The sequence below is a fragment of the Lathyrus oleraceus genome, chromosome 7 (genome assembly GCF_024323335.1).
Source record: "Lathyrus oleraceus cultivar Zhongwan6 chromosome 7, CAAS_Psat_ZW6_1.0, whole genome shotgun sequence".
Classification (NCBI taxonomy): Eukaryota; Viridiplantae; Streptophyta; class Magnoliopsida; order Fabales; family Fabaceae; genus Lathyrus; species Lathyrus oleraceus.
In genome coordinates, this window is record NC_066585.1 from 519,091,350 (window position 1) to 519,163,438 (window position 72,089).

At 40.6% G+C, this 72,089-nt stretch overlaps 2 protein-coding genes across 2 annotated transcripts; one reads left to right on the forward strand and one right to left on the reverse strand.

Annotated features, from left to right (window-relative positions):
• Nucleotides 1-20,623: 20,623 nt before the first annotated feature.
• Nucleotides 20,624-22,424, forward strand: LOC127100988 (cytochrome P450 71A9). The gene is made up of 2 exons (XM_051038298.1): nucleotides 20,624-21,604; nucleotides 21,683-22,424. The coding sequence occupies exons 1-2, from the start codon at nucleotides 20,717-20,719 to the stop codon at nucleotides 22,289-22,291; spliced, it is 1,497 nt and encodes a 498-aa protein (XP_050894255.1). The 5' UTR covers nucleotides 20,624-20,716; the 3' UTR covers nucleotides 22,292-22,424.
• Nucleotides 22,425-23,054: 630 nt separating this feature from the next.
• Nucleotides 23,055-25,714, reverse strand: LOC127104702 (uncharacterized). Its single transcript, XM_051041872.1, has 6 exons — nucleotides 25,364-25,714; nucleotides 25,008-25,271; nucleotides 24,553-24,557; nucleotides 24,142-24,436; nucleotides 23,636-23,816; nucleotides 23,055-23,551 (listed from the first exon to the last, which is right to left on the reverse strand). Exons 1-6 carry the CDS (start codon nucleotides 25,712-25,714, stop codon nucleotides 23,055-23,057), a joined length of 1,593 nt encoding a protein of 530 aa, XP_050897829.1.
• Nucleotides 25,715-72,089: the final 46,375 nt, after the last annotated feature.

The following is a 72,089-nucleotide window of genomic DNA, read 5'->3' on the forward strand; positions in this document are numbered from 1 at the left end:
TAGTTGGTTCTCCAGGGTAAGGTACTTCTTCGCTACCTGAAGGGACTTCGAGTAGAATACACAACGGGATAACCACAAAGCAAGGAAATTGATGTGTTATGTATCATAGACTTCGTCAATGTCCTGGTCATGATAATAGGATATATGTGTGGTAAAAGCATCTCTAGAGGTTTCGAAACCAATGGTGTCTTTAGACATAAAGTCTAGATCGTAAGTTTCACCAGTGGGTTTAAGCCCAGTGATGGCAACTATATTAAAAAGTTTGGGTGTCATCATTCTACAAGGGAGGTGAAAGGTATGGTGAGTTTTATCCCAAAAGTATAGGGAGAAAACTAACATGGTTTGGCAGTAGCCAGGTGTCGCATCCGCGAAAAACAACCGGCGGGCTGAAACAAAACAACACAGAGCCGCCACCGTGCGTTATTTATCCCAAAAGAGGGAAAGGAAACGCTCAGAGTAAACCTGGGAAAAGCATGGTCTCGCGACCAAAGAGATGGGATCGGGAGTCGGTTACACAAGGGGAAGGTATTAGCACCCCTCACGTCCGTCGTACTCGACGGGATCCACGCTCTAAAAGAAAGAAAAGGTTGCTAAACAAACATCATACACACACACCGAAGACAACACAGGTGGGGGAAAAGAGGAGAGGGCTCGCTAGGACATCGCGTCCTATGCCTACGTATCTCGTTTGGAACGAGAATTAGAGCTGCCGTAGTTCGGCTCACGCACGCCAAACAAGACACACACAAACTCAGGCAAACATGGAACCCGAACGCCAATAGCTGGACTTACATCGGCTTCCGAACCATACAAACACAATCAGGATACGGACAGCCAATCGCTGGGCTTACATCCATATCCTGACACACAAAAGGGTTAACAAGCAAACACACACAAAAAAGGAAAAAAAAGTGCCCGGAGAGACCTCGCACGGTCTCCTGCCTACGTACCTCATCTGGTATGAGGATCAGGGCGACGTAGTTCCCCCCAACAGGGGAGAAAGACTAGCCAGACACAAAGGGAGACGCACTACTAGGGAGCTGGACTCGAGCCTAGGTGTTATCATGCATCATGAAAGTACATGTGAAATGTGGTTTGCTCAAAGAAAGATCACTCAAATTGGCCATTCCATGTGAAAGTTATGCCACTTTGAATTTAGGCATTTTTGGAAAATGATTTGATCACAACTTACCAACCACTCATGAGAAATGAGTGTTCTTGGACTTTTTGGAAAGGTGAGAGCAATATCTAAAACTTTCATGTTGAACAAAATTTCATTTGAAGCATTTTTGGACATGTAATTTTGAGGTGAAAAACTTTCCATTTTTGGAAACTTTCATTACAAGTCACTTTCCATTTTTGGAAAGTTTTCTCCTGACTTTATTTTCTTCATTCTTGATGTTTGAAATGTCAAATGAAACTTATTTCAACATGAATGAATTATATCCAACCCTCTCCCACCTCCTAATCCATCAAATCAAGCACAGTTGACCATAGTTGACTTTTCTGATTGATAGATGAATTTGACTATGCACTGATCAAGCTGAGCCTCAATCTCCTGATGAAATGGCTCAATGATGAAACCCTAGCTTCCATAAGCTCAATATAATCATATTATGATCCCCATATCCATTGAAAACCTCATCTCCTTCACAAGCCCTGATTGGCCCAATGCAACTGATTAGGGTTGACCAGTGGTCAAAACCCTAATCTCAAGGCATCTGATCAATCTCTTGAACCTCTTGGATGATAACAAGACCATGATGATGATGACGTATCACTTCAACCAAGATGAAAACCAATCCCCTTGAGAATCAAGAAACCCTAATTTGGACCCCACATCCTCAGATGGTTAGTGATCAATCCAATGAAACCCTAGCTTGAACCTCAACCTCTTATCTTCTGACCAAGACTCATGAGGATGACTTGCACAATGTAACCACATGATATGCAATTATGCAATGCCTAATGACCTAAAAAAATGATATGCAATATGTTAAGCTAGTCCCAAGAGAGGAGGGCAAATTTTGAGGTGTTACAGCTGCCCCTGTTCAATCCACTGTGAACCTGTCAATATGAATAGCCTCGGCTTTCAAATGATCAGGATGAAGAGTGATTGAATACCAAGAACAGACGAACAATTTGCACTCTGATGGGAAAATAATTAACAATGCCTATCAGAATCGGCAAAGAACAATCTCGAAACCAAAATCCGTCTGGTACGGAGAAAGTCGGCCTGAATACCGGAACAAAATGTCGACCTGGATACCAAAATAAATGGTAACGCAGGGATAACCATGGCCTGAACACCACATCCGCTGGGGATTATTATCTCCTTCTTTTTATGCTTTTCTTGAACCCCGAAATTTTTCTTTCGCGCAAATGATCCCAGATCATTGCATTTTGAACCCCGCCATCCTGTTTGCCAAAATAATGAACCCCATTCTCCGTTTGAACCCCAGTCGCCTGACGATAACTTGCGATCGCCATTGTGAACCCCATTCTCCAGAAAACACCTCGTGTCTCCTTTTCTCCATTTGAACCCCGTTCTCCAGAAACTGCCTCAACATTTCCTTTTCTCCGTTTGAACCCCGTTCTCCCATTTCTCGTGATAATTCCGCTGGCAACATCGGAAATAACACCAAACCACTTTGAGGGCAACATATCAGAGGGTACACCTTCACAAAAGGAAGGTAACATGTGCATCTCTTCCTCAGAAGACACCCATAACGACCTCCACTGGCCTCCGCCAAAGTCTTAGGTGACACATGAACAGAAGATAATCCTGAGGACCTCATCCCGGATATAGTCTTCAACTCCAATCTCCGTATGATCCCCGATCTCCAGAAAATGCCTCAACATTTCCTTTTCTCCATTCGAACCCCAATCTCCAGAAAATGGTTCAACATTTCCCTTTCTCCGATTGAACCCCGATAGTCGCGTTGATCGCGTAACATCCTTTGATTTCATTTCCGTCTCCGCTCGACGGAAAAAATTTCTCCAGTATCGTACTACTGGGGAATATTGCTGATCTGACATCACGATGCTGAACTCCTCAGAGTAACATCTTCACCATCTGGCAAAACCAAACTTCAAGCAGTAACCACGGCTTGAGTCGCGCTGATCGCGTAATATTTCCATCTCCGTCCGACGGAAAAGTTTCTTCCAGTATCGCACTACTGGGGAATACCTTTGAGTAAATCATGAGGCTAAACTCCTCGGAGTAACCTCTTCACCTGGGGGCCAAAATCACCTCTCAAACAGTAACCACGGCTTGAGACTAGCTTATGCTTGTAATGATGAATGACTTTTTCTGCGTAATGCTCCATAATTACGGAAATGCTACGCCATTGATTTTTTCTATGCAACATGCTATGCTATCTACATGATGAATGCATAAAAAGTGTCCCCCTCCAGGGACTCTTCTGGGGAGCTCGAGACACTCTGCTGAGGAACTCGCCAATACTCCGATCTCCACCCTATTGGGGAATAGCACTGCTGCTGGGAAAAGGCAACCCTTGCTGGGGAAGAACCTTCCTTTGCACCCAATCCGCTCGGGAAACTGCTGGGGATAACCACCAACGCTCTGTGGGGATACACCAGTCTTTGACTTGCTAGGGATATAAATCCCGACTCCGCTTCGGGGAACCCTCACAGATACCTCCACTGGGAAACAGCCACCTTCTGGCCTGGCGACTGGGGAAACATCGATCTGACACCCGCTGGGGATAACCATCCGGACCCTACTGGGGAAGCCACAGACCTTGGATCTGCTGGGGGGTTGGTCCTCACGACTCTGCTTGGGGATATACATCCCGACTCGTCTGGACCTTTTCTGCTCCATCATCTTGTATTCCAAGTCGCGCTGCGCTCGACGGAGAGCGAACTCCTGGGACTTAAACAGACTTTTCAATTTTCAGACTTTGAAGAGTCTTCTTGATTAAAATCAAGGATCGTCGTACGTCCATCGCCGTCTTTTCACCGTTCTTCTGTTCATTCGTCCCTGACCGGATTCCATAGGGATTTGCTTTGTCAACAGCTTCCACCTCACAACCTGCAAGTGAGTGAAAATACCTAACAGTTCCTGCAAAACAGATCGTTAGATAAAACCGTGCCCCAGGCATGTCAAGATTTCAACACTTGGGTCACCCAACCTTCCGAATAAGATTTCAAGCTTTCAATCTTATAAACATGCACTGGAAGGGACCTGTATGTCTTAAAATGCAAGATTCTTTATCAAAATAATCGGATGTTTTTGCAATCAAAGTGGTAATGAAAAACAAAAACAAAATTATTTGACTGAATATGCATTTTATTGATTGAAAAATGTGTGGCTCAAATTGAGCAATACAAAGGAAGCAATTCCTGAAAAGAGGTAATTGCACAAAAGGAAAAACCTATCCTAATGGCAATGTGAAACCCGTGAACTCATCGAGTTCCAACTCGGTTACACCCCATATGTCCTCAGACTCTCCGTGCTTTCTGTCTTCTGAACAAGACGATTCCGACTGACCCCTACCGGGTATTATCCATGATGCTTTAACTAAAGCGCAAACGATCATGCGAACGCAGTTGTTCGTTTCAATCCCTCTTTTGCCTGGACTGCCCTTTCGGGTTTTCAGTCCACCGGGATACCCTTTTTTGCCCAAGCCGCCTTTTCAGGTTTTCGACTTGCCGGGTGTACATTTTTTCATTTTATCTCTAATTTTTGCCCGAACCTTTCTTTCTGTTTTTTGGTTCGCCGGGATGCCCATTTTTGCCTGGACCATTTTATTCTTTTCGTCCAGCGGGTCTCTTTATACGAAGTATTTTTTAACTGCGTCCGCATTCACAGGGGATGGAAAATCCTCGCCATCCATGGTCGTTAACAACAAGGCTCCACCAGAGAAAACCTTCTTGACCACGAATGGACCTTCATAATTAGGTGTCCACTTGCCCCTACGATCGTTTTGAGGAGGAAGGATCCTTTTCAGTACCATATCACCTACGTGATATACCCGAGGTCGTACCTTTCTGTCGAAAGCACGCTTCATCCTTTGCTGGTACAACTGCCCATGACGGATGGCTGCTAGCCTCTTCTCTTCAATTAGGCTCAACTCTTCGTACCGGGTCCTTACCCATTCAGCCTCTTGCAACTTTACGTCCATCAGGACTCTCAAAGAGGGAATCTGAACCTCAACCGGTAGCACAGCTTCCATTCCATATACCAATGAGAAAGGAGTTTCCCCAGTAGATGTACGCACCGAAGTTCGATACCCATGCAATGCAAATGGAAACATCTCATGCCAGTCTTTATAGGTTACCACCATTTTCTGCACAATCTTCTTTATATTCTTATTGGCTGCCTCAACCGCCCCATTCATCTTCGGACGATAGGGAGAAGAATTGTGATGCTCAATCTTGAATTCCCGGCACAGTTTTGCCATCATCTTATTGTTCAAATTAGAACCATTATCAGTAATGATTCTTTCGGGAACCCCATATCGGCAAATGATGTCTCTCTTGAGAAACCTGGCGACGACCTGCTTCGTCACATTCGTATAAGAGGCTGCTTCCACCCACTTGGTGAAGTAATCAATAGCCACTAATATGAATCTGTGCCCATTCGAAGTTGTAGGCTCAATCTTTCCGATCATATCAATGCCCCACATAGCAAACGGCCATGGAGACGACATTAAACTCAACGGATTTGGAGGCACGTGCACCTTGTCAGCATAAATCAGGCACTTATGACACTTCCGCACAAAATTGAAACATTGGGCCTCCATTGTCATCCAATAATAACTTGCCCTCAGCAGCTTCTTCACCATTGCATTCCCACTGGCATGGGTACCGAACGATCCCTCATGAACCTCTTTCATCAATTGGCTTGCTTCTTTATCATCAACACATCTGAGCAAGACCCAATCAAAATTCCTCTTGTACAAAACCCCATCCTTATTCAGGTAGAACACCATGGCCAACCTCCGCAGAGTCTTTCGGTCCTTCTTCGATGCTCCCTCAGGATACTCTTGAGTCTCTAGATAGCGCTTGATATCGTAATACCACGGCTTCTCATCATCAGACGCTGTATCAACAGCAAACACATAAGCCGGTCTATCTAGACGACCTACTTCAACACTGGGGAACTGATTCCACCATTGCACCTTGATCAAGGCAGCCAAAGTAGCCAAAGCATCTGCCAACGGGTTCTCTTCTCTGGGCACATGATGCAACTTCACCTTGGTGAAAAACGTCAACAATCTCCTCGTATAATCCCCGTACGGCACTAAATGAGATTGATGCGTATACCATTTTCCGTTAACCTGATTTATCACCAGAGCTGAATCTCCATATATGACAAGGTTCTTGATCCTCAAATCAATCGCCTCTTCAATACCCAATATGCAAGCTTCATATTCAGCCACGTTGTTGGTGCACTCAAATGTTAGCCGGGCAGCAAAAGGAATGTGGGATCCTTTCGGTGTAACCAAAACAGCACCAACACCGCTTCCATTCACGTTAATGGCCCCATCAAACATCAGAATCCATTCGGATTCAGGGTCAGGCCCCTCCTCCGGGATCGGTTCCTCGCAGTCTTTCGATTTGAGAAACATGATGTCCTCATCAGGGAATTCAAACTTCATCGGTTGGTAATCATCAATGGGTTGCTGGGCGAGGTAATCAGACAATACACTCCCCTTGATCGCTTTCTGAGAGGTATACTGTATATCATATTCTGTCAAAATCATTTGCCACCTCGCAACCCGTCCGGTCAATGCTGGCTTTTCAAAAATGTACTTGATTGGATCCATCTTGGAAATCAACAAAGTGGTATGAACCAGCATATACTGCCTTAGTCGGCGAGCAGCCCAGACCAAAGCACAGCAAGTTTTCTCGAGCAGTGAATATCTTGTTTCACAGTCGGTAAACTTTTTGCTAAGGTAGTATATGGCATGCTCTTTTCGACCAGACTCGTCATGCTGCCCCAATACACACCCCATAGACCCCTCGAGGACTATCAAGTATAGAATTAACGGTCTTCCCTCCACAAGAGGCATCAGAATCGGAGGCTCCTGCAAATACTCTTTTATTTTTTCAAACGCCGCTTGGCAATCATTATTCCACCTAATCGTTTGATCTTTTCTCAATAACTTGAATATTGGTTCACACGTGGCTGTTAGATGAGATATGAACCGTGAAATGTAATTCAATCTACCTAAGAAACCACGAACCTCTTTCTCCGTTCTCGGTTCACGCATTTCTCTTATTGCTTTTACTTTAGCAGGATCAACCTCGACTCCTTTCTCACTTACAATGAACCCCAACAATTTACCGGACCGCACTCCGAAAGTGCACTTATTCGGATTCAACCTCAGTCTGAACTATCTCAGCCGGTCGAACAACTTGGCCAGATCTACCAAATGCCCCTCTTCTTTTTGGGACTTTGCTATCATGTCATCAACATAGCATTCAATTTCATGATGAATCATATCATGAAACAAAGTCACCATGGCTCTCTGATAAGTAGCACCGGCGTTCTTGAGACCGAATGGCATCACCTTGTAACAAAAAGTGCCCCACGGTGTAATGAACGTTGTTTTCTCCATATCATCTGGCGACATTTTGATTTGATTATAGCCAGAAAAGCCATCCATGAAGGAAAACACCGAGAATTGAGCTGTATTGTCTACCAACACATCAATGTGAGGTAGTGGGAAATCATCTTTCGGACTAGCTCTGTTCAGATCTCGGTAGTCCACACACATTCTCACCTTCCCATCTTTCTTCGGGACTGGCACAATGTTCGCGACCCACGGCGGATAATTAGTGACAGCAAGGAAACCAGCATCCCACTGCTTCTGCACCTCTTCTTTAATTTTCATCGCCATGTCAGGTCGAGTTCTGCGCAACTTCTGCTTCACTGGAGGACAATCTGTTCTCAACGGTAGCTTGTGCACCACGATATCGGTATCCAACCCTGGCATATCTTGATAAGACCAGGCAAAGATGTCGACATACTCTTTCAACAATACTACCAATCTGCTCTTGACACTCGCCTCCAAAGCGGCCCCGATTTTCACCTCTTTCTTGACCTCGTCGGTACCCAGATTCACAACCTCAATCTGCTCTTCGTGCGGCTGAATCACCTTCTCCTCTTGTTTCAACAACCTGGCTAACTCCCCTGGCAGTTCACAATCTTCTTCGTCTTCTTCCTCAGCATGATATATTGGATTATCGAAGTCATACAAGGGTGTAACAGGATTGTTATCAATGAGATCCGGAGAGATATCGCATATGCATGAATGTTGATTCATGCATTGCTTAGAACCGGTGTGAGACAAATCAAAAAGAAAAATGAAAACATTGCCGTTTTTATTTTGTTTTTTTTTAAACTGCAAAAATAAATGAAAAACAGGGAGCACCTCTTTTAACTGAAAAACATCCTTTTATTGATGATGCAAAATTTGCAAAGTTAAACATGAGGTGGCCCTTACAATGAACCATTACGTGTCGGGCAACACGTATGGCTTTCATGCATATAAAATCAAAACAGGAAAATATTACTCTTCCAGCAGAGTGACCCGGATGATCTTTTCAGCCTTCCAGTTCTGGACTCCCATCCCTGGTGCGCACGGCTTTATCCACCGGTCAATGTCGCAGTCACTATCATCTTCCTTACTCATCATGCAGATATGATCCGGATCCAGCATTCTGGCACTAGTGAAGGTCACTAACGTACGACGTCCTCTGCCCTGTCCTGAGCCTCTGCCAGGCTGATACCCCACTCCGAAGCGGTCCTTCTTCGCGGAGACATCCATCATCCTGCCCCAACCAGGAGCCTCTCCACTCTTTACCACCTCAGCGGCCTGTTTGTATGACGATATGGACGATTTCTCTTCCTCCTTGGCAAAAAGAGCATTCTCCACCTTAACGGTTTCGAACGCTTGACTTGGCGTTTCCCAGATTTCGCCGTCCATCTCAACGTATTTGAATGAGGACAGATGGCTGACAAAGATGTCTTCCTCCCCACACACAGTGACAACCTGTCCTTCCCAGATGTATTTCAGCTTTTGGTGCAAAGTCGAAGTTACTGCCCCAGCAGCATGAATCCACGGCCTACCCAACAAGCAGCTGTATGCCGGCTGAATATCCATGACGTAGAAAGTCGACTTGAACACCTCTGGGCCTATCTTCACCGGAATCTCAACTTCTCCAAACACGGCCCGCTTTGACCTATCAAACGCCCGCACTATCAGATCAGTGGGAGTCAGGATCAGCCCGTCACAATTCAGTTTAGCCAGAGCCTTCTTCGGCAACACGTTCAATGAGGAGCCGGTATCAACCAGCACATGCGAAAACACGGCCCCTTTGCACTCCATTGCGATGTGTAATGCCGGGTTATGATTCCTTCCATCCACAGTCAGGTCCATGTCTGTAAAACCCAACCCATGGCTGGCATGCACGTTAGACACGACCGTCTCCAACTGGTTTATGGTAATCTCTTGAGGAACATAGGCTTTCTTCAAGATTTTCAACAAAGCCTCCCTATGCCCCTCAGAGCTTAACAGCAAAGATAGAATGGATATTTTGGAGGGAGTTTGCTGCAGATGGTCAACCAGTTTGTACTCCGACTTCTTGATGATCCTCAAGAATTCCTCTGCATCATCATCAAGTTTTTCTTCCGACCCCACCGGCGCCGGTGTCACCACTGGAGTACTATCACTAACCACTGCTTTCCCTTTTGCCCTGGCTAAAGCCTCGGCCTTTTCTTTTTTCTCTTTTTCTCCTTCTCCTCCCCTCAAGGCATCCAGTGCAAATAGTCTTCCACTACGAGTGAAACCGCTGGTACCGGCATTATCCACCTTTAGCATGGTGGTTTCACTTGCAGTCTGATCTTCTACCTTCTCACCATTACAGTACACTTCTCCCCCATAATGCCAAGGCACAGCATCATCTTTGTCATACGGAATTGGTCCAGGTACCGTGATAGTAACTGGAGCCGCCTCCGCCAGAGTAGACAAATCCACCGGATCAAAGTAAATCGTTATGGTGGAGACTTCATCCTTCCCCATATCAACCTTCTCAATCAAAATACTCCCCTCGTCCATCAGACCCTGGACAGTCTTCCTCAGTAATCCACACCCGTTCTGAACAACAGTACACTCAGCACAATTAATACCACAGCCCGGGTGAACCCCATTCAACAACAACTGCCTCTTAACCTCAGCCAGAGGAGTCTTCAACTGATCAACAGTAGATAGCCCAACCCTACTCTCTTCAGAAATAGCATTCACCCCCCTTTGACCATGCGCGGGCATGGGATTAGCATTGACGTTGGGAGATGGTGCGAAGTTGATAGCTTTCGAATCCACTAAGTCTTGAACTACGTGCTTAAAAGCTTTGCAGTTCTCTACATTATGTCCGGGAGCACCCGAATGGAATTCGCATTTTGCATTTTCATCATAATTGGCTGGCCTCTGATCAGGTCTCAAAGGTGCCAAAGTTCTAAGTTGTACCAGCCCCAAATCTTGCAATTTCTTCAGCAAATAAGAGTAAGTCACCGGTGGCCTGTCAAACTGCCTGTCATTCATCCTTCCCCTGACTTGATAACCAGCCCTCTGAGGCCTCTGCTGAAATGGTTGTCTTTGCTGTTGAGGTTGTTGCTGTTGCTGTTGCGGTGTAGGCTGATGCTCAGCAGGAATAGTTACCGCAACAATGTGCTGGAAGTAACGATCCCTACTGGGTCCTCTCTGAGCATAGACCGCACTGGTATCCCCCTCCTTCTTCCTCTGACCATTCCCAAAAGGCTTTTTCGACCCTGAAAAAGAAGCGTTACCCTGAATCTTCCCGAGCTTCAACCAGCTCTCGATTCTCTCACCAGCCACCACTATATCCGAAAAGTTGGTCACAGGACAACCAACCATCCTCTCAGCATAAGCCCCTTGCAAGGTCCCCATGAAGAGATCAGACATCTCTCGGTCAACTAGAGGAGGTTGCACTCTGGCAGCCAACTCCCTCCACCTTTGGGCGTATTCTTTAAACCCCTCATTATTCTTTTGAGACATACCCTGCAGCTGGGTACGACTCGGGGCCATATCAGCATTGAACTGATACTGCTTAAAGAAGGCGTCCCCAAGATCTTGCCAGTTCTTGATATCTGAGGACTTGAGCTTGGTGTACCACTCCAGTGAGCCTCCGGACAGGCTGTCCTGGAAGAAATACATCCACAGCTTTTGGTCCATGGTGTATGCAGAGATCTTACGGACAAAGGCTTGCAGGTGAGTTTCGGGGCAGGAACTCCCATTATAACGATCAAACGCAGGCGCTTTGAACTTTTGCGGGATCACAATCCCCTCCACTAGCCCCATGTTTGACATGTTAACCACTCCCGGAGTGGCATAACTCTCCAAGGCCCTGATCTTTTCAGCCAGCAGCTGGATCTCTTTGTTTTGTGGTGGAGCACCGTACTGACCAAACGGTTCATTGTGCATCGAGAACTGATCGGCCTCTCTGTCTTCCTCTCTGTCGTCATCAACACCGAAGAAAGGTGGGAACAGACTGTCTTTCATGTTCTGACCAGGTTGACCCCCAGCAGCACCAAAACCGGCATCATTATTTACCATACCCACCGTTGCTCTCTTTCCACCATCTCGAGAACCACCCAGCCCCTGGTTGGAGACACCATCCAGGTTAACACCACTGTTTGCTGCTGAAGCCCGCTCGAGCTTCTCAACTTTGTCAGCTAGAGCCTTTTGACCAACTGCAAAACCTTGCATGATGTTGATCAGCTCATTCATCTTGTCTTTCAGCTCGAGGATATCAGTGTTCGGGAGATCCATCAGTCTGGGAGTATTGCGTCTCGTGAAGTATCTGTGAGGACGGGTTGAGTGCAAAGGTACAGCTCTGCGAGCACGAGCAATGATTCCTGTAACAATCAAGCACATTAGCAACATATACCTGCAAAATAAAACACAAGTTATTATGATCATGCATGAATGCAGTGTTTATCCACATGAAGAACACTTTGTCTCTTGATCCTGGCTTCATCGAGACAAATAATAATCCGGCAACAATATTCTGACATTCAGCATCTGGTTTCATCATACAGATCAGAGATACATGATTTAGCAAAATACCCCCAACCATGTGTGTGTGTGAGTGCATACGGTAAAGCAAATAAAGCTTGAAGATCGATCACTGAATGAAAATAACCATCACATAGCAAAATTGCATAATAAGTGCCATAGTCATACATCAAATCAGATACAAATCTCCAAAATCAGGAAAGAAATACAAGCAAAGTGAATTCCGTCAACAAGCCTGACGGTAATCCACACAAATGACAAAGCTAGCCTGATGAGGGTCCCACAGATGGCCCTATCTCATCAACCATCTTCGCGAACTCTGCGGCGAACCTGAGCTCAGTATTCTCCTGCTGTAATCTCCCCACCTCCTTCTGGTGAATCTTCATCTGCCTGAAGTAATGATCTCTCTCAGCAACGTAATGATCTCTCCCGGCGATGCAATGATCTCTCTCAGCGATGATCTTCACATTCTCTGATTCCTTGGTCTTCAGCTTGGCTTCCCACTCAGCACTGAGAACTCGGACTCTGTCGTCCCTCTGATCTCTCACGAGGATTTGCCTCCTCTTCTGATCTTCAATAACCCTTGTAGCTCTGGCTAGCCTCTCCTTCGTGATGTCGTGCTCCTTCGCTGAAGATGCCAAAGCCTGACTGACCTTCCCATAGTAGGCAGTATCCATCTCAAAGCGCTTTGCTTCCAGGGCATGTCGCTTGTCTTGATCTTCCATCTTCACTTTGATCTCCTGGTTGGCCATCTGAACCCGAGCAACAGTCATCTCCAATTCCGCTTTCTCTGCAAGCAACTGATCTCTCTCCCGCTTCATCTCTAGGAACTCATCCATACTAACAGTAGAAGGAGATTCCTCAACCAACGGATACCAAGGATCGACCATAGGAAATGGTAGACGAGTAAGCTCCACTCTCTTTCTGAGCCAGTCATCGAACGGAGGAAAAGATCTGTTATTAGCTCTACCCCAAGAAACCCTGCCTTTCCTTTGAATGCTACGCCATGCCTCGGATACCTGCTTCAACCTGGCCTGATTGCCCTCAACCGGGAAGTACAAAGTCTCCTGAACCTCACTCTTGAACGGAGGTAGTTCCATAGCGAACCCCATCTGTCTCTTAAGAAGCGTCGGGTTATAATTAATGCAACCCTGAACTCCTATAAGTGGCACATTGGGAAAACCCCCACAACTGCAGATGAAATCTTGTCCAACCCCACTACTGTGAGTCCAAGCTATGTCTTTGGCTCTCAAACCCATCAGCTTGGTTGCCCAATTAACATTTTGGCCAAGTAGAACAAAAGCACCCTTGGAAGGCAAATAACCCATAAACCACTTGTATCGCAGCTGAGTGCAACATCGAATCAACCCCCCACGCCTCTTCTCATTCCGATTGTGGACTGAGTAATAGACATCTCCGATCAAAGTAGGGATAGGATTCTTCTGAACAAACAAGCGGATGGCGTTAATATCCACGAAGCTCTTCTAGTTAGGAAACAGAATAACCCCATAAATGCCCGCAGCAATCAAAGCACAGACAGCTTTCCAGTTACCCAACTCAGCATTCTCCTTGGCCTTAGTTTCTAGGAAACTCAAATGAAAACCAGGCAACTTCCCCTTCTCTTTCAGACTTCCCTTCACCATCTCCGGACTCAAATAAAGAGCACGGGAAATTCCTCCAATATCGGGCTCTTCCTTAGTAGCATAGAAAGGAACCTGATTTTTGACCTGAATGCCCAAGATATCAGCATAGTCTTCCATCAAAGGCCCGAGTAAGTAATTTGGGAAGACAAAACACCTCAAACCAGGATCATAGAACTGGAGGAGAGTATGAATGGCGCTCCTGTCTCTGTCAGTGAGTCTGGAAACCATCTTCAGAATACCCCCATACATCTCACGAAACAACCCCACATGGTCGGGTGCAATCAATGCTATCATATCCTTCAGCACACTGATCTCTGGGTCAAAGAAGCTATAGGCAACATCGTCCTTCAAACCGGGCCTTCTCATATCTGAGCAGAAAGTCTCTCAACCAGGATCTCGATCAACAGGGTCCCTGCATATGGATAAACATGAGTTAGATGCAGGTAAATGCAAGATGTAATGATGCTGATGAATGAATGCAATGCATTGCCATCCTCCAAGTCATCTGATCATCTGTTGCTCTGAGTCACAACCCTGATCTCTGACCTGATCACAACCATCTGAAGGAATACGTAACCACAAATCCACTCAAGGGTTCCGAAATAAACGGAAGATACATCACCATCATCATCAGACAAACTCTGAGCAGATACCCATAACCATCTCTGAATCGGCCCGGGGAATCCTGAAATAAACGGATCCCCACTGATAAATAACTCGGACAGCACTCCGGCGTCTCAGAAATAAATGGCTATAAATCCGACTTATAAATAGGACTCTGATCAACAGAACCAATAGTCACCATCAAAGTCACCATCTGAACATGCATCTGTAAGAATCACCCTCCCCTCACAGGTAAATTCTAATCAGGTCATCCTAAGGCGGATAATAGTCTCGACAATCGGGCAAAGATACTCAATGGGTTTGCCCTTTCGGGTGTGCCATTGTAGCTCCCTTAAGATCGTCTAAACCACAGATCCGGGAAATGATCGGTCACCAGAGTCAATAGTTCAAAAGAGGTAACCCAACCAAAGTGGAAAACCCCACTGAGGAAGAGCACTCTCAGATGAACCTCGTCCGGCTTGTGGTATGTCACGTCGCAACAACATGCCCAACCAGCATGTGAGGAACGTGAGACCACGCTAATCCTAGGTGTATACTCGGGCCTGGGTTTTAGCCCCACTCATAACACCCACCCCAAACAAGGAACCACCTGCACAGAGGACGGCAACATGATAGTATGATGCATGCAAGTATTTATGCAAATATATACACAGTCAGAATAATAAATGCGATAAATAAAGCACACAAGCAACCTAAACTATCCTAGAACGCTAGGAGAGACTCGCCTAGGGAAGATGGACCAGCACAGGTCAACATCTACAAAGTCCCCAGCAGAGTCGCCAGCTGTCGCATCCGCGAAAAACAACCGGCGGGCTGAAACAAAACAACACAGAGCCGCCACCGTGCGTTATTTATCCCAAAAGAGGGAAAGGAAACGCTCAGAGTAAACCTGGGAAAAGCATGGTCTCGCGACCAAAGAGATGGGATCGGGAGTCGGTTACGCAAGGGGAAGGTATTAGCACCCCTCACGTCCGTCGTACTCGACAGGATCCACGCTCTAAAAGAAAGAAAAGGTTGCTAAACAAACATCATACACACACACCGAAGACAACACAGGTGGGGAAAAGAGGAGAGGGCTCGCTAGGACATCGCGTCTTATGCCTACGTATCTCGTCTGGAACGAGAATCAGAGCTACCGTAGTTCGGCTCACGCACGCCAAACAAGACACACACAAACTCAGGCAAACATGGAACCCGGACGCCAATAGCTGGACTTACATCGGCTTCCGAACCAAACAAGCACAATCAGGATACGGACAGTCAATCGCTGGGCTTACATCCATATCCTGACACACAAAAGGGTTAACAAGCAAACACACATAAAAAAGGAAAAAAAAAAGTGCCCGGAGAGACCTCGCACGGTCTCCTGCCTACGTACCTCATCTGGTATGAGGATCAGGGCGACGTAGTTCCCCCCAACAGGGGAGAAAGACTAGCCAGACACAAAGGGAGACGCACTACTAGGGAATTGGACTCGAGCCTAGATGTTATCATGCATCATGAAAGTACATGTGAAATGTGGTTTGCTCAAAGAAAGATCACTCAAATTGGCCATTCCATGTGAAAGTTATGCCACTTTGAATTTAGGCATTTTTGGAAAATGATTTGATCACAACTTGCCAACCACTCATGAGAAATGAGTGTTCTTGGACTTTTTGGAAAGGTGAGAGCAAGATATACAACTTTCATGTTGAACAAAATTTCATTTGAAGCATTTTTGGACATGTAATTTTGAGGTGAAAAACTTTCCATTTTTGGAAACTTTCATTACAAGTCACTTTCCATTTTTGGAAAGTTTTCTCCTGACTTTATTTTCTTCATTCTTGATGTTTGAAATGTCAAATGAAACTTATTTCAACATGAATGAATTATATCCAACCCTCTCCCACCTCCTAATCCATCAAATCAAGCACAGTTGACCACAGTTGACTTTTCTGATTGATAGATGAATTTGACTATGCACTGATCAAGCTGAGCCTCAATCTCCTGATGAAATGGCTCAATGATGAAACCCTAGCTTCCATAAGCTCAATATAATCATATGATGATCCCCATATCCATTGAAAACCTCATCTCCTTCACAAGCCCTGATTGGCCCAATGCAACTGATTAGGGTTGACCAGTGGTCAAAACCCTAATCTCAAGGCATCTGATCAATCGCTTGAACCTCTTGGATGATAACAAGACCATGATGATGATGATGTATCACTTCAACCAAGATGAAAACCAATCCCCTTGAGAATCAAGAAACCCTAATTTGGACCCCACATCCTCAGATGGTTAGTGATCAATCCAATGAAACCCTAGCTTGAACCTCAACCTCTTATCTTCTGACCAAGACTCATGAGGATGACTTGCACAATGTAACCACATGATATGCAATTATGCAATGCCTAATGACCTAAAAAATGATATGCAATATGTTAAGCTAGTCCCAAGAGAGGAGGGCAAATTTTGAGGTGTTACACCAGGTCCTACTTTCGACAGTTGTATCAAGTCGAATATACCCATCTCTTTCCATACTTGAGATTTTTTCTTTTCTATCTTCTCTAACAAACCTAGATAATCATAGGAATCCCTAAGTAAAGGGCATGATCGAAAGATCCTAAAACCATTATTCATGTATGTTAGATTAATGGGTTCATTAGTCGAAGGGTTGCCTTTGTTATTTGGGTTAGGGTTTTCCTCAGTATGGATTTCATCTCCAGCCTTAGGTTTTTTAGCATATGCTATGGGTTTGTACCTATGGTAGGTTGGGAAGAACTCCTTGAGCTTACTATGGTCAACATTTGGATTTGATAATGGTCCTAACATAGCATGAGTTTTTCCAGAAATAGAGATATGGATCAATACTTGTGACTGGAAAATTCTTCTTTGTTCTTCAGTGAAAGGCTCAGGTACATATTGATTATTACCTACAATGTTTGGGCCTAATATTTTGTGTTCTTTGTTGATTCTTTGGTAGTTTTTGCGGATGATGCCATTGTTGTAGAGAGATTGAAAGAAGAAGCAAAATGGGTTTTTTGTTTGAGAAAGATGAGGAATACAAGAAATTGTTTTTGAGGAAGTTTAGAATGAGGAAAAAGTTGGAAAAATATAGAATATACCTATTTATAAGCTGCTGAAGTGGAAGCGGTTTTTGTCAAACATTAATGGTTGAAAAGAAAGTGGGAGCGTGTCAGTTGGAGTAACCATGATGAACGGTGGCCGTTAAAGGCTATCCACGATCTCTTAGGGATGATGAGGCGTGATGATTTCATAAATATTCTCATGTGGGTTTTGAAGAGACGTTTGGTAAAAGTTGTCATCATGGCTATGACGTCATATCGGGTGAACGGTTTGTGACGTCGAATTGGATTTTTAAAAAATTCCCTTATCTTCGTTATGTTGAAAAAGAGATTTTTAGGGGGCAATTTGTTAGCTGGAAGTTTCGACGTCAAGACTGATTCAATGAGAAAAAGAAAAGAAAAAATCTTTGAAGATGTTCTCTAGTTGAAGTGATCCTTGCGTAAGAGGGAATTGTTGTATGAGACTTAGAAATACTTCTAAGTTTATTGTGGTAATTCGACGGAGGCAACATTAAGGTTACTTTCAACACAAATGTTTGAATCTGAATAAAAGAAGGATAATTGTATTTTGTCCTTATCCAGTTTCAAGAAAAGACGCGTGGACCGTTATAATGGATTGAAGACATGTCAAGCGCGACGTGTCATTGCCTGGGAGAAAAGCCGTTGGTAGCGGTTATTTCAACTTAGTATATATAGGGGTCTTAGTGTTAGGATTTCTGTGTGTTCAATTGTTGTACAAATACTCAAAATTACTCAGAGTATCTAGTGTATTGAGAAAAGAGTGTCATTGAGAATGTATGTTTGATAACTCCATTTTCCACATTTCAATTAAAGTTTATTTATACTTTTTTTTTCCAGAAAGATAAAGGAATAATGAGGAACTTTCTATCAAGAACGTTAAGATGTGAGTCGACGCTAGAAAGACCTTTAAGTTTGAAAACTCCTTCTCACATTCGCTCGTTCATTTTAACTTTTCCTTTTTTCTTCAGAATGGTAAAGAAATGAAAATCCTTATCACCTACACAAGAAAGGAAACGAGATAGGCCCTAATAGTTCCTGAACCTCTTTATTATGATAGGGATTCTCATATCAATGATAGCCTGACAATTGTCTGGGTTCACCTCTATACCTCTCTTGGTTAACATAAACCCGAGAGACTTTCCCGCTTGAACGCTAAAAGAGAACTTGGTTGGATTTAAGTGCATGTTGTAGTTCCTAACTAGCCCTAAGATAACTTCCAAGTCTACTGTGTGACTCTTCCCTTTTGAGGTCTTTAATATCATGTCATCAATATAGACTTCCAGGTTGCGCCCTATCTATTTTGAGTACATTGCACGCATGAGTCTCTAATAGGTGGTAGATGCATTCTTTAACCCAAAGGTCATGACATTGTAATAATAGTTGTCTTGAATAGACATGAATGCTCTCTTGGGTACGTCCATGGAATCCATCTTGATTTGGTCGTAGACGGAATATGCGTCCATGAAACTCAACATTTTATGGCCTATGGACCCGTCAATCAACCGATATATGTTGGGTATAGGATATGAATTAATGAGGGGACGTGGAATTGAGGTCACCGATGTCGACCTAGATGCACTATTTATTTGATGGTCCAAGGGCCCAATCCATACTTCTTTCAGTTCTTATGTGGGAGTCAACCTTACATTTATGTCCCCAGTCAGGGGTCCTAGCTCGTGGCCTCTACTTTTTGTGCTTTAGACTGAAGGGGAATATCTGGAGCAACTCGATCCGTTTTAATTTCAATTTGTTTTGATAGCATTCATGAGCAGCCTTCTGGTCCCTCCGAACTGTCCCAGCTCGCCCATAAGGAAGGAGGTACTTAGAATTAAGTGAATGGTAAATAAGATCACCCCTACAAATGGAGGGCGTACCTCCCTAGGATGGCATTATATGGAGATGAGGCTTCCACCACAAGATGCTTTACTTTAATTTTTGTGATTGCCTCTAAGTTGACCGTCATTTCGAGCATCATATGACCCTTTACTTGTATTTGTTCTCCCGATTTACCAACCAGAGAGCCTTCGAAAGCCCTGATGATAACTGTGTCAAGCTATAGACCTTGGAAAGCGGTATAGAGTAATAAATTTGTCGAGCTTCCAGGGTCTCTTAATACTCACTTTATATCTCAATCATCTTATTGCACTATGATGACCATGGGATCATTTTTGTGGGGGAGAATGCTAGTGGCATCTTTATAAGAGAATAAGATTTTAGATTTCGACTTTCTCACCAAAGCTTTGGTTATGCTAGCGGGTAAGATGTTCACCGTCAAAATGAGACTGTCATATTTCTAATGGGGGAACCAGACTCCCCTTCTTCAGCTAAACCTTCGACAATGGTTTTTATTAGGGCCTAAGAACTTCGTTTAAGAATGCTCCGAGGGAAGGTGGCGGAAAAAAATGGAGTGATGGTGAATGCGGCCCAGATGAAATTTAATAAGGCCCCATAATAGGCGCCAATTGTACTTGCTAAAGTAAAATACGTGACAATCCCTGGTGAATAAGGGCTTAGAGAGGGTTTTAGGGTTTGTTGTGAGTTTAGAGATAGCTAACACATGAAGTTTATATCTGTCGTCTATAATATTTACGTAATGAATTGGACCCTACATCAACCTTAGGATGGAGGTATTTATAGAAATCCCTTATCCTAGATCTCAGAGTTCCAGGAAGTAACAGAAGTTTCTAGAAGCGATAGAATAAGACAATTAATCATATATTATTCAAGAGAACGTGATAAATTTTCCCTCGATTTCCTTTTCCCACAATGGTGGATCGGGACACGTCAACTCTCATGCTCTCACGAACCGAGCAAGTCATTCAAGAAATGCATGGCGTATTTGAGAAATGGGCGCCCATTCTAATACATAGCCAATCATGAATTCTCTTTCATGGGTCACATACCACCTCGTCTAAGAAATTTTCAAACGCTCCTGAAAAGATATATATATATATATATATATATATATATATATATATATATATATATTGGTAAATATGATGAACTATGTATTTTGATCATAAAACCAGAGATAATGAATTTGCATTGATATTGTTTTATTGGACTAGAATTTTTTCTCATATATTATATCGATAGGTGATATTATTAAGCAAAGCCTAGTTTATCTTATCTGCAAGTTCCAAAATTGTGTGGATATCTAACACTTTATGATATATATATAATATATGAATGTGTGTGTATAATTATTCCAAATTGAAGTTAAGAACTAAAGCATTTTTTTAGTTTAGTAAACAGAACGAAATCATTTTTCCTCTTCATAATTGGTAACAACATGTTATTACTACTTTTGTTTGTTTTGTTCCTAAGTACATTTCCATTTCTGCTTTTCTTTCACATACGTAAAAGAACCATTAATGCACCTTATCCACCCGGTCCTAGAGGCTTGCCAATAATAGGGAACCTTCATCAGCTAGACACTTCCAATCTTTATCTACAATTTTCAAAACTCTCAAAAATACATGGACCATTATTTTCACTTCAACTTGGTTTAAGACCAGCTATTGTTGTTTCTTCAGCTGAAATTGCCAAAGAAATATTCAAAAACAATGATCTTGTCTTTTCTAATAGACCTATATTATATGGTCAACAAAAGCTATCTTATAATGGTTTAGAAATTGTATTTTCTCCATATGGTGAGTTTTGGAGAGATATAAGAAAAACTTGTGTTGTTCATATATTTAGCGCCAAGCGTGTTTCATCTTATTCGTCTGTAAGAACGTTTGAGGTGAAACAAATGATCAAAAAGATTTCTAATCATGCTGCTTCTTCGACTGTTACGAATTTGAGTGAATTGTTAACTTCTCTCTCGAGTACGATAATCTGTAGGATTGCTTTCGGGAAGAAGTATGAGGACGAAGGAACAGAAAGGAGCAAATTCCATGGAATGCTGCATGAGTTTGAGGCTATGTTGACAGCTTTCTTTGTTTCTGATTATATTCCATTCACGGGTTGGATTGATAAACTATCTGGACTTCGTTCGCGTCTCGAGCGAAATTTCAAGGAGATGGATGAGTTCTACCAAGAGGTTATTGATGAACATTTGGATCCAAATAGACAACATACAGATGAAGAGGTTATTGTTGATGTTTTACTCCAATTGAAGAAACAACGTTTGTTTTCAATTGATCTCACTTTTGATCACATCAAAGGAGTCCTCATGGTAATTAAGTTCTCTTCATTAATAATTTAAAAGTCGAATTTGTTTTAGTTTTTTACAGCTAATTTTTTTTACCTATAGGACATGCTTGTAGCTGCAACAGATACTACAGCAGCGACAACAGTTTGGGCTATGACCGCGCTAATAAAAAATCCAAGAGTGATGAAGAAAGTACAACAAGAGATTAGGAATTCAAGAACTAAAAAAGAGTTCTTAGATGAAGATGATATACAAAATTTCACCTACTTGAAAGCAGTGATAAAAGAGATATTAAGATTGCATCTACCAGCACCATTGCTTGTGCCAAGAGAAACAAGAGATAAATGCACAATAGGCGGGTACGAAATTCCTGCAAAGACAATAGTTTATGTGAATGCTTGGGAAATTCAAAGAGACCCTAATGTTTGGAAAGATCCCGAAGAGTTTTATCCTGAGAGATTCTTAGAAAGTTCGATTAATTTTCTCGGGCAAGACTTTGAACTAATTCCCTTTGGAGCTGGTCGTAGAATTTGTCCCGGTATAACTATGGCAGTTGCATCATTGGAACTTTTTCTTGCTAATCTTCTGTATTCCTTTGATTGGGAATTACCACATGGATTGCTAAAGGATGATATTGATACCGAAAGGTGGCCAGGACTCACTCAACACAAGAAGAATCCTCTTTGTCTTGCAGCCAAGTTTCCTATTTAGATGCTATTTATATAACTTTTTGTTAAGTTTACATGTCTTTCTACTTCTGGTAGTTGTAGAATAATCTATTATGATGTATCTATTATGGCCCCGTTTCTTTTAGATTAAATAAAAAAGTTTTTTTTAATTAAAATTTTGAGATTTTTTTTTTAGAGATTTTATTAAAAAAGTAGCGTTTGTTTTCTTTCATAAAAATCATTTTTTTTAAATCATTTTTTTCTTGTTTGGCAATTTAAACGTAAACATGATTTTTTAAATATAAATTTACTAAAAAGGACATACAAATTAGTGTTAAATATATGAATAGATGATTATACATGATAATGAACTAATAATTATTATATAATTTTTAAAAATATTTCTGTTACTTTATGATTAAAAATTAATAACGCTTTTAAATAACAATATATATATATATATATATATAATATATATATATATATATATATATATATATATATATATATATATATATATATATATATATATATATATATATATATATATATATATATATTATATATATATATATATATATATATATATATATATATATATATATATATATTTGGGATAAGACCTCTAATGCTAGTTTCTCCATAGAAATATTTTTAAAACATTATAAAACAAACACATAAAAATAAAACAACATTTTCTTAAAGACTCATTCTAGTTTTTTTATAGTCATCAAACATAAAAAAAAACTACATCTTTTTTAAGTCTCATTCTAATTTTTCTAAAGCCATCAAACATAAAAATAAAATTATTGCCGCTGTCGCCCCATGTTTCTTGCCAATTGGTCTCTGATAGTGTTTCTTATTTCTTCAATATATCTAACATCAGCTTGAGTTGGAGCTTGCCATTCACCATGAGTAGGTACACCATTTCCATCTCCTTCATGGAAGTCTTGCTCATTGTCTTGTAAACCATTGATGTTCTCTAAACTTTCAAGAATATCCAAGTCACTTGAGTCTGTTCTTCTTAAAAAGTTATGAAGTGCAAAACAAGCCCAAATAATAGCCATTTGAGTTTGAAGCTTGAAATTAGGCATTTCTTGTAATACTTTCCATCTTGCTTTTACCACGTCAAAAGTTCTTTCAATCACACTTCTCAAACTAGAATGATAATAATTAAAATTTTCATTTCTTGATTTGAATCCTGGAGCAAGTCTAAAATGTGTAAGATGATACCTTGCATTCTTGTATGGTGCCAAGAAACCTTTAAGTGACGGGTATCCTGAATCTACAAGATAGTATTTACCTGTATATATAAACAAAACATATCAGATAAGAACATAAAAATATTAATTATACTAATAAAATATTTGAAGTACCAAAAACTAACCTTCTGTGGGATAAGGAAATCGTAAATTGGGTTTACGAAGAGTATCCATAAGAATCTTTGCATCATGAACAGATCCTTCCCATCCACACAATGCAAAAGTAAAGCACATATTGAAGTCACACACAGCCATCACATTAGTACTTGTATGTCCTTTCCTATTGAAAAAACGGTTTTTGTTTCTCTGTTGGGACATGTATTTTAATATGTGTGCCATCTATTGCCCCTATACAGTCTTTGAAGTAAGGCCAATATCTATTATCATCTCTGATATATTGAGAAGAGTCAACAAGATCAACATGTTTTATGACTTTTTTCCCCAACTTGCATACAACTTCTAAAATTTTGTTGAAATGTTTATGAATGGTCTCACTAGAATGTTGAAATCGCTCTTGGGCATTTCTATATGAGGAAGGTTGCCCTATCATATATAAGAATATCCCAACACTTTCCTCAACTCCAATGTGTTTAGCAGGTGTCAACCCACAATTATTAGTTAACTCGCATACCAAATTCTGAAAGACTTGTTTCCTCATTCGAAGTTGCTCAAAAAACCTGTTATCATTTCCTATTATCAACTCTACAAACCATAGTTGGCCAGAGAGAATTGACGTAGTTTTCTTTTCTTTGACAATGTATTTCAAAACATGGTTTGTAACCACAAAAGCAGCCATCACCGTTGCAATATGATATTGACTTCTATCAACCTGTTGGACTTCAATATCTATTTCAGAAGTATTGTCACTCTCATATGAACTATCATCTGAACTCTCACCCAAACTCTTACTTGAATTGTCACTCGTCCTGTTACACAAAAATGTAAAATTATAAATGTTTGGATAGTTAAAGATCATGACATCTTAAATCCTTAAAGCAAGAAAGTAAGAACACAAGAATGACATTTAAGAATCCAAAATCACATATTCTAACAAGTCAATAATGAAATTTCCATTTGGTATCAAAACAACAAAGTAATTATGAAAAATATCATATTACATCAAGCTAATAAAAACATAATAGTTCAAACTGTTAATGGTTTTTTTCTAAGAAGCATGCAATCCTATCAACGATCACGCGAATATTTTTTTTCGGGACAAGTGTCTATCCAATCAAGAGCCAGATCAGCAGTTGAGGTATTCATGAAGTAAGAAAATGTTGTCCTATTTTCTTTATTGGCAAGGATTCTAACAGCCTTAAAGTGTAAATGTGATCCTTTTACCAAGGATGGGATTTCATCCAACATTTTCAAACATTTAGCATAACTAATGTTATCTTCTGGGAGTCCTTGTTGGCTTGGCCCAAACCCATCGAGTATACGATCAAGAGATCGTTGAAGTTTCTCTGTTGCCCCGATTTTCTCTCATTTCCCTAAAACCTTTCTCTTTTTGGAAGAACTTGGTGTTGGGTTGGGTTGTACTTCAGTGCCAACATCAAAATTATCTGCATCTCCTTCATCCTCAGTAATTGTGTTATTCTCACGATCGTCTTCAAAAACAGATTTTGATCCTTCACATGGTAATTGATCTTCATATGGTTTGTAAAGGGTGAATCCAGTAGCTATGGCACCCTTGAAACATTTATCTAGCAATTCAACAAACTTAGGTCCTCCATGTTTCCATTTCAAAATATCTGGATCCTCCTGAAAAATAAATAAACATTCAAAACATATGTCATGAAAAAATTCATACAATTAATTAAATACTAGTCTAGTATACATCGACATAACCGTACCTTACTTTTTTCAGCCCACCAATCATCGTCAGCCATGATAGTTTTCTTTTCATGATCCCATCCTACTCCAGTTTGCTTATCCACTAACTTCACAAATGACGAAAACTCTCTTTTCAATGTATCCCATCTATTCTTTAGTTGAGTGCGATCATAAGCATATCCGGTTTTATTTTGAAATTTTTCAGTAATATTCTTCCACCCTTCTTTACTGAAGTGGGTAGTTGGCCTATTACCCGCTTCTATTTCTTCAATGCAAATTTTCAGCAAACTTTCTGTTTTACTGTTATCCCCCCATTTTGCAACAACTTTTCCATCCTTCTCTAAACTTTTCACATCTTTTTTAGATGTCATTCTAATAATCAAATAGAATATTAATATTTATCACTAATAGAGTAGAAATTTGAAATAAACCTATTAATATTTATCACTCAAATAAGAGTTTATGTGTATGTAATATGGTATTTACAAACCTATTATTATTTAATCCTCATGGTTGATATAAAAATATAACTCTATATAAGTAACAACAAATACATGCTCTAAATAAGAATTATGTGATTTATCCAACAATAGTGGCACCACACACTATAACTACTATAACTTTTCCAATAAAGAAGCTATATAATGATGCAACCAAAAAAGTTATGTGCTAAGGAAAAGGCTGTGATTATTCCAATTGTTCTAGGCATGATAGTTCTCATTATTTTACTCTCTATGTTACTGTATTAACCACTGTCATGCTTTTTCTTCTTGACCATAATGTCTGCATGCCACTGCTAGTAAACTTCTTTAGCACAACCATACCTCACTATACTAAACATAAAGTAACTACATTGGATTGTAGGCTTGGAGCACCCCTAAAAGGGAATGATGCAAGCTTTGCTACAAACATAACACTCCTAGCAACACTAAAAATCAAAATATGCTTGTGTCCATCAAAGCAGTAAAAGTAGGACATTACTCATTAGCCAAAATATCCAACCCCTTAAAGTCAATCTTGCTGACTTTAATACATTCCATTGAAAGAGTGTGAGGGTCCATGTAAATGCAAAAACATCATTATTAGCTTTGAAATGAGCTTTCTGTACTCTCTTCTTCACCATTCTTTTTCACAACCAGTGGACATTGTATTAAGAAATATTTGAAAACAAAATTGTAACCTATAACCTATAGACTACAATTTGTGTTTAATTATAAGTTGATTTAGTACTTCACTATATTATTCTTCATAAAATCCTATGAAATTTTCATTGCAATGAAAGTTAATTGGCAGTGTGTTGTTTGCAAACAATGAGCGCCATATGAAAATTAAGAAGGGTGACATGACAAAGTTAAGAAGTGCAGGTAGCTCAAATAACTAGCTTTGATGATTCATCTGCACATAATAAGATAAGCAACTCCCATTCTTTTAATAAGCATAACTGTCCAATTGTTGAAAAAATTATTAGGCTAAATCTTTTATTGTGTAAATGCGGGAATGATTTGGCTATTTTCTTTTCACCTAAACATTCAACTTCTTTTTCCCTTCTTTTCATGCAATCTTCAACTTTTTTATTTCTTTTATTCCTTTAGTCTTCTTGATGATTACATTACATTATGATTTCAATTGGTTCCTATAAATATTCATCTCAAGTATACATATGACAACTCCAATACAACAAACAAATCAAACTGAACAACAAAAATTGAACTCACTTGAAGCTATCATATTAATAATGTATTTGGAAATAGTTCAATCTCATGAGGTATTTCAAGAACAGAACAATTAGCAAACAAACAACTCTAAGCAACTACATCCAACCCATGACAATATGCTACCACATTTAAATTATTCATACCATGAATTTCACTATTAACCATGACAAAGAGCTCTAATCTGAATTACCAATAGCTTCAAGTTCCAAAATTCAATTTCAAAATAAGTTGAAGACCCTATATCAAAAATTTAACAAAATAAGTTGAAAAATTGAAAATCCCAGATAACATTAAAGAAGGAGAAGATTCGTGATAATTTTTACCTGGTGCAAAGAAGAAGAAGACGACACTGCTCACGCCGCCATTGAAGCAGAGGGAAGAAGACGACACTGTTCACAATTCTGAACAAACTGAAGCTAAACCCTCGAAGGGTATTTTCGGAATTTTCAAAAAGTTTAAGGATAACTATGTAACTTTGCTTTGGATGTAACCTTCCGTGTTTTGTATTTGCATTTTCTCTCTCATCTATCGCAAAATGGAAATTCATAAGCTACTTGGATCAGCTTCTCATTTTTAATTAAAAAATCATTTTTTTAACATAATCATTTTTAAAAAAATCTGAAACAAACACTCTTAAAATTTTTAGAAATGATTTTTTAATAAAAAAATAGATTTTTTTTTTAAAAAAAAGTTGTAACAAACGCAACCTATATCGTTTATAATATGGTATAAAAGTTGAAGAACATGATGATCGATCAATTATATATGACATATCTGTTATATCTTTTCCTTGACAGAAAATTATAAGTTTTAACAAATGAATTTTGATGATCAATATAGGACTATAAGTTGGCAGATTTAAAGTTCAAGTTTTAAAGACTGCGTTGCAAGAAAAGAAAAAATGTATAAGAACATATAAATGAATCTACTTGCAAGAAAAAGTGCATAAATTATACTAAGAAAAATAGTCGATATGGTTTATTACAACGGTTGATAAATAGGATTTCACATCGATCTCGCACAAGAAACTTGACATGGACATTTTGTCACATTTCTCTTTGTTTGTTTAGTTAATCGAGGAAAAATCTTGGAATGATCATGAGTTTGATCTTCAAAAATATTTTTTCTTTCAAGCGCACTCACTTTTTCCCTTGGTTAAATTTCATAATTGAGGGAAAAGAACAAGTCATTTTACCTCGACTTTAGGTATTAACCGAGGGTAAAATCCTTATTAATTTCTTTATCTTTTAAAGTTTACAAAATATTTATTTTAACCTTAATGTTTTTTAAACAGAACTGAATCTAAATTATTTTAAAAATGAACATAATTGTTTTTTTAAAACAAAACTGAATCCGAACATAGGATTTTTTACTCAAATAACCTATTTTAAAAAAATATCCTATAATAACCCAATTTTCAGATTAGTTTCCAAACTACCCCACTTTGAAGAGGTGGCGCCCGATGAATTGACGTCTGCTCTATAAGTTAAAGAGGTGGCGCCAATTGGATTGACTTATGCACCTAGTGCTACTAATCCAATTGACGCATGTGTGTTAGGTTTTAAAGGAGACGCCAATTGGTCTGACACCTATGTGTGTTGTGTAATTTTTTTTGAAAAATAATTTACATTTTAGATAAAAGTCGAAATCGGATCAATTGATATTAATATTAATATGCATTTACATACTATAACCAAAAAGACTAGTGTCGTTGACTGAGATGACCTAACCGACCTCCGTTACTCTCGCAACGCGAAAAACAACCGGCGGAAAAAAAAACAGTTTATGGAGCCGCCACCGACGCTATTCATCCTATGACGGAAAGGGAGCGCAGGACTAACCTAAGAAAGGGAAAGGAACGGTCTTACGACCAGAGATTACAAGGTACGGGAGTCGGTTACGCAAGGGGAAGGTATTAGCACCCCTCACGTCCATCGTACTCGACGAGATCCACGCTCAAAAGATAGCTAAAAGAATAGGAAAAGGTTGCTAATAAAACTGCTCAAAGAAATTGCACAAACTGGAATAATAAACAGATGAAAGAAGATGGAGGAAGTGGACTCGGCAGGATGTCGCATCCTGGGCCTACGTAGTTTGTCAGACACAAACATCAGAGTCAACGTAGTTCGGGGAAAGAGGAGGCATGCTCGCTAGGATATCGCATCCTATGCCTACGTATCTTCTCTATCCAGAGAAGAATCAGAGCACTCGTAGCTCGGCTAACGCTCGCCGAAACAAAACACCAAAAAGAGACGCTGAGACATCGAAAGAAACACTCAAAAGGAAACAGAATGCCAATAAATGGACTTATATCTGACTCCTAACAACAACAAACAAAAGGAAACAGAATGCCAATACATGGACTTATATCTGACTCCAAACAAATACAAAACAAGGAAACAGAATGCCAATACATGGACTTACATCCGACTCCAAACAATAACAAACGCTAATCAGCGAACATTAAAGAGAAAAGTTATCAGATTGAACCCCAAGTGAGTGACAACCGTCACAAGTGAACCCTAAATGAGTGACAACCGTCACAAATGAACCCCAAAGATGATAACCATCATCACAAATGAACCCTAAAGATGATAACCATCATCACAAATGAACCCCAAGTGAGTCTCAAAGATGAACTCCATAAGGTATAAACTTACCACACACACCCACGCTGGACAAACAAGTACTCACACCAAAGAAGGCAAACAAAGGGTGAACACACACAAAACAACAAAAGAAAAAGAAAAGGTTGAACACACTCAAAAATAAAAGGGTGCCCGGAGAGATTGCTTACAACCTCCTGCCTACGTATCTCATCTGGTATGAGAATCAGGGCGACGTAGTTCCCCTTAACAGGGGTAAAACTCTCTCCTAACCAGAGACCAGGGAAACAACAAACTAAAAGGGAGACTAAGACTCGAGCCTAATAGTTGTCATGTAATCAACATTCCCTAAGTTGAGGTCTCTAACAAGAATCCTAACTCACACAGGAAGCAAGTCAATTCAGAGGAAAGCAGATAAACACACCAACACAAGTGAACAAGCATCACACACTATATCCACATAAAAGGCCCAAACAATGGGTAGGCTTTAGTCAAGAGGGGTCATATCAACCTCGACAAACAAGCCAATCTGTAATGGGTAAACTGTAGCTCTTAACCACTAACATTGAGAGTTAGGGTGAAGCTGATCAAAGATGGTAATGAGGATGAGACCTCATGCTCTTAACCCTGGCCAGGGTGAGCTCAATGACAATGAAAGCGTGGGGATCCAGAAAGAGGGACCCTATTCCACTTGACAGACTCTGTACAAAGATCTTGGGTACATGTTCTAGAGCATCAGCACGTAGTGCGAGCATAAAGAACGACTAACTGAATAACGGGGGATTGATTGCTAATCCCTTTTATCTGTCAATTGCCTCTTCACTTAGGAGGACTTATCAAGTAACATGCCTCACTTGGAGGTCTTTGGCACAATCTGTAAACAAACACAAACAGAGCCTCTTAAGGAGGACTTGCCAGCAAAATGCCTCCCAAAAAGGTGACAGGACTTCCAGACTACATGGAGTAAGAAAGTAGCTACCTAAGTGGTGTATCAACCTCAATCCAAAGCTCAAGCAAGAGCTAAAAGCAAGCAACTAATATACCTGTACAAAAGCTAAACAGTTAATATCTCAGACAACTAATCAGAAAATAAACAGTGAAACCATTCAACTGTTACACAATTCAATGAGCAATGGTCAAGCAATCAAATGAAGCAATGAGCTCAACACATCAACTTAAATCCCTACAAAACACAAAGAAGTTAGATCACAATCCAATTTGCATCTCAAAAGGTGAGCAACTCAACCATTAATGCTAAATGTCAAAACCTGAAACACAAGTCAAGGTTAGTTCATGTACAAACACTAGTACAAAGACTAGGTCCAAAACCAAACCAAATGATCAAAACAGAAGCCAATCTTTCACATATTTCACATTCAAACAATCAACAAAATGTCCTCAAAAGGACCAACATCAATTCATAAGGCAAAGGCATCAAATGATCAATGTAAAGCAAATGCCAACAAAGGTGCACAAAATGGACATCCAAATTAGAAAATCCAAATCAAAACAGAAATGCATCCAATGGCTATGAAATTTTTTATGCGAGCTACTCATGTTATGAAAAAACATCATGCAAAAAATTAGATCCAGAAGAGCTCAAATGATAGGTGAACAAAAATGCACCAAATGAATGCCAAAAATGTGACACAAATTGTCACATTATATCTTCATGTGTCAAAAGCAATGAATACAAATGATAAAAAATTCAGACCAGAGCTCAAAAAATCATATCACATGTGAAGATCAAGCATGCAAAAATTCAAATCAATTGGATCAACACATAGCATTTCACAAAGCATTGAATGTAACATGTCAATTTAACACAATGTCCAATCAAAAATTCCAAAATAAAAATCCAGAAACAAACAAACCATGAAATAAATCCTATAAAAAACTAGGCATCAAAACAAGACTATGAAAAAAAATTAGAGTCAATTTTGAGCATTTTGCTATTTTTTTTATGGATTTTCTAAGGTAAGCAAATAAAATGAAATAATATGGAAATTTGGAGGGAAAAGATATATTTGAATTTAAATCAGAATAAACCAAAACCATTGGATCTGGCGCGAAACGCAATCACACGGTCCTCATTCAATCATCCAAAACGCAACGCTTCAATTAACAGTCATCACGCTCAGTCAGCAAGTCAATGCACACAAGGCATGGTCAAAGCAACACAAGCCAATGGTTCTCACACGCTGGCGCACATGTGGACGCCACTTCATTAAATGAAACGATGCGTTTCACTTAACCACATCATCAGCACAATCAGCGAGTCCAAGCTCGCGTGGAAGAGTCAGACAAATCGTGGCCAATCAATTGCACACGCCAGAGTACACCTGGACCTACACGTCACTCAATCCCTAAATGAACCAGACGGCGGAGATAACTCTCCGGTCATCTTCTCCGGTCGTCTCCACGGCGGAGCTCAACAATTTTTTTCAGAATTCAACAAAATGTACACCGTTCGAAAGCTCTTGCAACCTAGAGTCCAAATATCATACTCATTCATCATAATTCTTCCTAACTTTCATGGATCGAAGGCAAACATTTTCATGATCTAAACTTCTATTCCACATAACTTCCTCAATCCTTAACCATTTTCAATTCTACTTATATCAGCATTCTCTACTAAGCGAGATCTACAAAACTATGTACATAAAACAACAAAATGAGAGGATCAAATTTTCATCACCTGGAAATGCGGGTCTCTGAATTCGTGCTCTCAAGATCTCTCAAGCTCCAGATAAACTTCCTTGAACCTCTATTGAAGCTTTGTGCACAAAGGATTGGATGAAAATGCCTGGATCTAGCTTAATTTCCAACTTCCATCAACATGTTCATGTACATGAACTGCTCCAAATCTTGCTCAATTGTCCAAACCAAGAGATGAATCTTGCTTAGAATCACTCCATAATCAAGAATATGCAAAGAGATTTGGTGTTTGTGTGAAGAAAAATGAAAATTGAAGTGAGAGAAAAATTGGAGGGAAATGGAAAATTCTAGATCTGAAATTCTGTTATGGAGGATTATGGTTAGGGTTTGCCTTATATATGATGTGTTAATGACACTAAAATCACAATTAAGCCTTGGCTAAACATGATTAGTGAAATATGAAGTAAAATGCAAAAATGCAAAAATGAGGTTCCATGCACATGCTACACGTGAACAGTGCCCATGCAAGCTTGAAATTCACTTAAAAACAACCAATAATCATGATGGAAGTGGTATTTTGCTTGTTGCCTAAGCCAAATTTGAATTGTGAAATTTCCCTCCAAAATGCACACTTGAGGAATGATGATCATACACACTTTTTCCATGCATGGCAAGGCTTGTTTTGAGAAGTATTGGTCATGAGGAGTACTTTGCAAAAAGAATGGACCAATTTGGAGTTTTGTATCAAAAGTTATGTCACTTTGAACTTCCATGCACACCTTGTGATCATTTGGCCATAACTTCTCAACCATTCATCATATGAACATGAAATAGGACTTTTTGGAAAGGGGAACAAAGATCTACAACTTTCATGTTCATCAAAAATACATTTGAAACTTCTTTGATATTGATAATTCAAATTGAATGTGGACCAAAAACTTGCCATTTTTGGAAACTTGAAATTACAAGTCATTTTCCATTTTTGGAAACTTTTGCCATGACTTCAAAATCTTCAAGATATATGTTTAGAACGACAAATGAACTTCTTTTGAACATGACTGAGGTGTCTCAACTCATTCCCCACCTCATAGCCCTCAGTTGACTGCACAATTGACTTTTTGGTCCTCAAATGACCTTGAAATGCCCTGATCAGCTTGAGCCTCTACCACTTGAGGAAATTGCTCAAAAATGAAACCCTAGCTCATGTAAGCTTCTCATTATAACCATGTGATCTTCATCCCAAGAAAATACCTCATCTCCTTGAGAAACCCTAGCTGGAAGAATGGCATTGATTAGGGTTGACCAGAGGTCATAACCCTACTCCAAAGGAACTTGAGGATGCACTCTGAAACCCTTGATGATGATAGAATCATGATGATGGTAATATATCCTTGCAGACAAGATAATGCTCAAGACCTTTGAAGAACCAAGAAACCCTAATTGAAGCCCATGCCCTCAGATGGTTGATCATCAATTCATAGAGACCCTCAGGCTTGAATCATGTAACTTCTCCATCTTTTGAAAAGACTTTGGAGGATGACCTTCTTATTTTCATATGATATGCAAAATGCAATGCCTAATGCCATAAAATATGAAATGCAATGTGTCAAACTAGTCTCAAGAAGAGGAGGCCAAATTTTGAGGTGTTACAGCTGCCCCTATTCAATCCACTGTGAACCTGTCAATATGAACAACCTCGGTTTTCAGATGATCAGGATGAAGAGTGGTTGAATACCAAGAACAGACGAACAATTTGCAATCCGCTGGGAATTATTATTATTTTTTTGCTTTTCTTGAACCCCAGAACTTTTTGATTTTTTTTTTCCTTGAACCCCAAAACAAATATTTTTCATTCGCGCGTATGATCCCTGATCACCGCATTTGAACCCCGACAACTTCATGTCACTCTTGCTGCCAAACAATGAACCCCGTCCTCCATTTGAACCCCAGTCGCCTGACGATAACTCTCGATCGTCATTGTGAACCCCGTTCTCCAGAAAACACCCCGTGTCTCCTTTTCTCCATTTGAACCCCGTTCTCCATTTGAACCCCGTGCTAATTCCGTTGGCAACGCCGGAAATAACACCAACCACCACTCTGACGGCGACATATCAGAGGGTACACCTTCACAAAGGGAAGGTAACATGTGCGTTTCTTCCTCGGAAGACACCCATAACGACTTCTCTTGGGCTCAGCCAAAGTCTAAGATGACACATGATCAGAAGACAATCCTGAGGACCTCATCCCGGATACAATCTTCAATTCCAATCTCCAGTTGAACCCCGTTCTCCATAAAATGCCCAGCACTTCCTTTTCTCCATTTGAACCCCAATTTTCGCGCTGATCGCGTAACGTTCTCCGATTTTCATTTCCATCTCCGTCCGACGGAAACTTTTCCTCCAATATCGCGCTACTGGGGAATACTGTTGATTCACAATCACGATGTCGAACTCCTCAGAGTAACACTTTCACCAACCAGCAAAACCAATTCTCAAACAGTAACCACGGCTCGAGACTAGTTTATGCTTGCAATGCTGATGCATGAGTTTTTACAACGTAATGCTCCATAACCATGGAAATGCTACGCAATGAGTTATGCAATATGCTATGCTTTTCTAAATGATGAATGTATAAAAAGTATCCCCCTCAGGGGACAGCACGAGCAACTCTGCTGAGGAACTCGACATCACTCCAATCTCCAACCCTGCTTGGGATAACACCGCTGCTGGGGAAAGCAATCCTTACTGGGGATGACCTCCACTGAACTCGATCCGCTTGGGGACTTCACTGGGGAAAAACTTCCAACGCACACCCCTGCCAGGGGAACAGCAACCCTCAGACCTGCTAGGGAAATAACAATCTCACCCTGCTAGGGGAAACAGCAAACCTCATACTTGCCTGCCGAGGAAACACCGACCTCGAACCTGCTGGGGAGATATGGAATACCTGACACGGAACACCTGTCGACTCGTCGAACACTGGCATTCACCATCTAACCATGGTGTCAATTTTCCTTTCTTGAGACTTTGAAAAGTCTTCTTGATTAACCCTCTAGGATCGTCGCAATTCTTTCGCTGTCTCTACACCATTCCTCAACTCCTAGTCCCTGATTGAACTCGAAGGATTCTTTTGTCAAAAACGCTTCACGTCACAACCTGCAAGTGAGTAAAAATAACCAACAGCACTTGCAAAAGAGATCGTTAGATAAAAACGTGCCCCAGGCGTGCCAAAATTTCAACACCTAGGTCACTCAGCCTTCCGAATAAGATTTCAATTTTTAATCCTATAAACATGCATTGGAAGGGACCCCTACATCTCAAAATGCAAAGATTCTTATCAAAATAAACGGATGTTTTTGCAATCAAAGCGGTAATGAAAACAAAAAACAAAATTATTTGACTGAACGTGCATTTTATTGATTGAAAGAGGTGGCTCGTAACTGAGCAATACACAGGAAGCAATCCCTGAAAAGAGGTAATTGCGCACAAAAGGAAAATCTATCCTAATGGCAATGTGAAACCGTGATCTCATCAAGTTCCAACCCGGTTACAACCCATATGTCCTCAAGACTCTCCGCGCTTTCTGCCTTCTGAACAAGACGCTTCCGACCGATCTCTGCTGGGGATTATCCATGTGTCTTAACCAAAACACAAACGATCATGCTAGACACAGTTGTTCGTTTCATTCCCTCTTTTGCCTGGACCGCCCTTTCGGGTTTTCAGTCCACCGGGATACCCTTTTTTGCCCAAGCCGCCCTTGTGGGGTTTTCGACTTGTCGGGTGTACAGTTTTTTTCTTTTTATCCCTAATTTTTGCCCGAACCTTTTCACTTTTCTTTTTTTGGTTCGCCGGGATGCCCATTTTTGCCTGGACTATTTTATTCTTTTCGTCCAGCGGGTCTCTTATACGAAGTGTTTTTTAACTGCGTCCGCATTTACAAGGGATGGAAAATCCTCGCCATCCATGGTCGTCAACATCAAGGCTCCGCCAGAGAAAACCTTCTTAACCACAAATGGACCTTCATAATTGGGTGTCCACTTGCCCCGACGATCGTTCTGAGGAGGAAGGATCCTTTTCAACACCATATCTCCTACGTGATACACACGAGGTCGCACCTTCCGATCAAAAGCACGCTTCATTCGCTGCTGGTACAACTGCCCATGACAAATGGCCTCTAGCCTCTTTTCCTCAATCAGGCTCAACTCTTCATACCGAGTCCTTACCCACTCAGCCTCTTCCAATTTCACATCCATCAGGACTCTCAATGAAGGAATCTGGACCTCAACCGGTAGCACGACTTCCATCCCATACACAAGCGAGAAAGGCGTTGCCCCAGTAGATGTACGTACCGAGGTTCGATACCCATGCAATGCAAACGGCAACATCTCGTGCCAATCCTTATAGGTCACGACCATTTTCTGCACAATCTTCTTAATATTCTTATTAGCCGCCTCGACCGCCCCATTCATCTTTGGACGATAAGGAGAAGAATTGTGATGCTCGATCTTGAACTCCCGACACAGTTCTGCCATCATCTTGTTGTTGAGATTAGAACCATTATCAGTAATGATTCTTTCGGGAACCCCATATCTGCAAATGATGTCTCTTTTCAGAAACCTGGCAACATCTTGTTTCGTCACGTTTGCATAAGACGTCGCTTCCACCCACTTGGTGAAGTAATCAATAGCCACTAATATGAACCGGTGCCCATTCGAAGCCGTAGGCTTGATCTTTCTGATCATATCAATGCCCCACATAGCAAACGGCCACGGAGATGACATCAAACTCAACGGGTTTGGAGGTACATGCACCTTATCAGCATAAATCTGGCATTTAAGACACTTCCGCACGAAGTTGAAACACTGAGCCTCCATTGTCATCCAATAATATCCAACCCTTAGCAGCTTTTTCACCATCGCATTTCCACTGGCATGGGTACCAAACGACCCCTCGTGCACCTCTTTCATCAATTGGCTTGCTTCTTTGTTGTCGACGCATCTGAGCAAAACCCAATCAAAATTCCTCTTGTACAGAACCCCATCTTTATTCAGATAGAACGCCATGGACAACCTCCTCAGAGTCTTTTGGTCTTTTTTAGACGCTCCCTCGGGATACTCTTGGGTCTCCAAATACCGTTTGATGTCATAATACCACGGCTTTTCATCATCAGGCGCTGCCTCAACAGAAAACATATAAGTCGGTCTATCCAGTCGTCCCACCTCAACACTAGGAAATTGATTCCACCATTGCACTTTAATCAAAGCGGCCAGAGTAGCCAAAGCATCTGCCAAAGGATTTTCTTCTCTCGGCACATGGTGTAATTCCACCTTGGTGAAGAACGTCAACAATCTCCTCGTAAAGTCCCGGTATGGAATTAAGTGAGATTGATGCGTATACCATTTCCCGTTAACCTGGTTCACAACCAAAGCTGAATCTCCATAAATGACAAGGTTCTTGATCCGCAAATCAACCGCCTCTTCGACACCCAAGATACAAGCTTCGTATTCAGCCACGTTGTTGGTGCCTTCAAATGTCAGCCGAGCAGCAAAAGGAATGTGGGAACCTTTCGGTGTAACCAAAACAACACCAACTCCACTACCATTCACGTTAACGGCCCCATCAAACATCAGAATCCATTCGGACTTGGGGTCAGGCCCCTCCTCGGGGATAGGTTCCTCACAATCTTTCGATTTGAGAAACATGATGTCCTCATCAGGGAACTCAAATTTCATTGGTTGATAATCCTCAATGGGTTGTTGGGCGAGGTAATCAGACAATACACTCCCCTTGATTGCTTTCTGAGAAGTGTATTGGATATCGTATTCAGTCAAAATCATTTGCCATCTCGCAACCCGTCCGGTCAATGCTGGCTTCTCAAATATATACTTGATCGGATCCATCTTGGAAATCAACAAAGTGGTATGAACCAGCATATACTGTCTCAGTCGGGGAGTAGCCCATACCAAAGCACAACAAGTTTTCTCGAGCAGTGAATATCTTGTTTCACAGTCGGTAAACTTTTTGCTAAGGTAGTAAATTGCATGCTCTTTTCGACCAGAATCGTCATGCTGCCCCAGTACACACCCCATAGACCCCTCGAGGACTGTCAAGTACATGATTAACGGTCGTCCCTCCACAGGAGGCATCAGAATCGGAGGCTCCTGCAAATATTCTTTTATCTTTTCAAATGCCGCTTGGCAATCATCATCCCACCTGACCGTTTGATCTTTTCTCAACAACTTGAATATGGGTTCACACGTGGCTATTAGATGAGATATGAACCGTGAAATGTAGTTCAATCTACCTAAGAAACCACGAACCTCCTTTTCTGTTCTCTGTTCAGGCATTTCTTGTATCGCTTTTACTTTAGCAGGATCAACCTCAATTCCTCTTTCGCTTACAATAAACCCCAGCAACTTACCGGACCGCACTCCGAAAGTGAACTTATTCGGATTCAACCTCAATTTGAATTGTCTCAACTGGTCAAACAACTTGGCCAAGTCTACTAGATGCCCCTCTTCTATTTGGGACTTTGCTATCATGTCATCAACATAACATTCGATTTCATGATGAATCATATCATGAAACAAAGTCACCATAGCTCTTTGATACGTGGCACCGGCGTTCTTGAGACCGAATGGCATCACCTTATAACAAAAAGTGCCCCATGGTGTGATGAACGTTGTTTTCTCCATATCATCTGGCGACATTTTATTTTGATTATAGCCAGAAAAGCCATCCATGAAGGAAAACACTGAGAATTGAGCTGTATTATCTACCAACACATCGATGTGAGGTAATGGGAAATCATCTTTCGGGCTAGCTCTGTTCAAATCCCGGTAGTCCACACACATCCTCACCTTTCCATCCTTCTTCGGCACCGGCACAATATTCGCGACCCAAGGCGGATAATTAGTAACAGCGAGGAAACCAACATCCAACTGCTTCTGTACCTCCTCTTTGATTTTCATGGCCATCTCGGGTCGAGTTCTGCGCAACTTCTGCTTCACTGGAGGACAGTCTTCTCTCAATGGCAACCTGTGTACAATGATATCGATATCCAACCCTGGCATATCTTGATAGGACCAGGCGAAGATATCAACATACTCTCTCAACAAGGCTACCATTCTGCTCTTGACATCCACCTCCAAAGCAGCCCTAACCTTTACTTCCTTTCTGACCTCCTCGGTACCCAGATTCACAATCTCGACTTGCTTCTCATGCGGTTGAATCACCTTCTCCTCTTGTTTCAACAACCTGGCAAATTCCTCCGGCAGTTCACAATCTTCTTCGCCTTTTTCTTCGGCATGATAGATCGGATTATCGAAGTCATATGAGGGTGTAACAGGATTGTTATCAATGAGATCCGGAGAATGATCGCATCTGCATGAATGTTGATTCATGCATTGCTTCTAGAACCGGAACGAGGCAAATTAAAAGAAAAAAAAATGAAAATAAACATTGCCATTTTTATTTTTATTTTTATTAAACTGCAAAAACAAATGAAAAACAAGGAACACCGCTTTTAATGCGAAAAACATCCTTTTATTAATGATGCAAATGTTGCAACATGAAACACATGAGGTGGTCCTTACAATGAACCAATACGTTTCGGGCAAAACGTATGACTTTCATGCAAACAGAATTGAAAAACAGAAATATTACTCTTCACGCAGAGTGACAGTGATGATCTTTTCGGCCTTCCAGTTCTGGACCTCCATCCCTGGTACGCACGGTTTTATCCACGAGTCGAGCTCGCAGTCACTGTCAATCTCTTCACCCACCGCACAGACGCGATCTGGATCCTCAGCAATTACACCCACCATCACCTGACCATGCGTCGACATGGGATTAGCATTAACATTCGGCGATGGTGCAAAATTGATGGCTTTGGAGTCTACCAAGTCCTGAACAACATGTTTAAAGGCCTTACAACCCTCAATGTTATGCTCAGGAGCACCAGAATGGAATTCGCACTTGGCATTCTCATCATAATTGGAAGGCCTCTGATCTGGTCTCAACGGAGCCAACGTCCTCAGTTGAACCAACCCAAGATCTTTCAATTTTTTCAACAGAAAGGCATAAGTCACGGGTGGCCTATCAAACTGACGATCAGTCATCCTTCCTCTCACTTGATACCCGGCCCGTTGTGTTCTCTACTGAAATGGTTGTCGTTGCTGTTGCTGTTGCTGTTGTGCGGGTTGATTATCAGCAGGAATTGTTACTGCAGCACTATGCTGGTAGTAACGATCCCTACAATGTCCTCTCTGGGCATACACAGCACTCGTGTCACCCTCCTTCTTACGCTGACCGTTCCCAAATGGCTTCTTCGATCCAGACGACGAAGCATTTCCCTGTATCTTTCCCATTTTTAGCCAGCTTTTGATTCTCTCCCCAGCCACTACTATGTCTGCAAAACCAGTGATGGGACAACCCACCATCCTTTCAGCAAAAGTCCCCTGAAGGGTACCCATGAACAAGTCAGACATCTCCCGATCCACTAACGGTGGTTGAACTCTGGCAGCCAACTCTCTCCACCTCAGTGCATACTCTTTAAACCCTTCATTCGGCTTCTGAGACATACCCTGCAATTGGGTACGGCTAGGAGCCATGTCAGCATTGAATTGGTACTGTTTAAAGAAAGCATCTCCCAAATCCTGCCAACTCTTGATATCTGATGATCTCAACTTGGTATACCACTCAAGAGACCCACCAGATAAGCTATCCTGGAAGAAATACATCCAGAGCTTCTGATCCATGGTATAGGCAGATATTTTTCGGACAAAGGCCTGAAGATGAGTTTCCGGACAAGAACTCCCATTGTACTTATCAAACGTGGGCACTTTAAACTTCTGTGGGATCACAATCCCCTCAACCAGTCCCATGTTTGTCATATTGATAGCCCCAGGAGTAGCATGGCTTTCCAGAGCCCTGGTCTTCTCTACTAGTACCTGAATCTCTTTGTTTGGTGGTTGAACACCATACTGACCAAATTGCTCGTTCAGCACAGAGAACTGATCTTCTTCTTTATCCTCCACAGCCCCAAAGAAAGGAGGAAACTGATTATCCTTCAGATTATTGCCCACAAGACCTAGTCCACCGCCTGCAGCAAAACCAAAACCACCACCATTGTTGATAACTACACCAGCAGTAGTTGCCTTCCTTCTGAGATCGCCACCATCCCTAGAACCACCAAGACCATTGTTGGAGGTACCCTCTTGATTATTTCCACTATTGGCAACCGAAGCCCGCTCAAGCTTCTCCACCTTCTCAACAAGTGCTTTCTGTCCCAAGGCGAACCCTTGCATGACGTTGATCAACTCACTCATCTTCTCCTTCAGCTCGAGAATGTCAGCGTTGGGTGGATCCATCAGTTTGAGTTTGTTGCGTCTGGTAGGATATCTATGCGAACGAGCTACGTGCAAAGGAATGATTCTACGTGTGCGAGCAATGATTCCTGAAACAATCAAACACGTTAGAAACCAACACCTGCAAAATAGAAGACAAGTTATTATGATTCATGCATGAATGCAATGTTTATCCATATGAGGAACACTCTGTCTTCCGATCCTGGTTTCATCGAGACGGATAATAATCCGACAGCAACATTCTGACATCAATCATTTGGTTTCACCATACAGAACAGAGAGTTATGATTTAGAAAAGATATCACCCGATCATGTGTGTGTAGCGGTGTATTCGTCGCTATATGATTTATTGATTAAACCATAAGCAAAGCATACAATGAATCGAGTCGCCACCGCACTTTTATTTATCCAAAGGACTGGCTAAAAAGCGAACAAAAGCCTAAGAAGTTTTACGCGTAGAAAACTAATAAAAAGATCAGAGAGTCTGGGTAAGGGGTAAATTACGCAATGGGAAGGTGTTAGGCACCCACTACGTCCTAGGTACTCCTAGGGAGCCCTTTTCACACTTGTTGTATAAAATTGTTATTTGTTATGACATAAGTATTGTGCAAACATGATTGGGATGATGAGAAAAGAATATACAATTTATTATTGTTTTTGTGTTCGAACGGATGAACCCGTTGCCTACGTACCTTCCATCAGAGGTAAGGATCAAAACGCCGTAGTTCGGCTAAAAGATTTCCAAAAGTTAGTGAGTTCAATTTTAAACAATAGTGTAAGACCCCAATTTTGGCCCTAAGATCCCTCATGGCCCATATCATATCATATCATGGCCTCAAGGATCATTGCATGCCCTAGCTTCCCTCCTAGTGGGTGGTTTGCCTTGTGAGTGTAGTTCTTGATCACCAAGCATGCTTTGCATTTGTATATCTTTGCTTTTCATATGTTGGCTAACCAAAAGTACAAAAATATTGTCATCTAACCATGTTACTTGCAGCTGAAGCAATCATCAGTCAAACAGTCAAATCAGTCATTTAACAGTGGATGATGGCCATTCTTGAAGAATTTGGGCACCATGAACAATAATCAAGAGTTCATATATGTTGTGATATCATTTGGAATCAAGATCTCAAGGAATTAGGGTTTGGAATTCATCAGAAGGTGGCTCAGTCAAGCAAAACCCTAGAAAAGTCAAACTTGGTCAACTGTGGATTTAATCAGTGATTTGATGGTGGGAATTGGTTTGAGGGAGCTCATTCATGTCCATATAGGCCTCATATATCATGTCAAACACCATCATGGAAGAATTTGAAGTCAAACAGAAAATTTCCAAAAATAGAAACTTGACCTGTAATTTTCACCTGCCAAAAATGGAAACTTCTTGATCCTAAACTTACATCATGATACAAGCTTCAAATGAATTTTTGCCCAACATGAAAGTTGAAGATCTTGTTCTCCCATTTTCAAAAAGTCCAAGAACACTCAATTCCCATGTATGGTTGGCAAGTTATGATCAATTCATTTTCAGAAATTTTTGAACTTCAAAAGGCCATATCTGTCAAACCATTTGGCCAAATTGGGTGGGGTTTTTTGCAACAAGTCACATTTGTTCCCCTCTTTCCAAAAATGTCATCATCATGCATCAAAACATCACCATTCAAAATGGCCTTTTTGAACTTGCTTGAATTAATTTCAAGTGAAGGTGAAATTTGACTTTTCCAAATAATCATTTTTAATCATTTTGGCCAATTGGGAATGTTCTGAAATCATGTTTTGGTCATGTTACAAGGCCCAATTTCGCACCATTTGCTCATGTACCATGCACTTAGGCCAAAATGCTCCAATTAGCAAAATTTCTCATTAAACCAAATGGTGATTAACACTTACTTATGCAACCTTAAACAGCCAATATATACCTCATTTTCTGCCAATTGGAACCCTAGCAGCCTCAACTCAAGAACAGAAAAACCATTTTTCTCCAAAAACCTCATTTCTTCATCTTTGAATTTTTGCTGAAAAAACTCAAAACACTCGAGCTGGCCTTGGTTGCTGCATGATATACTACCACTTTTGAGCCCTTTGAAAACCAAAAACACCAACTGTAAGCTCATTTCCCATTCTGTTTTCTCCAAGCTCCATTAATGGCAATGTTCGATTTGAGCTAAAGGCAAGGTTGCTGAGCCAAAGCATCTTAACCATTCATCATCTGGAGCTTGGACCTTCACCTGTTTCGAGTATTTGAAGCCAAAAAACCATTGTAGCTCGACTGCACTTCACTTTTGGTAAGAACTCAATTCTCTCATTTCTTAAAACCATGATATGCTTCTTAAAGATCTCCTTGCCATGAGTATTATGAGCTTTAAATCACATGAAATGGCTGTGTATTTGGAAAGTTATGCTGTTTTAAAGTTTGATGATGCATGTTATTTTGGCTCGATTCTTGTTATTTAGATTGTTTCAATGCAAATGAATGATGGATTTGTAATGCTGGATGCTTGCTGGTCATTTTGGTATACCTAATTTCAATTTCTGGAAAAATTTTGTTTGAATCGATTTGAAGTGATGAAGATGAACAACACTGTTCATATGAAACCCTAGAATGCATGAGCTGCCCAGATTTTTTTTCCCTTTCACGTGCTGCATGGCCCTGTTCACTCACCAACCAATCAGCTTATTTCGTTTGCTCGCCCAAAACACTGTGTTTTGATTAGTGGCATGGTTATTTACAAAATTGCCATTCAGCGTGGCATGTGTCCCATTGAACTCATGTTGGTTTTCATTTTTATTTCATTTTTGATGCTCCAACTTACAAAATTCATAACATCATCATTTTAAATCCAAAATTAATGGGATTTTTTGCATTTGATTCATCATGATCTCTACTTATTTATCATGATTTTTCCTGATTTTTTAGATAAGTGAATTTTAAATGGTATTAGGGTTTGTAACATGTATCCATTTTTTGTACCTTTTGCCAAAAATATTTGTGAAATGGTGATGCATTATCCATTTGATCTGAAATTTTTTGTGCATAAACTAGACACATCCATGGTGATTTTGGTGTAGAGTTTGTGAATTTATCTTATCTGGTTTGTGAGTTATGAATTTTTGAATTAGGGTGTGACAATTTGTGTCACACCATTGATGTGCAACTTCATGATTTTTGATACCATGCTTCTTGACCTCCAGTTGATCTGAATTTTTGCATGAACCTACTCTTGGATGTCTAGTTTACATGTGATTTTTCTTGGAATTATTTGTAGCATTTCCTAATTGTTTGAGATTTTCCCCCCTGTTTGACCAAAATGTTGACTTGTGTGATACATGTTCCCATTTCATTTGTGAAATTCTCATACTTAATTGGATGAACATGAAATTTGACATGTGATTTGTAGACATCTTAAGCTTTGACATGGTGTTGATCCCATTCATTTCTCATATGTTATCACTGATTTATGAATTTTTGAAGTTGATGCATGTTTGGTTGACTTCTTTGAGCATGTTTGAACTTGCCCTGCCTTTCTGATTTTCATTGACTATCTTCCCATGATCCAATTGAGCTGAAATTTGATATGCATGTCATGTTATGGATTATGATTGATCATGAATTATTTGATGATTTTTGGAATTGTTTATGATTGGTTTTGAGTTAAGTCTTGCTGTTGACTTCTATGAGCTTTCATTTGCCATGCTTTGACTTCTTTTGCTTATGAAATGATGATGATGCATGATATGAACATGAAACCAATTGAGTTTGCTTCTTAAATGTTTGAACATGATTTTGATTGGATATCACTTGCTGTTTTGACTTTCTCATTCCTTTTTGACCCTAGGCTTGTCCTAGTGGTCTTATTGCTTATGTTTGAGTTCATGTTTTCAGGTTGAGAAGCAATTACCTCAAAGAAATTTATACAAGTTGAATGAGTTTATTTGATTATCATGAGCTAACCTCTTTGTTTTGTAGGTTGCTTGGCTCATAAGCCTTGTGCCTTGTGCTTTGCACATTTGCCTGTTTGTTTTGACTGTTAACCCTTACCTCCTTTTGCTTTAACTTTTGAATTGTGTACTGATTCTGTTTGACTATTTCAGGTACCATTAGTTGCTTAGTTCTTTTAACTTGCTTTGCTTTGCTATTTAGCAAATTTGCATTGAGGTATAATTCCTTTTCTTCATGTAGTCTGGAAGACCTGGCCTGTTATTTGGCCAGGCAACTGTCTGAAGTCCTCCTTAAGAGGCAATGCTTGTGTGTGTTTATATTTGTCCCAAGCAGGAAAAGTCCTTCAAATAAGGCAATTGGTAGAATCCAAGAGATAAGCAACCTATCTCCTACTATTCTGTGAGTCTTCTCCTTGCTCCCATTACATGGTTGTAGCATTGAGATCCAAGCCCAAGATCTATAGAGTCTTATCTGTGGAGAGAGTTCCTACTTTCTGAACTCCCACACCTTCTGATATTCAAATGCTCTCCCTGACCAAGGATAAGAGCAATGAGGCACACCCCTCATATCCTTTCATCTGCTTCACCTTAGCCCTTCAATGGCAAGGTTAAGAGCACCATTGACCCTATTCCAGTTGGCTTCAATGCCTAACCCTTTTGTATGAGCCCCCTTGATTGGTTATAGTGTGTGCTGATTGCTTTCATTGATTGATTGTTGTTTCATATGCACATGTTTGCTTGCATGCTTTATGCACTTATCATCATTAATTGCTCATTATTGCATGATCATCTCATTTGTCTTTGTGACATCATATCATTGTTGATTTCCCCATTGAGAACAATTGTAAGACCATTCCTTTGGCCATTGTTTCTATGATATGGAAGTGAGTTGTAAGACCATTTCATTGGCCACTCATCTCATCTTTGCTTGATGCATTTGTTTGTTGTATGTGAGGATGCAATTATAAGTCCCTGTGATGTGACATTTGTATTCCTAGGACCATACTGTGGAGGTTAGAGTAAGCCCAGATAAATTGGCATCTGACATCCATGTTTTGCTTCTGTTTGTTTATGTGAGGATGCAATTATAAGTCCGTGTAAGTTGGCATTTGTTTTCCTGTGATCATATGTTGCATTGTTTGTTGTATGTGAGGATACAATTGTAAGTCCGTGTAATTTGGCATTTGTATTCTTATGATCATATGTTGGAGGTTAGAGTAAGCCCAGACAGATTGGCATCCGGTATCCACTTTCTTTTCTTTGTTAAGGAGATCAGTGTAAGTCCATTGAGTGGCATCTGATATCCATTTCTTTTTAGGAGACTGGTGTAAATCCATTTATTGATATCCGGTATCCGCTTTGTTTGTTTGTGAGATTGGAGTAAGACCATTGAGTGGCATCCGATATCATTTGTTTGTTTATGTTATTATTGCTTATTGCCCATTCCAAAGGACACACTTGAATCATCTTCTATATGATTTCAAGAGGTGAACTTTCTAAGAAGTTTTACAATCCATTTCCATCCATTCATCCCCATTATGTCCTAAACCTTTTCACATTACTTTCAAATTTGAGATAGATATTGTGCAAACATCTTCATGCTTTTCAAATTAAAAACCTGGACCCAAGTCCTTGACTTTTTTTCAAACTCCATTTCATAATACTTCTTTTGAATTAATCTTAATCATACTTTGACTCTACTTTCATAATCATAATCAATTAACTTCACCCATTCAATGTTTTGGCTTTGTCCATTTTTAATCTTTTCATACATGAGCTATAGGTTTGATTTATCTTAGTTGGTTGATGTCAATCTCACCTATTTGTCCTTAGTTGATTGAATTGTAAGTCTTCCTTGCTTATTATAGGGTTAACCCCTCACTAGCAAGTTGAAGCTGTTCTCACATGGTGGACCTGTTGTTTGTATAAGGTTGAGTTTTCTCCCGTGGATAACGTAAGACCTTAGGACTTGTGTTTAAAATTGAATCCACTAACTTTTGGAAGTTTTTAGCCGAACTACGGCGTTTTGATCCTTACCTTTGATGGAAGGTACGTAGGCAACGGGTTCATCCGTTCAAACCCAATAAAAATTGTATATTCTTTTCTCATCATCCCAATCATGTTTGCACAATATTTATGTCATAACAAATAACAATTTTATACAACAAGTGTGAAAAGGGCTCCCTAGGAGTACCTAGGACATAGTGGGTTCCTAACACCTTCCCATTGCGTAATTTACCCCTTACCCAGACTCTCTGATCTTTTTATTAGTTTTCTACGTGTAAAACTTCTTAGGCTTTTGTTCGCTTTTTAGCCAGTCCTTTGGATAAATAAAAGTGCGGTGGCGACTCGAAAAATCTTTGTATACCTTGCTTATGATTTAATCGATAAATTATATAGCGACGAATACACCGCTACAGAAAAGTGGCGACTCTGCTGGGGAAATCTCACCAGAATCCTTGGTGGTATTGCCTACTTTTCACCCTTGTTGTGCTATATTGTTATCTGTTATATGACTTATTTTTGTACAATTTGGGATAACTGTATTGATTGTAATGTGTGAATTGCTTGATATACAATTGCTGTTTGCTTTGGTGATTTGTGAGATGAGTTCTGTACCCGAACTCGAGTGCACTCTAGGATAGGAGAATGGCATAGTCTTGTTGACTGGTGTGGAGTATTCCTTAGCCAGTTGACTTGCGAGCCCATTCACTTGGTGGAGGTCATGTTGAACTAATAATGTCACACAAGTTATTTGTGGTTAGGCATTATTCTTTCAATCATGTTCCGCAGAAGCCAAGGACCTTAGTTTACCAAACCCATCTTGGCCTATTTTTAGGACCGTAGTGCGGAGGTCGTTCAGATGTCAGTTCTGATGCGATTGTCACGCGATACTACACTCATAAGAGTTTCTCTTGAGAATATTCTTGGAATACGAGTATTCGTTCCTCCGATAATATTCGAAAGATGGAACGATGATTATGGGAACCTCTGATAGAACATGTCTGGCAGGTTTAAACCCTAGTACACTCCCTTTGGGTGGTTCTTAACCGAGACTCCATGCTCGTGACTCTCAGCAAACCCGTGATTCGTGGTTGAGTCGTTCAGACACCGTTAATATCAATGGATCCCGGATCAGGTGTAAAACCTAAAATCCACCAAAGCGGCTGGTTGATATTAAGGGTGTTCGAGCCGGTTCATGTACCGTTAATATCAATGGAACTTGGGTGTTGATAAGGTGAAAACCTAAATCCACCAAAATGGATGATTGATATTAGGGATACAATGAGCTTTCCCATGACCTTTGTTTGGTGTGCTTTGCTTGATCCTTGAGTGTGATTGTTGCATTCATACATTCATGCATTCATCCGCATTCATGTCATCAGCAAAAAGAAAATTTTCAAGGAACTTAAAAGGGTTTATTTGCAAAATTTTCAGACATGGAAAGACCAAAAAGGCATACAAAGAAGTACAGCTTTAGACAACCCGATGTAAAGGAGTTAAGGAATCTGACATCGTATGTATTAGATCCCTTGGGTTTCAAAGCTCGCTATGGGAAGCTCCTACCTCTGCTAACTACTCAGGTTGATGAAGGGTTGATGAGTACTCTTGCTCAGTTCTACGATCCGTTGCATCACTGCTTCTTATTTCCGGACTTCCAGTTGTTGCCGACCTTGGAGGAATATTCTCATCTCATTGGGATTCCGATTCTGGATCAAGTGTCGTTCAGTGACTTAGAGGACATTCCATCTGCTCGAGAGATTTCCAGCTTGTTGCATATAGATGAAGACTTGATTAGAGCTAATCTGACTACCAAAGGCGGAATTCAAGGTTTTCCTTCCGAGTTCCTCATTGCCCAAGCTACCTTCTATGGGAAGGCCATGAGTGAGGATGCCTTTGAGGCTCTATTTGTGCTACTCATCTATGGATTGGTGTTGTTTCCCAACTTCGACAAGTTCGTGGACATGAATGTTATTAGGATCTTCTCAGTTCTTAATCCAGTTCCGACTTTGTTGGGTGATGCTTATGTTTCCTTGCACTCCAGGAATGTGAAAGGAGGAGGAGTTATTGTCTGCTATCTACCCCTGCTGTACAAGTGGTTTATTTCGCACTTGCCGCAGACAGTTGCTTTCAAGGAGAACAAGGGATGTCTACGGTGGTCTCAGAGACTCATGTCTCTCACCAATGATGATATCACCTGGTATGATCGCGTGTACGATACCGTCCAGATCATCGATTATTGTGGTGAATTCCCTAATGTGCCTCTTCTTGGTACATGTGGTGGGATCAGCTACAATCCTATTCTCGCACGTCGTCAGCTTGGGTTCCCCCTAAAGGATAAACCCCATAACATTCTGTTAGAAGGTGTATTCTTTCTGGAGGGTAAAGATCCCCAAGGCCTGAAAGCCAGATTTGTCCGTGCTTGGCGCAGTATTCGCAAGAAGGGTAGGAACGAGTTGGGTCCAAAGAACTGCATTGCTTTGGAGCCATACACCTCTTGGGTCAGACAGAGAGCTGCCACTTACCTGATGCCGTATGACTATCCGAGACCTACATCGTTGGATGTGGCTGGACCTTCAACCCTCCCTACCCAACGTGTAGAGGAGTTGAGAGAAGAAGACCTTTCGCGTGCTTGGATCCGTGAAAGGGAGGAATTGCTGCAGCAGCTCAAGGAGAAGGACGCCATGATTGAGTTCCTCGAGCACCGAGTGATCGACGATCCGAACGACGCTTGGACATCTCTACTTCCCCAGTCTTCCAAATAATGGAAGAGGAGATATGATCAACTTGCAAAAGAGAAAGCTGACATGGAAGCGGCCTATGAGAGAGAGATCAAGAAGTTGTGCACTTCTCGTCTTCTAGCATCCCGAGCTTCTAGGGATCCATAGGATGTCATTTACCTTTTCTCTTTGTAATGATTAAAGAATGCTGTACTTCTTTGTCTCAATACTTTGAATGAAATATTTTCCATGGGTAATTAAAATGCTTTAACAATTCAAAATATTGCAAATAATACCCTAAGGGTTCCTTGAAAACAAAGCATTTGCACAAGCATTTCATGCATCATTTTTGCATAAACAGGTACCCTTTGTTTCTGGTCTTCTGTTCCTAACCTTGTGTTCTTCATTTATTTTGAAGACAAGCTGACTCACCGGTATTATACGCGAGTCAACTCTGCCAGAGTCATGGAGCAATTGGAACAAGAGAACAGAGAATTGAAGGAAGAGGTCGCCAGACTTGGCGCTTTGATGGAGCAACTTCTTGCTGCTCAGAATCAACCTACTCCGCCTCCTGCAACTCCTGCTCAGAGGACAGGCATCTCCGAAATAGTCACTTCGACTGTGCCAGTCAGCGCTCATGCGCCCAATGCTATGTCAGCCGGGTTCCCTTGGGGGATGCCTCCAGGCTTTATGCCCGATCTGCCAGCTCCAACCTTTGCTCATATACCGGCATCTAGCCCGGTCCCTGTTCCCGCTCCTCCTGTCGTGCATACCATGCCCAGGGTAGACGACACCATCTATCACTCTGAGCCATCTGAGGGCTCAGATGTTCATGAGAAGATGGATGCTATGAACGATCAATTCCTTGAGCTGAGAAAGGAATTGAGGACTCTTCGAGGCAAAGATCTATTCGGCAAGTCTGCAGCCGAACTGTGCTTAGTTCCTGGTGTTAAAATACCGATCAAATTCAAGGTCCCGGACTTTGAAAAGTACAAGGGGAACACCTGTCCACTAGCTCACCTGGTCATGTACGCCAGGAAGATGTCAACTCAGACTGATAATGATCAACTCCTGATTCATTATTTTCAGGACAGTCTATCCGGTGCCGCGCTCAGATGGTACATGAGCCTGGACAGTGCCAACATCCGATCTTTCAATGACCTTGGCGAAGCTTTCGTCAAGCAATACAAGTACAACGTCGATATGGCGCTTGACCGAGATCAACTCAGGTCCATGTCACAGAAAGATAAAGAATCGTTCAAGGAGTACGCCCAGAGAAGGCGAGAGCTGGCAGCTCAAATCACTCCACCGCTGGAAGAGAAAGAAATGACCAAGATCTTTCTGAAGACTCTTGGTTCATTTTATTATGAGCGGATGGTAGCAAGCGCTCCCTCTGATTTCACCGAGATGGTGAACATGGGGATGCGTCTCGAAGAGGGTGTCCGTGAAGGACGGTTGGCTAAAGATGATAGTTCTTCCTCTAAACGATATGGAGCGTTTAAGAGGAAAGAAGGGGAAGCACACGCTGTGCAGTCTCAGCCTAAACATAGAAGACCCTCTGTTCAGAGGAAGCCTGCACATCGTGCCGGACATCAGCACCAGGTGGCTCATATAGCACCTGTATTCAAAGATAATGCTCAGCAGTATCAACATCAGCAGTATCAGCATCAGCAGCAATATCAACAACCGCAGTACCAACAACAACAGCAGCGTCCACAGCAACAGGCTTACCAGCCTCGTGGAAGTACAACCAATCAAGCTAATGTGAACTATGACAGGAAGAAGATCAGCTTCGATCCAATTCCTATGACATATGCAGAGCTTTATCCCTCCTTGTTGGAGAGGAAATTGGTTTCTCCCAGGGATCCTCCTGCCATTCCTGCAAATCCACAATGGTGGTATAAACCAGACCAGCATTGTATCTATCATTCCGGTGCTCCGGGCCATAATGTGGAAAATTGCTTCCCACTGAAGACTAAGGTTCAAGACCTTATGAGAAGTGGAATTCTGAGTTTTGAGGACTCAAGCCCGAACGTCACCAAGAACCCATTGCCTTCGCATGGGAAGTCTGTGAACATGATTCAGGAATGCCTTGGGAAGTACAAGGTTAGATATGTCAGCCATATCAGGCAGTCGTTGGTTGAATTACATCGGATGCTGTGTCAGTACAGCTACTTGGAGCATAACCACGACAAGTGCCGCGTCTGCTCAGTTAACCGCTTGGGTTGCGACCGAGTACGCGAAGAGCTTTAGAAGTTGTTGAATGAAGGTACCATTGAGATTTTGCAAAATCGCAATGTTGATGAAGCTGAGCCTGAAGTGAACGTCATCTCACCAGTGTTCAAGCTACCTGAGCCCGTTGTTATTCGCTACAATAGCAACAAGCCGAAGGCTTTCCCTTCTTTGATTATTAAACCTGTAGGCCCTGTGCCCTATTCTTCTGATCGAGCTGTGCCATTCCGGTACAATCCTGTTGCTGTCCAGGATGGGGTCGAAGTGCCTTTGCCTTCCACTTCCGTGACCAATGTAGCTGATGTCAGTGGGTTGACCCGAAGTGGTCGTGTATTTTCTGCACCTACCAAAGCTCCTGTTGTTGCTTCTGAATCTGTTGAACGTCCTGTGGGGACTGCTGTTAGCATTCAGAATCCGGCACTTGATGTTGCCAAACCCTCCTCATCCGTACAAAAGACTCCTATTTCTTCAGTTGGCCCGAGTGGCATTGTTGATGAAGAATCTGATGAGATGCTGAGGCTCATCAGAAAGAGTGAGTACAACATTGTAGATCAACTTCTACACACGCCCTCCAAGATTTCTATTCTTTCTTTGCTGCTGAATTCAGAACCCCATAGGGAGTCTCTGCAGAAAGTCTTGGACCTGGCGTATGTCGATCACGACGTCACCCTTGAGCAGTTTGATAGTATTGTTGCAAACATTACCGCTTGCAACACTTTGAGCTTTTGTGACGCTTACAACATGGCTTTACATATCTCCATGAATTGCAAATCTGATGCAATGTCCAATGTGTTGGTGGACACTGGATCTTCTTTAAATGTATTGCCAAAATCCACACTCTCTCGACTGTCATATCAAGGTCCTCCTATGAGGCAGAGTGGGGTTGTTGTGAAAGCATTTGATGGGTCGCGCAAGACCGTGATTGGAGAAGTTGATCTCCCAATCAAGATAGGACCAAGTGATTTCCAAGTTACTTTCCAAGTAATGGATATCCACCCATCTTATAGTTGTCTCTTGGGCAGACCATGGATTCATGAGGCTGGCGCCGTGACATCCACCCTACACCAGAAGCTAAAATTTGTCAAAAACAAGAAACTGGTTGTAGTAGGGGGAGAAAAGGCTCTCCTGGTCAGCCATCTGTCTTCTTTCTCGTACATTGACGCAGAGGATGAAGTTGGAACTCCATTCCAAGCTTTATCTATTGATGAACCAATCGAGAAGAAGTCTCCTTCATTCACTTCCTACCGTGATGCTAAGCTGGCCATTGAATGTGGTGCAGTTGCTGGATTAGGGAAAGTGCTTGAACTTGAAGACAACAGATCCCGGGCTGGCATTGACTACTAATCTGGGGCATATAATGAGCAAGGTCTGTTCACGAGTGGAGGATTCATCCATGCTGATCAACCTGAAGAAGAGGAAGCTGCTGCTATCATTGAAGAAGACGCAGAAGATGTGAACAATTTTGTTATTCCTGGTGGTGTCTGCCACAATTGGGTCGCTGTGGATGTTCCTACAGTTATCCATATATCAGAGTAAATTGTTCACTTTGTTTAAAACCCTTCTCCCATGCCAAAAGGAGAAGTGATGACATTGTTGGCAAAGCATATATACAATGATGTTTTCATTCAATTTTCGCATTGTTAAACATTTATTTTTCCTTTGTTTTCACTTTTTGCTTCTCGTTATGAAATCAGTGATCACAAAAAACCATGAAAACAAAAATAAAATCAAACATTTTTCATCTGCATAATGATTTGCTTGATTAAATTTTGAAGTTTTCCCTAACCAAAATCATTGTGCAGGTTAATCCTAAAACCCATTGAACATAATGATCCAACGCCATCTCCCAATTTTGAATTCCCTGTATTTGAGGCAGAGGAAGATGATGTTGAAGGAATTCCTGATGAGATCACCCGTCTCCTTGAGCACGAAGAGAAGATCATTCAGCCGCATCTCGAAGACTTGGAAACAGTCAACTTGGGGTCTGAAGATTACGTTCGCCTGGTGAAGATTGGGGCACTTCTTGAAGGGTCTGTCAAGGAAGATTTGATCAGTTTGCTACGAGAATATTCAGATATCTTTGCTTGGTCCTATGAAGACATGTCGGGTTTGGATACAGATATTGTGCAACATTTCCTGCCTTTGAAGCCTGAGTGCGTGCCTGTAAAGCAGAAGCTCAGAAGAACTCATCCAGATATGGCAGTGAAGATCAAAGAGGAAGTTCAGAAGCAAATTGATGCGGGGTTTCTGGTGACTTCTACATATCCTCAATGGGTGGCCAACATTGTGCCTGTTCCTAAGAAGGACGGAAAAGTCCGTATGTGCGTTGACTACAGAGATTTGAATAAAGCTAGTCCGAAAGACGATTTTCCTCTACCACACATCGACATGTTGGTAGACAATACAGCTAAATTCAAAGTCTTTTCCTTTATGGACGGATTTTCCGGATATAATCAAATCAAGATGGCACCAGAGGATATGGAGAAGACAACATTCATCACACCTTGGGGAACATTCTATTATCGAGTGATGCCCTTCGGTTTGAAGAACGCCGGAGCCACGTATCAACGAGCTATGACTACCTTGTTTCATGATATGATGCACAAGGAGATAGAAGTCTATGTTGATGATATGATTGCTAAGTCTCGAACGGAAGTTGAGCATGTTGAGCATTTGTTGAAGCTTTTTCAGCGTTTGAGGAAGTTCAAACTTCGCCTGAATCCGAACAAATGTACATTTGGAGTCCGTTCCGGCAAATTGTTGGGTTTTGTGGTAAGTGAAAGAGGTATTGAGGTTGATCCTGCAAAGGTCAAAGCAATACAAGAGATGCCTGCACCCAAAACTGAGAAGCAAGTCCGAGGTTTTCTTGGCCGCTTGAACTACATTTCCAGATTTATATCCCACATGACTGCCACATGTGCACCGATATTCAAGCTCCTTCGGAAAGATCAGTCTCATGATTGGACCGAGGATTGCCAGAAAGCTTTCGACAGTATCAAAGATTATCTGTCCGAACCTCCGATTTTGTCTCCGCCTGTGGAAGGAAGACCTCTGATTATGTATTTGACAGTTCTTGAAGACTCGATGGGTTGTGTACTCGGTCAACAAGATGAGTCAGGGAAGAAGGAGTTTGCTATATACTACCTCAGTAAGAAGTTTACTGATTGTGAGTCTCGGTACTCTACGCTTGAGAAGACGTGCTGTGCTTTGGCTTGGGCTGCTAAGCGTTTGCGCCAGTACATGATAAATCATACAACTTGGTTGATATCCAGAATGGATCCAATTAAGTATATCTTCGAGAAGCCTGCTTTAACTGGGAGGATTGCCCGTTGGCAGATGTTGTTGTCTGAGTATGATATTGAGTATCGAGCTCAGAAAGCTATCAAAGGTAGTATCTTGGCTGACCATTTAGCGCACCAGCCGATTGAAGATCATCAGTCCGTTCAGTATGACTTCCCGGATGAGGAAATTCTGTATTTGAAGATGAAAGATTGCGATGAGCCTACACTTGATGAAGGTCCAGAACCTGGTTCCAGATGGACGATGGTGTTTGATGGCGCTGTTAATCAATATGGGAATGGAATTGGGGCAGTGATCATTACTCCTCAAGGTTCACACATTCCGTTTACAGCAAGGCTAACTTTCAAATGCACGAATAATATGGCGGAATACGAAGCCTGTATTATGGGACTTGAAGAATGCATTGACTTGAGAATCAAGTATCTTGATGTCTATGGTGATTCGGCCTTGGTTGTCAATCAGATCAAGGGTGAATGGGAGACGAATCAGCCAGGTCTCATTCCGTACAGAGATTATGCAAGGAGAATTTCAACATTCTTCACAGAAGTTGAATTTTATCATATTCCTCGAGAGGACAACCGGATGGCAGATGCCCTTGCTACGCTTGCTTCCATGATTGTGGTCAGGTGGTGGAATGATGTTCCCAATATTACTGTGATGCGCTTGGACAGACCCGCTCACATATTTGCAATTGAAGAAGTGAAAGATGACAAGCCTTGGTACTTTGATATCAAGAATTTCCTCCAGAACCAGGTCTACCCGCCTGGGGCATCTGTGAAAGATAGGAAAACGTTGAGAAGGTTGTCAGGCAGTTTCTACCTCAGTGGTGAAGTGTTGTATAAAAGAAATTTTGATATGGTTTTGCTCAGATGCGTGGATAGACACGAAGCAAACCTATTAATGACTGAGGTCCATGAGGGTTCATTTGGTACTCATTCCAATGGACATGCCATGGCTAAGAAGATGTTGAGAGCAGGCTACTATTGGCTGACAATGGAGTCTGACTGTTGTAAGTATGTGAAGAAATGTCACAAGTGTCAAATTTATGCGGATAAGATTCATATTCCTCCGACACTCCTGAATGTGATTTCATCACCATGGCCTTTCTCTATGTGGGGAATCGACATGATCGTCATGATTGAGCCGAAAGCGTCCAACGGACATCGGTTTATTCTCGTAGCAATTGATTACTTCACCAAATGGGTTGAAGCCGCTTCGTATGCGAATGTAACCAGGCAGGTGGTTGTGAAGTTTATCAAGAACCAGCTGATTTGCCGTTATGGTGTGCCAGAGAGGATCATTACTGATAATGGATCCAATCTGAATAACAAGATGATGGATGAGTTGTGCGCTGAATTCAAGATTGCACACCATAATTCCTCTCCCTACAGACCTAAGATGAATGGGGCTGTTGAAGCTGCTAATAAGAATATCAAGAGGATTATCCAGAAGATGACTGCAACGTACAAAGATTGGCATGAGATGCTGCCATTTGCTTTGCATGGATATCGTACGTCTGTACGCACTTCAACAGGGGCAACCCCTTTCTTCTCCCTTGTTTATGGCATGGAAGCCGTTCTCCCAGTAGAGGTGGAGATCCCATCAATGCGAGTCTTGATGGAAGCCAAGTTGACTGATGCTGTATGGATTCAGAGTCGTTATGACCAACTGAATTTGATTGAAGAGAAGAGATTGACTGCCATGTGTCATGGTCAGTTATATCAGCAGAGAATGAAGAAAGCATTTGATAAGAAGGTCAAGCCTCGTGTGTTCCGAGAAGGTGACCTTGTGCTCAAGAAAGTTTTGTCTTTCGCGCCCGATTCCAGGGGCAAGTGGACTCCAAACTACGAGGGTCCATATGTTGTTAAGAGAGCCTTTTCAGGCGGTGCTTTGATGCTTACAACAATGGATGGGGAGGATTTCACTCGTCCTGTGAATTCAGATGCAGTCAAGAAATACTTTGCCTAAAAAAAGTATATGCAAATGAAAAAGAATGAAAAAAACAGAATAGCTCGTTAAGTTGAAAACCCGAAAGGGCGGCTTAGGCAAAAATGAGCGTCTCGGTGGAGAACCCGCGAGGGTAATCCAGGCAAAAATTAGAGACTAAAAAAGAATGTATTTGCATCCCGCTAGATTGAGTGCCTCACTCTGGGGCAATCTAGGCAAAAATTAGGGATTTGGCAAGTAACTGCATCCTGACAAGACTTTCTGTTTCACCAGTCGTCATTTCGTCAGAAGATTCTCGATTCGTCGTCAACTGAAGCTTCGGATACATCGAGATTCAAATTGGTAGAGAAAGGATCATTATGTTCAATGTAGCCCTCTTCCAATATATATCACTGATTTCAAATTTGTACAGATCTATGGAGTCTTGCCATTTGCAGACTACCATTCTATCAAATCAATTTGAGCTTTTATCCAATTATTTGCACTCTTATGTGTTTCAATTCAACAAATGCTTTGCATGTTTTAAATTGATAAAATGTCATTGTTTTAAACAAATCAAATTTTTTCAAAATTGTTGTTTTAAACAAAGTGAACATTCAGAAGATTGAAAGGATACTCAAGAATATCTCAGTGCTCTCCCGAGGGTGGCATGATCTCCAACAGGTAAGACATTTGTTCATATTCCTGGTTTGGTTGTACCTTCTTTCTTCAGGTCTTTGTTGGGGTTGTTCCTCAAACAGAGTTGTTGTTGGGGTTGTTCCCCAGTATAGTCGCAAGCAGAGTGTTGTTGAAGATTTCGTTTTCTCCAGCAGCAATCTCCCCTCAGCATGGGTGTTTTTCTTGTAGAAGTTTCGGCGGTTGATAGTTTGTCATCTTGGTGCCCCGTCACTTTCTCCAGTGGGTCGACATTCCCAAACCTTATTTATCTCCTCACCACAGTCATGAGTAGAGCTGTTGTTGATATCCCCATTGGATTCGCAAGTAGAGTTGTTATCACTCTTCCCAGTGCAGTTGCCAGCGGAGTTGTCTGTTTCCTCAGCACGATCGCTTTCTTTCTGAAGGCTTGGTAAGTCAGTGGTTTGATACCCGGTACTTTACCCTTTCCCCGGCGAAGTCGTCTGCGGAGTTGTTGCTATCTCTCCATCAGAGTTATTCTCTCCAGCAGAGCAGGATTTATTTTCCTACTCATTGGTTGGTTGGGTTGATATCCCAATTTGTTAATCCATCTTTTCCTCAGCATAGTCTGCAGAGTGTTTGTTGTGGCAGTTTTGCCTGTTGAATACTCCTTCAATCCCCAGTATGGTTGGATGACGGCTTTGGCCTCCAGTGAACGGATTGATTTCCTAACTGTTGGTGATCCCCAGTAGAGCGGCTTATATTGCAGAAACTACTCGTTGTGATCAGTTTGCTATGTGCGTTCTCCCCGAGTGGATTGGTTTGTTGCAGAATCTACTTGTTTGATCTGTCCTCCCTCAGTGGGTTGTTCCCCAAGAGAGTAGCCGACAGTTTTCCCCCAGTGGAGTTGCTTATACAGTTAGTTTCTATTTGGATGATATCATTCTCCCCCAGTGGGTTGTTCCCCAGTGGAGTTTTGTGGATTTGCTGCTACAGCAGTTCTTGCTTATGCACCTTTTGTTTCTCAGTTGACACTGGGATCCCCTGCAGATATCCTGGATTTTCTCTTGTTCCCCTACAGATTTGTCTTGGTGGCTGCTTTTGCCCGTTGTGACTTTCTGTACCTTGTTTGTGTTGTTTCCAGATATCTCTGACTTTCTGCTTCTTCAGCAGTACCCGCAGATCTTTGCTTTACAGCATGTGGATCTCCGCAGATTGGCTCTCCAGTTGGTTTTTCCCCTGGAAGTATAATACCGGGCGTTTGATTCCTGGACCTGTTTGTGTTAGAATTGTCTGTTTTGTCAGCATTCATCAAACATAAATCACGCATATTCATGCATATTCATAAACATTCAGATATTCATGTTGCATTTCTTGCCATGTATCCTTTGTTTATTGTCTCCTGCTTTTGGGTGATATAGATCTCTTTACAGATCTCCCCAAGCAGATGTCGGGTGTTTAAAATCTCTCCACATAGAGTCAGCCCCATAAGCAGAAAATGTGTCTGTCTTTCTTTCTGCAGTTCCCCACTGAGATATATCCTCGTGGATGACGGTTTCTTCCGTTTCCTCCCAACACATATATTGGGATGGATTTTCCTATTTGAGTTATATCCTCATTAGGACGTGTCTTGATTCAGTCTGTCTTTTCGGATTATTCCCGAATTGGCCATTTGTCAAATATCTTGTGCTTCCCAGTGGGTTGTCTCCCCAGCGGATTTTTCGGGCCTCTACCCTCATACCGGTAGTTATAAGTCCTATTTTTCCTGGCTTCTTGGCGGAATTTGTGGTTATACACCTTTTGTTCCCCAGCCAGATTTTTGTGGTTTTCTACCTAATAGGTCGGTAGTTGTAAATCCTACTTTCCTGCTCTCCAGCAGTTTGTGGTTTGGTATAAACCCTATTTTCGGTTTCCTGTGCGGATTTGTGATTTGTTCTATCCCCACGCGGAGTTGTCGGTTCTTTACCCCGTATTCGGTAGATGTAAACCCCAAATTTGTGGCTCTCTCCATCTAGTTCTTGATGTTGAGTTTCCTTTGCTCGGATAAGTTGCTCAGATAAGCACTTATATCCCCAGCATATCTTTTGTGGATAATTGCCGTATGCTAGCAATTTTACCCCCAGTGGGTCCTTTCACCTTTTGTCAGTGATTGCGTTCCCCGGATATTTGATTGTCATCATTATATCCCTAGCCTGTTGTTGTGGATAATTGCTGGTTATGCAATTCATCCCTGGATCATTGATTTTCACCAGTGAATCCTCAGCAGATTGCCTTTCATTTACCCTCTTGTTGGTAATGTCTGTTGCTCCTCTTGATTGGTCATCATTATATACCTAGTTTGGTATCCCGATGCCTTTCTTTTCGGTTGATTTATCCTTTATTAACCCAGTAATCGGTTGTGGATAATCTTCCATGCGAGTATGTTATTCACGGTCTGCCGGTAATGAATAATATACCTCATGCACTCTTCAGTCGAAGCCTTTTGTGTTTCCCTGGTCGAGTAAGATTCGTTTTTTCCCTTTGTGGAATCGAATATTTCTGTGTTGTCGGATAATTGCCGGATGCTTGCAATTTATCCCTTTGAGTTGTCTTTCGTTTACCCGGATGCTTGGTATCGATTGTCTCTTTTTTGGTTAGTCACCTATTATATACTTCGGTATCTCTGGTGTCTTTTCCTTTCGAGTATATTATTCACGGTCTGCCGGTAATGAATAATATGTCTCATGCGCTCTTTAGTTGGAATCCTTTGTTGATTTTCCCCAGCTGAGCAAGATTCGTATTCTTTGTAGAATCGAATATCCATCCTTTAACCAGTTTGTGTTCTGGATGATGAGTGTTTTGGCGTATATACCAATTCACGTTTTCGGTAGATCACCTATTATATACCCAGTAACCGGTATCTCTGGTGTTTCTTACCATGCGAGTTTATTATCTACGTTCTGACGGTAATAGATAATATATCTCATGCGAGTTTTCTTATCCACGGTCTGCCGGTAATGGATATTGTATCTCATGCACTCTTTGGGTTTGTGTCCCCAGATGAGTAAGATTCGTTTTTCCCGTTGTGGATTCGAATGTCCATCCTGTAAGTCGATTTGCTTTTTCAAGCTCTCCTTCTGGATGATGAGTGTTTTGGCATATATACCAATTCACGCTTCGGTCGATCACCTATTATATACCTCGGTATCCCTGGTGTTCCTTCCTTTCTGCTCCCTATTATGACCTCGGTCCCTTGTGGAGTCAGATTTTCCTGAGTTTGTTACCCTTATACCGGTAACGTCTCATCTCTTTGGTACTTCCTCTTTGAAGTTTCCTGTTGCTTCTCCTCAGGAGTCAGCTTGTGTCTTTCCAATGGATTTATTTTCCTTTGGAATTCTTTTCCCCAGTGAGGTCTCCAGTCTGTTTTCTGATTCCCTAATCAGAGTCGTGACTTGTTCACGCTGTATCAGTTTTTGTCTATCCCCAACTAGAGTCTTGTTAGAGTCTCTGTTCCTGGTGAGTGTATTACTCCGATGGATCGTCTTTTCTTCTGTGTAAATCATATTCCCCACAAAATTTGTGTCTTTTACATGCATACATTTGCATCATGAGGTCTCTTAGGGACCAAAATTTGTCTCATTACTGTTAATTAAGCCCATTCTACCGCGTCGAGATGAAGATTTCTAAACTTCACTTCTCCGGCTAGAATGACCTTAAATAGGGGCATCTGTAAGACCCCAATTTTGGCCCTAAGATCCCTCATGGCCCATATCATATCATATCATGGCCTCAAGGATCATTGCATGCCCTAGCTTCCCTCCTAGTGGGTGGTTTGCCTTGTGAGTGTAGTTCTTGATCACCAAGCATGCTTTGCATTTGTATATCTTTGCTTTTCATATGTTGGCTAACCAAAAGTACAAAAATATTGTCATCTAACCATGTTACTTGCAGCTGAAGCAATCATCAGTCAAACAGTCAAATCAGTCATTTAACAGTGGATGATGGCCATTCTTGAAGAATTTGGGCACCATGAACAATAATCAAGAGTTCATATATGTTGTGATATCATTTGGAATCAAGATCTCAAGGAATTAGGGTTTGGAATTCATCAGAAGGTGGCTCAGTCAAGCAAAACCCTAGAAAAGTCAAACTTGGTCAACTGTGGATTTAATCAGTGATTTGATGGTGGGAATTGGTTTGAGGGAGCTCATTCATGTCCATATAGGCCTCATATATCATGTCAAACACCATCATGGAAGAATTTGAAGTCAAACAGAAAATTTCCAAAAATAGAAACTTGACCTGTAATTTTCACCTGCCAAAAATGGAAACTTCTTGATCCTAAACTTACATCATGATACAAGCTTCAAATGAATTTTTGCCCAACATGAAAGTTGAAGATCTTGTTCTCCCATTTTCAAAAAGTCCAAGAACACTCAATTCCCATGTATGGTTGGCAAGTTATGATCAATTCATTTTCAGAAATTTTTGAACTTCAAAAGGCCATATCTGTCAAACCATTTGGCCAAATTGGGTGGGGTTTTTTGCAACAAGTCACATTTGTTCCCCTCTTTCCAAAAATGTCATCATCATGCATCAAAACATCACCATTCAAAATGGCCTTTTTGAACTTGCTTGAATTAATTTCAAGTGAAGGTGAAATTTGACTTTTCCAAATAATCATTTTTAATCATTTTGGCCAATTGGGAATGTTCTGAAATCATGTTTTGGTCATGTTACAAGGCCCAATTTCGCACCATTTGCTCATGTACCATGCACTTAGGCCAAAATGCTCCAATTAGCAAAATTTCTCATTAAACCAAATGGTGATTAACACTTACTTATGCAACCTTAAACAGCCAATATATACCTCATTTTCTGCCAATTGGAACCCTAGCAGCACTCAACTCAAGAACAGAAAAAACCATTTTTCTCCAAAAACCTCATTTCTTCATCTTTGAATTTTTGCTGAAAAAACTCAAAACACTCGAGCTGGCCTTGGTTGCTGCATGATATACTACCACTTTTGAGCCCTTTGAAAACCAAAAACACCAACTGTAAGCTCATTTCCCGTTCTGTTTTCTCCAAGCTCCATTAATGGCAATGTTCGATTTGAGCTAAAGGCAAGGTTGCTGAGCCAAAGCATCTTAACCATTCATCATCTGGAGCTTGGACCTTCACCTGTTTCGAGTATTTGAAGCCAAAAAACCACTGTAGCTCGACTGCACTTCACTTTTGGTAAGAACTCGATTCTCTCATTTCTTAAAACCATGATATGCTTCTTAAAGATCTCCTTGCCATGAGTATTATGAGCTTTAAATCACATGAAATGGCTGTGTATTTGGAAAGTTATGCTGTTTTAAAGTTTGATGATGCATGTTATTTTGGCTCGATTCTTGTTATTTAGATTGTTTCAATGCAAATGAATGATGGATTTGTAATGCTGGATGCTTGCTGGTCATTTTGGTATACCTAATTTCAATTTCTGGAAAAATTTTGTTTGAATCGATTTGAAGTGATGAAGATGAACAACACTGTTCATATGAAACCCTAGAATGCATGAGCTGCCCAGATTTTTTTTCCCTTTCACGTGCTGCATGGCCCTGTTCACTCACCAACCAATCAGCTTATTTCGTTTGCTCGCCCAAAACACTGCGTTTTGATTAGTGGCATGGTTATTTACAAAATTGCCATTCAGCGTGGCATGTGTCCCATTGAACTCATGTTGGTTTTCATTTTTATTTCATTTTTGATGCTCCAACTTACAAAATTCATAACATCATCATTTTAAATCCAAAATTAATGGGATTTTTTGCATTTGATTCATCATGATCTCTACTTATTTATCTATGATTTTTCCTGATTTTTAGATAAGTGAATTTTAAATGGTATTAGGGTTTGTAACATGTATCCATTTTTTGTACCTTTTGCCAAAACATTTGTGAAATGGTGATGCATTATCCATTTGATCTGAAATTTTTTGTGCATAAACTAGACACATCCATGGTGATTTTGGTGTAGAGTTTGTGAATTTATCTTATCTGGTTTGTGAGTTATGAATTTTTGAATTAGGGTGTGACAATTTGTGTCACACCATTGATGTGCAACTTCATGATTTTTGATACCATGCTTCTTGACCTCCAGTTGATCTGAATTTTTGCATGAACCTACTCTTGGATGTCTAGTTTACATGTGATTTTTCTTGGAATTATTTGTAGCATTTCCTAATTGTTTGAGATTTTCCCCCCTGTTTGACCAAAATGTTGACTTGTGTGATACATGTTCCCATTTCATTTGTGAAATTCTCATACTTAATTGGATGAACATGAAATTTGACATGTGATTAGTAGACATCTTAAGCTTTGCCATGGTGTTGATCCCATTCATTTCTCATATGTTATCACTGATTTATGAATTTTTGAAGTTGATGCATGTTTGGTTGACTTCTTTGAGCATGTTTGAACTTGCCCTGCCTTTCTGATTTTCATTGACTATCTTCCCATGATCCAATTGAGCTGAAATTTGATATGCATGTCATGTTATGGATTATGATTGATCATGAATTATTTGATGATTTTTGGAATTGTTTATGATTGGTTTTGAGTTAAGTCTTGCTGTTGACTTCTATGAGCTTTCATTTGCCATGCTTTGACTTCTTTTGCTTATGAAATGATGATGATGCATGATATGAACATGAAACCAATTGAGTTTGCTTCTTAAATGTTTGAACATGATTTTGATTGGATATCACTTGCTGTTTTGACTTTCTCATTCCTTTTTGACCCTAGGCTTGTCCTAGTGGTCTTATTGCTTATGTTTGAGTTCATGTTTTCAGGTTGAGAAGCAATTACCTCAAAGAAACTTATACAAGTTGAATGAGTTTGTTTGATTATCATGAGCTAACCTCTTTGTTTTGTAGGTTGCTTGGCTCATAAGCCTTGTGCCTTGTGCTTTGCACATTTGCCTGTTTGTTTTGACTGTTAACCCTTACCTCCTTTTGCTTTAACTTTTGAATTGTGTACTGATTCTGTTTGACTATTTCAGGTACCATTAGTTACTTAGTTCTTTGAACTTGCTTTGCTTTGCTATTTAGCAAATTTGCATTGAGGTATAATTCCTTTTCTTCATGTAGTCTGGAAGACCTGGCCTGTTATTTGGCCAGGCAACTGTCTGAAGTCCTCCTTAAGAGGCAATGCTTGTGTGTGTTTATATTTGTCCCAAGCAGGAAAAGTCCTTCAAATAAGGCAATTGGTAGAATCCAAGAGATAAGCAACCTATCTCCTACTATTCTGTGAGTCTTCTCCTTGCTTCCATTACATGGTTGTAGCATTGAGATCCAAGCCCAAGATCTATAGAGTCTTATCTGTGGAGAGAGTTCCTACTTTCTGAACTCCCACACCTTCTGATATTCAAATGCTCTCCCTGACCAGGGATAAGAGCAATGAGGCACACCCCTCATATCCTTTCATCTGCTTCACCTTAGCCCTTCAATGGCAAGGTTAAGAGCACCATTGACCCTATTCCAGTTGGCTTCAATGCCTAACCCTTTTGTATGAGCCCCCTTGATTGGTTATAGTGTGTGCTGATTGCTTTCATTGATTGATTGTTGTTTCATATGCACATGTTTGCTTGCATGCTTTATGCACTTATCATCATTAATTGCTCATTATTGCATGATCATCTCATTTGTCTTTGTGACATCATATCATTGTTGATTTCCCCATTGAGAACAATTGTAAGACCATTCCTTTGGCCATTGTTTCTATGATATGGAAGTGAGTTGTAAGACCATTTCATTGGCCACTCATCTCATCTTTGCTTGATGCATTTGTTTGTTGTATGTGAGGATGCAATTATAAGTCCCTGTGATGTGGCATTTGTATTCCTAGGACCATACTGTGGAGGTTAGAGTAAGCCCAGATAAATTGGCATCTGACATCCATGTTTTGCTTCTGTTTGTTTATGTGAGGATGCAATTATAAGTCCGTGTAAGTTGGCATTTATTTTCCTGTGATCATATGTTGCATTGTTTGTTGTATGTGAGGATACAATTGTAAGTCCGTGTAATTTGGCATTTGTATTCCTATGATCATATGTTGGAGGTTAGAGTAAGCCCAGACAGATTGGCATTCGGTATCCACTTTCTTTTCTTTGTTAAGGAGATCAGTGTAAGTCCATTGAGTGGCATCTGATATCCATTTCTTTTTAGGAGACTGGTGTAAATCCATTTATTGGTATCCGGTATCCGCTTTGTTTGTTTGTGAGATTGGAGTAAGACCATTGAGTGGCATCCGGTATCATTTGTTTGTTTATGTTATTATTGCTTATTGCCCATTCCAAAGGACACACTTGAATCATCTTCTATATGATTTCAAGAGGTGAACTTTCTAAGAAGTTTTACAATCCATTTCCATCCATTCATCCCCATTATGTCCTAAACCTTTTCACATTACTTTCAAATTTGAGATAGATATTGTGCAAACATCTTCATGCTTTTCAAATTAAAAACCTGGACCCAAGTCCTTGACTTTTTTTCAAACTCCATTTCATAATACTTCTTTTGAATTAATCTTAATCATACTTTGACTCTACTTTCATAATCATAATCAATTAACTTCACCCATTCAATGTTTTGGCTTTGTCCATTTTTAATCTTTTCATACATGAGCTATAGGTTTGATTTATCTTAGTTGGTTGATGTCAATCTCACCTATTTGTCCTTAGTTGATTGAATTGTAAGTCTTCCTTGCTTATTATAGGGTTAACCCCTCACTAGCAAGTTGAAGCTGTTCTCACATGGTGGACCTGTTGTTTGTATAAGGTTGAGTTTTCTCCCGTGGATAACGTAAGACCTTAGGGCTTGTGTTTAAAATTGAATCCACTAACTTTTGGAAGTTTTTAGCCGAACTACGGCGTTTTGATCCTTACCTTTGATGGAAGGTACGTAGGCAACGGGTTCATCCGTTCAAACCCAATAAAAATTGTATATTCTTTTCTCATCATCCCAATCATGTTTGCACAATATTTATGTCATAACAAATAACAATTTTATACAACAAGTGTGAAAAGGGCTCCCTAGGAGTACCTAGGACGTAGTGGGTGCCTAACACCTTCCCATTGCGTAATTTACCCCTTACCCAGACTCTCTGATCTTTTTATTAGTTTTCTACGTGTAAAACTTCTTAGGCTTTTGTTCGCTTTTTAGCCAGTCCTTTGGATAAATAAAAGTGCGGTGGCGACTCGAAAAATCTTTGTATACCTTGCTTATGATTTAATCGATAAATCATATAGCGACGAATACACCGCTACAAATAGCACTGAGGCTTTTCATTATCAATGGGAGAAAACTCGACCAAGACCAACATCCACCACGCGAGGATAGCTTCGACGTACTAGAGGGGTTAACCCTGTTTTCAGTACGGAAGTCTTATAGTCAACTCACTAAGGATAGGGTGAGGTTTACATCAACCACAATGATAATTGAAACCTATGGCTAATGTGAAAAGATTAACAATGGACAAAGCCAAAACAGTTGAATGGGTGAAGTTAATTGATTGTGATTATGAAAGTAGAGTCAAAGTATGATTAAGATTGATTCAAAAGAAGTATTATGAAATGGAGTTTGAAAAAAGTCAAGGACTTGGGGTCCAGGTTTTTTGATTTGAAAACATGAAGATGTTTGCACAATATCTATCTCAAGTTTGAAAGTAATGTGTGAAAAGGTTTAGGACAAAATGGGAATGAATGGATGAGGATGGATTGTAAAACTTCTTAGAGGGTTCACCTCTTGAGATCATATAGAAGATGGTTCAAGTGTGTCCTTTGGAATGGGCAATGAGCAATAATAATATAAGCAAGCAAATGATATCGGATGCCACTCAATGGTCTTACTCCAATCTCACAAACAAAAAGCGGATACCAGATACCACTAGATGGATTTACACCAATCTCCTAAAACAGAAATGGATATCAGAGGCCACTCAATGGACTTACACTAATCTCCTAAAACAAAATGAAACTTGGATACCGGATGCCAATCTGTCTGGACTTATACCAATATCCAACATATGATCATAGGAAAGCAAATTCCAACTTGCAGGGACTTACAGTTGCATCCTCACATACAACAAACAAATGCATCAAGCAAAGAAAAGGTGAGTGGCCAATGAGATGGTCTTATACTCACTTCCATATCATAGGAGCAATGGCCAATGGATGGTCTTACAATTGTCCTCAATGGGTAAACAACAAAGATATGTTACAGAGACAAATGAAATGATCATGCACTAATGAGCAATTAATGATGATAAATGCATAGAGCATACAAGCAAACATGTGCATATGAAGTAAGTAATCAATCAATGAAGTCATTCAGCACACACTATAACCAAACAATCAGGCTCACACAAAAGGGTTAGGCATTGAAGCCAACTGGAATAGGGTTAATGGTGCTCTTAACCTTGCCATTGAGGGGCTAAGGTGAAGCAGATGAAAGGATATGAGGGGTGTGCCTCATTGCTCTTATCCCTGGTCAGGGAGAGCATTTGAATATCAGAAGGTGTGGGAGTTCAGAAAGTAGGAACTCTCTCCACAGATTATTGACTCGATAGATCTTGGGTTAAGATCTCAATGCTACAACCATGTAATGGGAGCAAGGAGAAGACTCACAAAATAGTAGGAGATAGGTTGCTTATCTCTTGGGTTCTACCAATTGCCTTATTAGAAGGACTTTTCCTGCTTGGGACAAATGTAAACACACACAAGCATTGCCTCTTAAGGAGGACTTCAGACAGTTGCCTGGCCAAATAACAGGCCAGGTCTTCCAGACTACATGAAGAAAAGGGATTATACCTCAATGCAAATTGCTATTAAAGCAAAGCAAAGCAAGTTCTTAAAGAACTAAGCAACTAAAGGTACCTGAAACCAGTCAAACAGAATCAGTACACAACTCAAAGTCAAAGCAAAAGGAGATAGAAATCAACAGTCAACATAATCAGTTAAATGTGCAATGCACAAGACTCAAAGCATATGAGCCAAGCAACCTACAAAACAAACAAGTTATTCATGATAAACAATCAAGCTCAATCAATTTGTAATGATCTCTTTGGGTATTTGTTGCTTAACCTGAAAGCATGAACTCAAACATGAGCAACAAGACCACTAGGACAAGCCTAGGGTCAAAAAGGGATGAGAAAGTCAAAACAGCAAGTGAAATCCAATCAAAATCATATTCAAACAATCAAGAAACAAACTCAATTGGTTTCATGTTCATATCAATCATCATCATGATTTCATAAGCAAATTAGGTCAAAGCATGGCATATGGAAGCTCATAGAAGTCAACAGCAAGACTCAACTCAAAACCAATCATAAACAATTCAATAAATCATCAAAGAATTCATGATCAAACATAATCCATAGCATGATCAGCATATCAAATTTCAGCTCATTTGGATCAAGGGAAGTTGGTCAATGAAAATCAGAAAGTCAAAACAAGTTCAAGCATGCTCAAAGAAGTCAACCAAACATACACCAACTTCAATAAATCATAAATCAGTGACAACATATGAGAAATGAATGGGATCAAAACCATGACAAAGCTTAAGATGTCTATTAATCACATGTCAAATTTCAAGTTCATCCAATTAAGTATGAGAATTTCACAAACAATATGAGATGATGTGTCACAAAAAGTCAACATATGACCAAACAGGGGAGAAAAATCCCAAACAATTAGGAAATGCCATCAATAATTCCACAAAATATCACATGTAAACTAGACATCCATAAGCACATTCATGCAAAAATTCAAGCCAATTTGAGTTCAAGAAGCATGGTAATGAAAATCATGAAGTTGGACATCAATGGTGTGACACAAATTGTCACACCCTAATTCAAAAAATCATAACTCACAAACCAGCAATGATAAATTCACAAACTCTACACCAAAATCACCATGAGTGTGTCTAGTTTGAGCACAAAAAATTTGAGGGTCATTGGATAAGGCATCATCATTTCACAATTGATTTGGCAAAACATACATAAAATGGACACATGTCACAAACCCTAGCACAATTAAAAATCCATTCATACCAAAAATCTGGAAAAATCATGACAAATAACTAGAGATCAAGAGGAGCATGTAGCAAAAAATCCCACGAATTTTGGATTAAAATTGATTGACTTATGATTTTTGTAAGATTGGTCACAAAATGAAATAAACATTGCAAAATAAAAGATGATTTAATTAAATTGAAACACGGGAGTGGCAATTTGGTAATAACCGAGTCCCTTAAGTGAAACGCACCGTTTCACTTAAGGAGGTGTCGCGCGCTAATTGGATCATGGCAATGGAACAATACCTCTTCATGCAAAACAGAAAATTCAAACATGGCAAACGCGTTTTCTGGGTTTTCAACTAGGGTTCGTGGCTACTGTAGCAATGTTCATCCATGGAAGAAAAATTTTCCCAGAAACTTGAATCAAGCATACCATTAGAACCAGCAAACCAAGTGCATTAATAACCTAGCATTCATTTTCACTAAAACATGCTAACAAGAACGAATCATGCAAAAACATATTTATCAACACAACTTTGAATCCAAATATCTCTCTCAATACCCAACCATTTCACACGATTTAAAGTTCAAAAGAATCAACAAAGCAAGACCTATCTAAAGCATATCATGATTTTGCAAATGGTGAGATTCGAATTCTTACTTGATTTGGAAGGTAATGATGAAACAGTGATGATTTGGCTATGAAGTGTAGAAACAGATGCACTATGTTGTTCCAGGAGGTGAATGGATGAAGGGTTTTGGCTCAGCTACCTTGCTTTTAGCTCAAATCGAGATTTGCCATGGAAGAGCTTCTTCTAACAGTCCATGCAAAAGGCTTTACAGCTGAGTGCTGTTGCTTGTAAGAGGCTTCAAAATGATGGTGGATGATAGAACAACTCACCAAAGTTCGTGCTCTTTGAGGTTTTCAACCAAAAGTTCAAATGAAGAACATGAGAGTTTTTTGAGAGAAAGAGAATTGTGATCCGTTTTCAAAGAGTGGCTGCTAGGGTTGTTCTGCAGAAAATGGAGTATATATTCTGTGTTTAGTTACTAAGTGTTTGGTTAGTGAGTGGTAATCACAATTTGCATAAAATGACATGTTTTTGGAAATTTGCTAAAAACCAACTCAAGTTTGCATGGGGTGTAAGTGACTACACGAAAATGGGCCTTGGACACATCCTAAATGTGATTTCTGATCATTCTCAATTGGTAAAATGTGTTGGAATTGATTATTTTGCAAAGTCAATTTTCCACCTCACTTAAATTAATTCAAGTCACTTTAAAAATGCCATTTTGATTGGTGAACTTTTGGTGAATTATGATGGAAGATTTGGAAAGAGGGCATCAAATATGACTTGTAGCAAAAAACCCCACCCAATTTGGCCAAATGGTTTGGAAGATATGGCCTTTTGAAGTTCAAAAATTTTTGAGAATGATTTGATCATAACTTGCCAACCATAAATGGGAATTGAGTGTTCTTGGACTTTTTGGAAATGGGAGAACAAGATCTTCAACTTTCATGTTGGGCAAAAATTCATTTGAAGCTTGTATCATGATGTAATTTTGAGGATCAAGACTTTCCATTTTTGGCAAATTCCAATTACAGGTCAAC

Coding starts and splice junctions, on each gene's coding strand:
- LOC127104702 (XM_051041872.1), bottom strand. CDS start 25,714: ATGACATCTAAAAAAGATGTGAAAAGTTTAGAGAAGGATGGAAAAGTT. Junction 25,272..25,363: donor GGTGGGCTGAAAAAAGTAAG/GTACGGTTATGT, acceptor TTTATTTTTCAG/GAGGATCCAGATATTTTGAA. Junction 23,552..23,635: donor ATTTCCTTATCCCACAGAAG/GTTAGTTTTTGG, acceptor TTATATATACAG/GTAAATACTATCTTGTAGAT.
- LOC127100988 (XM_051038298.1), top strand. CDS start 20,717: ATGTTATTACTACTTTTGTTTGTTTTGTTCCTAAGTACATTTCCATTT. Junction 21,605..21,682: donor ACATCAAAGGAGTCCTCATG/GTAATTAAGTTC, acceptor TTTTACCTATAG/GACATGCTTGTAGCTGCAAC.